The 69,819-nt window shown below is 34.3% G+C and overlaps 3 protein-coding genes across 9 annotated transcripts; 1 reads left to right on the top strand and 2 right to left on the bottom strand.

The window, feature by feature from the left end:
• Positions 1–13,386: 13,386 nt before the first annotated feature.
• Positions 13,387–18,488, bottom strand: LOC122020848 (thiamine pyrophosphokinase 1-like). Of its 3 annotated transcripts, none has more exons than XM_042578874.1 (6): positions 18,249–18,488; positions 18,047–18,143; positions 17,461–17,533; positions 17,058–17,159; positions 13,722–13,998; positions 13,387–13,596 (listed from the first exon to the last, which is right to left on the bottom strand). In XM_042578874.1, the coding sequence occupies exons 1-6, from the start codon at positions 18,376–18,378 to the stop codon at positions 13,475–13,477; spliced, it is 801 nt and encodes a 266-aa protein (XP_042434808.1). In that variant the 5' UTR covers positions 18,379–18,488; the 3' UTR covers positions 13,387–13,474. The 3 variants fall into 3 exon arrangements, with proteins under 3 accessions (XP_042434808.1, XP_042434809.1, XP_042434810.1); XM_042578875.1 differs by having other exon boundaries at positions 13,740–13,998; XM_042578876.1 differs by having other exon boundaries at positions 13,722–13,971; positions 18,249–18,487.
• A 14,527-nt stretch (positions 18,489–33,015) lies between these two features.
• On the top strand, positions 33,016–59,882 carry LOC122021106 (protein RFT1 homolog). Of its 4 annotated transcripts, XM_042579190.1 has the most exons (16): positions 33,016–33,310; positions 33,387–33,466; positions 34,141–34,235; positions 36,350–36,510; positions 42,479–42,630; positions 49,360–49,478; positions 49,568–49,728; positions 49,852–49,926; positions 56,184–56,255; positions 57,004–57,141; positions 57,931–58,086; positions 58,773–58,825; positions 58,916–59,094; positions 59,207–59,318; positions 59,390–59,569; positions 59,767–59,882. In XM_042579190.1, the coding sequence occupies exons 1-14, from the start codon at positions 33,199–33,201 to the stop codon at positions 59,265–59,267; spliced, it is 1,614 nt and encodes a 537-aa protein (XP_042435124.1). In that variant the 5' UTR covers positions 33,016–33,198; the 3' UTR covers positions 59,268–59,318; positions 59,390–59,569; positions 59,767–59,882. The 4 variants fall into 4 exon arrangements, with proteins under 4 accessions (XP_042435124.1, XP_042435123.1, XP_042435125.1 ...); XM_042579189.1 differs by having other exon boundaries at positions 59,390–59,882; XM_042579192.1 differs by lacking the exon at positions 34,141–34,235 and having other exon boundaries at positions 33,253–33,310; positions 59,390–59,882.
• A 511-nt stretch (positions 59,883–60,393) lies between these two features.
• Positions 60,394–67,501, bottom strand: LOC122020993 (probable E3 ubiquitin-protein ligase BAH1-like 1). 2 transcript variants are annotated; one of them, XM_042579062.1, is made up of 7 exons: positions 67,367–67,501; positions 61,891–62,209; positions 61,544–61,788; positions 61,200–61,457; positions 60,968–61,105; positions 60,821–60,879; positions 60,394–60,741 (listed from the first exon to the last, which is right to left on the bottom strand). In XM_042579062.1, the coding sequence occupies exons 2-7, from the start codon at positions 62,051–62,053 to the stop codon at positions 60,633–60,635; spliced, it is 972 nt and encodes a 323-aa protein (XP_042434996.1). In that variant the 5' UTR covers positions 62,054–62,209; positions 67,367–67,501; the 3' UTR covers positions 60,394–60,632. The 2 variants fall into 2 exon arrangements, with proteins under 2 accessions (XP_042434996.1, XP_042434997.1); XM_042579063.1 differs by lacking the exon at positions 67,367–67,501 and having other exon boundaries at positions 61,891–63,181.
• Between the last annotated feature and the right edge of the window lie 2,318 nt (positions 67,502–69,819).

The raw sequence follows: 69,819 nt of genomic DNA, 5'->3' as shown, positions 1-69,819 counted from the left end.
AATATTCTACCGAATGAATAACTTTTGTATTTTTTTAAAATAATTGATACAAAGCGTATAGTGAATAATAAAGTGATTAATAACTAAAAATAAAAATAAAAGCGCCTCCTATTTTTTTTTATTCATCAAAGGACGCCTCACTTTATTATTTTTTTTTATCTAAGTAGGGATGATAACGAGTCAGATTCGGATCGAATTCTATATCCTCCGTCCTTATACTTATCGGATATAGGATCTCCAATGGATATATTCATATGCATTAAAGGATCGGATATTTTCTATAGTTCTAATTTTTATTCTTTCTATCAAATTATTATCATTCAACAAAAATATACTAAAATTAACAACCAATTATATATATATATATATATATATATATATATATATATATATATATATATATATATATATATATATATATATATATATAATTAAAAAAAAATAAATTAAACATCTATATAATCTCCTCCTAATATCAATAAAAATAGTAAGTTGATTTTGGAAAAAGAAAATTTTCTTTAATATATGTATATATATTATTTAATCGGGTATTCGAATCTGGTATCAAGTATTGATAATCCTTCCATACCCTCCTCCATTCGGGTCGAATATCAGATCCTCCATCGGGTTTGGGTGAAATTGTCATCCATATCTAAAAGACATTCCACCCTATTGATAATTCATATATAATTACCCAACTATCCTTTGGTACTCTATTCCTAATCCTATCCGAAAGTTATCTCTATTCCTGATCCTGTCTAAAAGCGATTAAGATAGCTAGCTGAGAACGTGGCTCTGAAGTTGACCAAACGAAGATTTCTCGTTGTCCTGCATGTCAAAGGGAGCGTTAGTAACCGAGGCAAGGAAGGGATCCCAACATTGACTTTCCAACGTTTAAGTCAGTGATCAACTATTGGAGAGGAACAATGAAATCAACAGTAGTAACGAACGTATAAAATTATCTAGTGTCGTGTACGTTTGCCTGTGGATGAAGACTCCCTTTTATAATGCCACAGTTGTGTATATGCATGAATTTTGAATCACTTCCAAAAAAAGGATAAACCATAAAGTGACTTTGACACCTTTCCTAAAATGAGCCCGCAAATCTTTATGATTTGATAGGCTGGGAGAGCTTCGAAAGTGAGATTTATCTGCAAAATATTCTCTGTCCTCCATGGCACAAAATGCTAAAAAACGTATTAATTTGTTGAAAAACGAGACCCGTAATAGACTATTTTGACCAACTCATCGAATTATTGATATAGTTCGACCGACCCTTACTCCCGAGAGGTACCCGGTCGATGCTTGTGAATGCATTCAACGAGTCGGCTTTCAATAAGCTTCTTTATTTGAACCACAAGCAACCAAGTGTTTAGCATGTCGGATTGGGCCTTATGTCTGATTGGCTAGAGCACTCGGTCGAGGTAATTGATACTTGTCTCCATGCTTCATCATTGTTTATAAAATCAAGCTTCGAGGCCCGACCAACCGGAGGGCTTGATCGGGCGAGCCCCTGGCTTAACACTCTATCCGCGCACAAGATTGGAACTCAAGGCCTGGCCAACCCGAAGGTCTGATAGGGCATTCTCTTTTTCCGAATGTTGTTGACCACCCTTTGATTTTGACTCCCACGTCAGCCGACTTCATAGACTTTGACCCATCCTAGAGGGGCCCGCCTTAAACACCATATCAATTCTCATTTTTTATCTCTTGCATAAATTCTTAATCAATCGGGTGCGTTGTAGTAGTTACAAAATCATAACTATTACATATGTTATAATAGCAACTGTTTAGTAGCTGCTAAAATGCGAATTAAACCATGTTGACTTACCATTCATGTTGTAGCAGATACGATGTAAGCTTTAACGATCCATTTGTGAACTAAACAAGCTTCTAGGAGTTGGAACATCTGTTTTAATGAAATAATCAAAAAGTTTAATTTCTCAAAAAATTCATATGAACCCTGCATGTACATGAAGTTTAGTGGAAATGCGGTCGTATTTCTAGTATTATATGTTGATGACATATTACTTATAGGAAATGATGTGTCTGTTATACAGTCAATTAAATTTTGATTGTCCAAAATATTTTCCATGAAAGACATGGGAGAAACAACCTATATCCTTGGGATTAAGATCTATAGAGATAGATCGAGAAAATTGTTTAGTCATTCACAGTCTACATACATAGATAAGATGCTAAAATAATTTAGCATAGAGGAATTCAATAAAGGTTTTCTTCCCATGAGATATGAGGTTCATCTTTCGAAGTCTATGTGCTCGAGTACACAAGACGAGAGGATATGCATGAGTGAGATCCCATATGCGTTGGTTATAGGATCGATCATGTATACTATGTTATGTACTAAGCCCCATGTATCGTACGCGTTTAGTGTCATGAGCCAATATCAATAAGATCCAATTGTGGATCATTGGTGGTTGTCAAGGTAATCCTTAAGTATTTGAGAAGAACTAAGGATGCGTTCTTAGTATATGGAGATGGTTATACACTAGTATACTGATGTCAATTTCTAGACGAACAAGGATGACTCCATGTCTTAATTTGGATACATATTCATTCTAAATGGAGGCGTAATAAGTTGGAAAGGTTTCAAGCAAGAAACCATTACTAATTTTACCACTGAGGCTGAAAACTTTGCAGCTTCTAAAATAGTAAAGAAAGCGGTTTGGATCAAAATGTTCTTTACTTAACTTGGTGTAGTTCTAGGCATTGTTGAAGCATTACCAGTTCACTGTGACAACAATGGGGGCATTGCTCTGACCAAGGAACGTATGTATCATCAATGATCTAAACATATGTTTCGTCGCTATCATATGATCACGATGATCATTAGGAAGGAAATATAAATTGATAAAATTCTACTAAATAAACCTAACCGATCCTTTGATAAAACCTCAACCTTAAAGTATGTTTGAGAGTCAAGTAGAAGCATGTGGTATTGGATGCCAAGGCGATTGACATTAGGTCAAATGAGAGTATGTTATATTTGCGAGATGTCCAAAGGTAATCAATCGCCTTAGATAATGTACTATTTATTGGATAAATAAATTTACTATTTGAGTGTACATTCACAATATATATATTATTGATCTTAAACTCATTTACTAAATGTCCATTATACAATTCATAACATGAGAAAATTTATGATTGGATCACAATTAGTGAGCATCTTTATATGTGTAATTATGAATGTATTGAAATATTCCCTAGTCGTTGAATTAATAAGTTCATGCATCATCGATTCTGAGAGACTAGCACATGTTATACACCTTGGTTTATCCAAGCAAATGCACTTCACTGGCTGAAGACATTGGGATATCGAAAGTTAAACATGGATGCTAGTTAAGAATAACTAGTTCATTTGAGTGACCTGCTTTGAGACTTTATATGATTCTATACATACATGGATATGTTAATGAAAATTTCATTGCAACTCGAGTGTAAGTTTCCTTCAACTTCAGGTATTAAAGTCATTTTGGTTATGATGACTTATGCTTTGAATCTTAAGCAAGCATCTCCTTAAAAGTGTGGACTCAAGATAATTGAGTATAAGTCGAAATGTCCGAAGGTAATTGAATATCCCACATAGGATTAGCAATTTAGTATTATGAATTAAGTAAATCTCATTGGAGGTTGATTAGCTCCGATGTTCTCTTAATTTATGTTAGTTATGATTTGATTGACTCTGGAGGTTATTACTCTCACTCTCGACCTTTGAACCTTGACTTCTCTGTAAAATCATCATTATGGGATGACTCTTTAGAAGTTAGCATTGCAAACTAACTCCTTTTAAAAGCCTGACATCTAAGGGTGACTCCTTTTAGTCAACTTCTTTGGTGCGTTGGCATCATGGACTGATTTCTTTTAGAAGTTGATATCAAGGATTGTTGGGTTCCTTTAGAAATTGGCTCCTCAGGTCCTTGAGAGTAGGGTTGTAAATAAATTAAATGTTTATGAACAAGTTTAGTGTTCCACTTAATAAGAGTTTGTTTATGTTCATTTAATACACATAAAGTTAATTAAATGAATAAACTTGAACAATTTGTTAAATTAAATAAACAAGTTTGAACACATAGATTTCATCTTATTAATGCTCATTAACAAAGTTTATAAATTATTTGTAAATAATATTCATAAACAAAGTTTGTGAATAATATTCATAAATAAAGTTTGTGAATAATATTCATAAATAAAGTTTATGAATCATGTTCATCAATAATACTCTTATCAACATGATAATTAATTTTCTAAAAAAAATAAACAAACTTGTATTATCAAACTTAATTGTTGGGAGATTGCTGGTGTAATCATTCACCATATTAAGGTTAACTAGTTTGACTAAGCTCGAGTGGATTCGAGCTTGAGTTTCGATGTTTGGACAATATGTTGTCGGATAATATGTGAGGAAGGTCAAGTAGGTCAAGGAGGACCGATACTTAACTAGTAAAGTCTTAACTTGAGATTAGGCAAAGGAAAATCCTAAGTGTGGTTAGGTAAAGGAAAGTTCAAGTGAGTCAAGGAGGACCATACGTTAGCAAAGAAAAATCCAAGTGGATCAGGGAGAATCACACGCTGGCAAAGAAAGTCCAAGTGGGTCAAGGAGGACCACACGTTGGCAAGAAAAGTCCTAATTATGATTAGGCAAAGGAAAGTCCAAGTGGGTAAGGAGAATCACACGTCAGCATGGAAAGTTCTAACTGCGGTTAGGCAAAGGAAAGTCCAAGTGAATCAAAGAGAGTTGCACGTTGGTAAGGAAAATCCAAGTAGGTAAAGGAGGAACACACGTTGGCAAAGGAAAACACTAACTACGGTTATACAAAGGGAAGTCCAAGTGGGTCAAGGGAGGTCGTATGTTGGCAAGGTTAAGTCCTAACTGCGGTTAGGCAAAAGGAAAACCCAAGTGGATCAAGGAAGACCGTACTTGATAATCGAAAGTCCAACGAGAAGTTGACAAAGTCTAAGCGGATCAAAAGGTTAACCAAACACTTGGTGGAGAAGTCCCAACAAGTCACGGTTGACTAGAGTTTGGGTAAGAGAGAGACTTGGGTTAAGCATGTTAGGGTTGGATAATCGATTAAGTGATCAACTGAGAGTTATGTTAATTGATTAGTTGATCGATTGAGCGCATCTCTGCTCAACATGCACGTGGTGAATCGATCAGGTGATCGATTCGCCCCAAAGTCAATCGATTAGATAATTGATTGAAGGGGGATTTCGCAAAGCACAGTGCATTGCACTTGCTGAATCGATTGGGAAGAATCCCAATCGATTGAGGATATCACGAGAGACTTAATTGATTGGCTAATCGATTAAACTTGGTCGCAAGTGAACAAAAAGCTTCTGAATTAATCAAGTGATCGATTAAAGCTGCTTGATCAATTGGGTAATCAATTAGGAGAAGCTCGCAAGCGAACAGAAGGTTTCATAATTGATTGAGTGATTAATTAAGAAGATCTGTAATTGATTAGTTAATTGATTAAGTGATGAAAAAAGAGCTATATCGAGGTTTGGACTTATGGATGTGCTCGGATTTGATGTGGATATCTAATAGGGGTAAGGCCAATCGATTGGATCCTCAAATCCACGGGATATAAAGGCGACAAGGAAGATTCAAACACACAACTTCTTCGATATACTTCTTCTCCATTCTTCACCATCGATTCTTGGACGTTTAAGTGAGAAGTGTTGTTGCACTTCCGAGTCTACAAGAGACGTTTCTAGATCAACAAGAGATCAAAAGCAAGGTTTCATATTGTTGTATTCATTTACTTGTTCTTGTTACATATATTGTTGTATCCTCTCGTGTACTCTTGTGTTTGAGTTTGTACGAGACTTCTCTGCCTCCACAAAAGAGGTTTTCATAGTGTATCTGTGAGTGAGGAGGAGTGGACCCTTGGATTAGTCATCTCAAGGAGATAGATACTAAGTAAAATCAAGAGTGTTAGCGTTTGCTTCGAGTTCCCGCTGCAACAAATCATCAACGAAGTGATTGGAACTAATCACTCTCCCCCCTCCTCCTCTAGCTTGTCAAAGTGTCCTAACATTAATAACTATTTAAATAAGTTTAAAATTATAAAAATTTTAAATAATCAAACAAGTTTGAATTGAGAGTTCAATAGCTAGCATCTAAATAAATCAATCTCAATCTAAGATTGAACAAAGCTCAAGTTCATAAAAAAAAATCAAGTCAAGTTTTAATAACTAATTCAATGCTTAATTCATTTTAAACTTGATTTAGTTTGGCTCCATTATCTTATTAAATAAGCTTAAATATCATTAAATTTGATTCAGTTTAGCTCAACTTAACTTATTTATAGCCCTATCTATTTAAGAGATCAATGGTTCCATATCTAGTACATAAGCGGTCATCAACCTAGATTATCGAGAGACTATCATCACTACCGATACGACCAAATCAAAATATTCTATGGAAGAGGAGGAACAAATCAAAACGAATTAGTTGCCCGATGAACTAGATAAAGTTTACAATGGAAATTATTATCTTTTCTGAGACATTATTCTACTTCATCACCTATAAATATCCAACATCTGCAACTCTGAAAAAGTTACAAAGAAAATATTTTAGTACTCTCAAAAGAAAAAAAAGTACATTTTAATATTCTCGAATACCTTTGGCTTTTCTGAAGGCGAATCTAACTTAATTTCACCGAGGATTCCTAGCACTTTCTAACATGTGTTTCTTATCTACAAATATCCTCAATCAGAGCATCCATCTCGATCAACAATTTTCACATGCAACATAGGTCTCCTCGGATGGATTTAGTGATTAACGTATGAGGTATTGTCATAATAAGATATGAGTTTCGAATCTCGGTAAAGCCGAGATAAATACCTCTCTTATGTGTTAGTCACTATTTCAAATATTAGTAGTCGTCCGTGATTTACCTATTCCGTGTTGATCTTGGGACGAGTTAACGGAGGCGTTGGAGGCGAACGTATTCACCTTTTTGCCACAATTTTCACATGCAACATGTGTTTGAAATTTGAATCAAGAATGGACGTGCTCCCGGGACACGGTGCGATAGTTTGAATCTCACGGTATTTTTGAATATCTATATGACTCGAACCACTGATGATACTGGATGTCAGGTCAAAACCCATCGGTACTTCTGTTGTTTACTCGATGGTGGATCTGTAGGTAGACCCTAGACCCATACGGAGGAAGTAAATCACGGATGGCTACTAGCCATTAGTGCAAATGGCTAAGACATAGAGAAGGTTATGCTCGGTCACACCGAATTTTGACCCCAAAACCTCATGTGACAATATTTCATGTTTTAACCATCGCACCACCCCGAAGGGACAACATAATGTACTACTCTTATCTGTTCATAATGTTGAATGTGTGAGAAATCTATCCCAACAACCATGGTCAATCACATGTGGGCAGGAGGGAAAATTGAGAGAGAGAACTGGAGGATTTTTCTTTTTGTTTTCTTTTTCAATTTAGTGAGGGACCTCCTCAGTTGAAATTAGTAAAGGTTCTCTTGCCCTATATTTTATTACAAGTAGAGATAACTTGGATACCTAGGACACAGCAGGAACTCCATGCCATTGTGATCATTCTTTTGTTTTTCTTTAAGGTTCAAAATGAGTCCAATCCAATTAAATTTTATGACATTCAAGTTTATCTATTAAGATAATCAAGCTAAATTAACTTGAATCTAAAATAAATTAAATCATTAAAATGGTCGTTTTAGTTTGACATAGTTTCTTTTTTTTTTTTATAAATTTGAGCTTTATTCAAATTTATCTTAAGTTTGATTCGTCAGTTCAAACTTAATTGATTAGTTATTAAATTTAATAAAATTTATTTATTTATTTATTTAAAAATATTTATTTAATATATTGATGAAATTTTTATTCATCCATATATTTATAAATTTTATTTGTAAATATTATTTATGAATAATTTATAATTTCTTAAAAGAATAAAGTTTGTATTGAATATTAAATTTGTTCAAATTTATTTATGAACATTTGATTGATTAATAGTTGGGCAATAAATAAATCAAACGTCAGTAAACAAGTTTGATATTCTCCTTAGTAGGCAACGAGGGTTCAAATCAAATCCAGAACATATTATACATAAGGAGTATGAAAAATTTATGATGTTGAGTCATCCGTCATAATCCATCTGTGCTTGCTGATTTACCTTGATGGATGGTAAAAAAAATTTTATAGGGTCAAACTGATTATTTTCAGAATTAGTCAGATCAAAAAAAGTTAGATACATGAATTATAAAAAAATAATAAAGATTATGAATAATTCCTAAAAATTATTTATGACTGTATTCATTACTAATTTATTATCAACACAATAAATAATTAAATAAATAAATAAATAAGCTCTCAAGCTCAATAACCCATGAAATAAATTTTTAAATATAAAAATTTTAAATAAATTTAAGTGAAAACTTGATAATATCTAAATAAATCAAACTCAAGTCAAATTTAACCAAACTCAAATTAAATTTGAATCAAACTCAAACTGAAACTGAAACTTAAACTTATAAAAAAAATTAAATCAAATTTAAACAACCATTTCAATAACTTAATTTATTTTAATTAGATTAGACTCGACTAGATTACCTATCAAATAAATTTAAACAATATAAAATTTAATTTGATTTGGCTCTTTGACGAGGTCAGTTCAATATTTCTGCATTGAAAATACTGGATAGCAATTTGTATTTCAAATGGTATGATTTTATATTTTGGCAATTGAACTTTTAGATTTTCTAAATGAAGTACTTATTCCTTATTTTACCTCTCTCATGTGGTGTTGTATTAGAAGAATAATACCACTATACTATTATGTATTTATACATTATTAAAGTGATATTGATTTTTAAAATACAATATCATTATAATCTTGAATTTTTAAAAATCAATGGTGTGAAATTCAACACCATGATAATTGCTGGTCCATGAAAATAGCAAAATGAAAAAGTTCTGAGAAATTTAAAAACTTTTGAAAATTTCCCATCTTCAAATGGGTCTGCATTGCTCTTTTATATTTAGTCTGCAGGTCTTACATTATGCGTCTATTGAATCATGGCGAACTGCAGTGGACTGTTTCGCCACTGCAGCTCCGCTCGAAGACCTGGCTGTCAGCCTGGCCGTCCCGGGCATAAAGACAGAAGAGGCCCCTCGAAATGAATGCAGTACCGCACAGCGCGTCGACCCTGCACTCGATCCATTTCATCGAACGGCGTGCCGTTGCCAGTTGGCCAATGTCGCAGGATTGGTGAGTCAATCTGGAGCCTGCTCGGCTGCTGGGGAAGGATGCAGCATCGATCGTGGGTGGCTGGGTTGCAGCAAAAGCAGGCGCATTGAATGATCATATCACTGCGTTGAAAATTTTGAACCACTCGTTGGTTACGTGATCATAGTAGGTTAACTGATGTTTCGGGATGGAATTGAGTCGGTTTTTATGGATATATTATGATTTTAGAATAAGGATTTGAATTTTATCGAGGTAAAAATTTGTTTTTATTTATTTCCTCGTAAATAATTAACTATGAGGTCAATTATATGATATCAGTTAGAGGATGTTTGATTAAACTTATTAAAAACAGTTTGTACAGTTTATAAGTTGTTACGTTTTATTTTAAAAATAAATTGTTAAAGTGTTTGGATGAACTTATTACAATCAACTTAAAGATATTGATGCGTTTGGTATTATAAGATCTTTTTATTAATAAAATTACCAAAAAGGATATAAAACTATTAATAGAGGGTTTGAGATTTTTATTAATAGAGAGTTTTGGGTGAATTCCTGCACCGGGGGAGAGAAAATTAAAAAGAGGTGTTGGTGGAGAAGATGACACAACGTTGGAAGAAAAGTCGGCTGAGATAAAAAGATATTAGGCTTATAAAAATTTATGGAGGATAAGATGGGGATTTATGAAATTATATAAGGATATTTTAGAGAAACAAATTATTAAAATAAGATTTTTTTAAAAAAAAGTAGGGTCTTCCATACTTTTTTAAAAACAGCTTATAAGCTCCAAAATAACTTATTTTGACAGCTTATAAGCTGTTTGAAAAAAAATTTACCAAATAAATTTGAAGAGCTTATAAGCTCCAAAACAACTTATAAGCTGTTTTAGAGAGCTTATAAGTTCAGCCAAACACCCTCTTAATGTAGTGATGGATTCCACTTTTTACTATTCTATAGTATATTAATTGATAATTTTTTTAATGGTGGCATGCTCGCCTCAGCATTCCGTTAATTCGTCTCAGGGTCAATACGGAAGAAATAAATTACGGATGATTACTAGTCTTTAGAATAATGATTGGTACATGAAGCAAGTCTTTATCTCGGTTATGTCAAGATTCGAACCCCAACCTCATGTGGCAGCACCTCATGCGCTAGCCACTAGATCGATCCGAGGGGATTTGATTTTTTTTAATGAACTATAGCTGGGTCGATAATATTTCCTAAATTATTTGTGTTGGGGATCAATGATCGACTAGAAGAGGGGTTGAATAACTCGTTACCCCGAATTCATTAACTTTCTACACTGGTTAGTTGCTCAAGCGGAAATGCAAATAATACAAAGGAAGTTTAACTAAAGAACTACAAAGACAAAGGAAGCAAAACAAGTTACATGATCATTTACGTGGTTCGGAGATAAAACTTCTATTCCATGGTTGTCCGTAAGGTGGGTGATCCCTATCCATCGATGGATTAGTCCCCGGCAAACTTCGGCTACCTCAAGTCTCCTTGTGAGTGGAGAAACCTCACCATAACATCAACCAAGACCTCTTGGATTACAATGAACACTTGAAGACTTTAATGACTGCTGATTAGGGTTAACCACTACTAATTTTATCAACCAAAGTCAGCCACCCCAAGCTCTATTATATAGAGCTTGTTACCTTACCTTTACCAGTCAACTAATGCTTACATCAGTCGACTGGTGTTGGCCAACAGTCCTCCACAAAACTCGTAATTCTGTCAATGACTCTTTACCAGTCTACTGGTACTATCATCAGTCGATTGATCCTTTTAGTCGTCGAGCACATAAGCATTATGTGCTCTGCCTCAGTCGATTGGTCCAGACGCCAGTCAACTTGTAAAATCCTAAACCTAGGGTTTCCCTTCCCGAATATATTTTTCTCACACTCAGACCTTCATGACTCACTTGACTCTTCTTTACAACTTTGACCTCTTGTATTCAAGCTTCCTTCCTTTGGCTCTCGTCCCTCGGATGCATTCAAGTCCACGGCTTATCCTAATGTTATCCTTTGCATATGCCTCGAAGTGTGCTTCCCTTAGCTTGTCCTTGTTATATTGTACACGATCTCTCAGATGCACCATTCTTCATTGGAGCCGAAGCCATCAAGATAAGAAATATATGTATTCTGCAAATTTACATAATTCAAATATATATATCAAATATAAAAATAAATATAATTTAAATCCTTTACCTAAATATCAAAATTCATTATCACACCGACTTTTAAAGATTACTTCCAATAATTTAATCCTTAATAGAAAGTTTTTTTTACCGGATCAGTCATTTCAAGGTGAATTAACACAAAAAATAATTGATAAAAGGTCGCATTTAAAATAGAGTAATTTTTTAAAAGCTTTTTTAACTTTTAGATTTTTTTTAAATTTTAACATCACAATGGTACTGTTAATACATAACCATATTTATCGACTGGAGTCTTTGAAAAATCTAAAATTTTAAGTATATCCGTATTTTTAAATATGTCCTTTAATCAATTGGTATAAAAAAATTCTAAAATTTCTAATATTTTTTTAAAAAAGAAATTACTAGAAAAATATATGGATTCAATGCACTACTAAAGTATTTAAAAAGATCAATTTTTTTAAAAAAAAATTCTGATGTGATGTAGTCGCATCATGTTGATGGTGGTTTGCGTGACGTGAGGACTAAATCAATGTGGTAAAAAGTGATTCGTTCGTCTCTAACGTCCCCGTCAATCTATCCATATGTCAACACAGAGGAGGTAAATCACAGGTGGCTATTAACCATTAGTGCAAATGACCAAGATATGGAGGAGGTTATGCTCGGTCATGTCGAATTTCAACCCCAAGATCTCATGTGACAACACCCCATATTTTAATCATCGTATCATCCCGAGAGAACACGTGGGGACTAAATCAAGTAGGCTAGATTTGTCAAGTTGGCGGGTGATCATTTATCTATGTTTGATTTAGGAATCAAAAGTCGCAAGCAGTAAGGACCACAAGAGCAAGTCGACATTTAATTTGAATTTTGTTCCTTTATTACTGTAATAAAAAATGATTATGCCAAGTCGATTAAGAAATGAGAGAGATTTTTATTCTTAATAATATGATTATAATATATCTATCATCCTCAAATTAATTGGACATCCCAAGCAGATTTTATTAGTCTATTATTATTCACATGTAATCTAACATCTGCAGCATTAACATCGAAGCAATGATTTCTCTCTCCATTAAAATTGTATCAGTTTTTTTCTTCATGGTCGAACTACGCCATTGGATCCAATAGGGGAATCTTGAAGTTGATTCACACCCTCAGATCAAGTGCGAATCTGACCTGATTAGCACATGCGTGCTTCCAACCATTAGATTCTCAGCGTTGCCTCCCATTTGCTCGATCAAGGGCTTGTAAGGGCTGAAGTGACCAAATTTATGGCCTTTAGAGACTTCAGGTATCTATGATTTAAACCTCAGCTATGACATATTATAAACTAAGCTAACGAACACAATTATCAGTTTGTAAATATCCAAACGAAATCCAATGTGTAAAACCATTATAAAGATAAGCAAATTAGAACATCATGTGATAGAAGTATGACTCTTCTTCTTGCACTTTTTTCTCAATGGTAAATGTTCTCATCTTCACCTACTCTACTAAGAAGGTGGCTTTCCAATTGAGGGAAAGCTTATGTGTATCATCAAAATGAGCAAGCTTTCAATCTGATTCCTCTTGGCTGGAAGTTTCTCTCATCGCCTAGGAAGACTTTGTTTCAATATAGGGTTTGTCTAGATTGCTTAAGCTTGCGTAGAGATTAGCAAAGGAGATGCTATAGCAACTTTGGTGGAAGTATACCCTAGACCTGTAGTACCTATAGTGAAATAGTTAGTAGATGGATTTATTTCAAGTCTTTGGACTTTCTACCAACAAAACTACCACAAGATGCTAGGAGTTGGGGTAGAATTGATTCATAGATGATAGTCGACTAGGTTGCGGCATTGAGTCCAATTATCTCAAGCTGTAGATGATTTAGAGCGAACCTCCCCAACTGAGTCAGGTGGTTCAGTTCCACGTCTGTACTACAAAAAATTTAGAATGATACGGCGCCACAGGTCCCTTGTAAACCAAGGCCAGACTGAGCTATGATTGATCGATGATATCGAAAAACTATAATCACCGGAAAAACAGCATTCATAAGATGTCTCTCAAAAATCCTTTTTAATAGATATAGTCCAAAGAAGATCTGTATCAGACTTGACAGTAATCCTGTCTTCGCGCACAATGTTTGAAGTGCTTATCAAACCACCAAAGCTCATTCCTGTGTCAACTGCAAATAAACCATGACCAAGCCAAATTTCTATTAGAATTTAGTTAGATGCTAATCCGTATTGTGGACTTTTTGGTCATAAGAAATGAAATAAAAGATTAAAGGATTAATGATCAGATAGTAACTCAAATCCCATTGCAGACCAGTGGTAGTGGTGCTGGCTGATGGTGCACCGATAGGAACCAATCCACAATGTGGGCCTTCGACTGATGACTGGATGTGGATCTCATGACAATGCGTCTTTGGAAGAAGTTGGATCAAACAATCATCTGAAAGAAGAATGATTCGTATGTTTGAGAACTTGTACAATACGTTGATGTTTCCAGCTTCATGATCAAATCTTCCGCCAAGAGCTCCAGCAATTAAAATGCAAAACTGTGATGAGTATGTGGCTTCAGTCAGCTGTAACAAATTGATTCTAAGAATAGATTGGGTTACTAAGATATTGAAAATTTGCACAAACTACTAGCATTTACTTGAAACAAGTACAAATTTCCTCAGTCTCACTACACAAACTACCATGGACTTGCTCAAAAGGAGAGCTTTCATAATGTTAGTATGCATCTCCATTTGTATGAAGAGAAAATGAAGCCCAAAATACAGGATACTCATCACAGTAGTTAGATTGTTTATTTGTTCTGGACAGGCAAAAAAAAAAAAAAAGTTATAAGTCTTCTAGCTTTTGATCTCATGAGAAATTTGATGAGGAATTAAATTTGAATATTTATGACAGTTTCTTCAAGGAATGGAGGACAGCTATTAATGTAAGAACCTTGCACAGTTTCAGACTCACCAACATATGATATCATTCATTTTTTAACAAACACATGATTTACATGGAACATGATCCAGTGCAGTAAACAACCAAGCTCGAGAGATGAGTATATGAGTGTGTTTAGAAGGGTATAGTGACCCAAGTAAATTCATGTTTAGTAGGATATGGTGGGCCCGAGGAACTAGCAAATAGAATGGTTCTATTCGGGTTGAGTCGACTGGGCAGTATGGAGCCATTGCTACACGATAACAATCAGATTGCAAGAACCAGACAACCATCAGCAAAACAGTCAACTACTAGCAGATGAGAAACAATGTTGGAGGATTAAAGGTTATAAAAGAGAAGCTCGATGGAGTCTTCAAAGTTGGCGAAAATAGGGCTAGTTAGGTCTTGTTAGAACTTCTTCAAGTGCTCTAAGCTTTCATTGTAATCCTTGTAACTCTTAAGCTTGTAACAGGTTTCTCCACCTTCAGTAATTGATCAAGAAGAAGAAAGTCAATAATTTTCCAAGCGGGGTCCGTCGGTTGGATCATAAGTCGTGGAGTAGGAGACTATGGGTTGCTTAACCATTTGCGATTGTGGTAAGTGTGATTCTTATTTGTGTTTTCCACTTTACTAATTGTGCTTGTAACCTTGCAATGAATAGCAAGAGACGATAGAATCACATTTGTAGGTAACAATCGCTATTCCACCACCTCTGGCTCCAGTATCTGATGTAACAAGTGATATCAAAGCGAAACTGACTTAGGAAGGACTAACCACCGACCAAGCAATAAAAGATGGCCAAGATAGAGTACAATCCTCTACTATGTTATGAAGCCTTTGTATTTTGAAAGAGATGGATGGAAGTTTGGCTCTAAATGGATTTAGAAATGGTGTACACATCGAAAGAGGAGTATACATGGCCTTTGGATAAAACCAGAATGAGAATTCGAAGAAATGATTGGCCGGAGCACCATATTGAGCTATATGAAGGGAATAAGAAGGTTTGAGATTCCTAATATCGGAGGTGCCCAAGAGGATGTTGGACAAGATAGATGAGGTGTGAAAAGATGCAAGGGACCTATGGAAACAAGTAATAAGAATCCCAAGAAAAAGGAAAAAGGTAAAAAGCCAAGATTATGAAATTAAAGAGGAAGTGGAGGAAAGTGAAAAGAGATATGAAGCTCCACAAGAGGTAGAAGAGGAAGAGATGGAATTCCAAAAGTTGAGGTAGTCAATGAGGATTTTAGGCCTTCTATATTAGATGGATCAAGTGGGGAACCATCTAACTCTTAAAGGAATGAAAGATAGTCCATGAAAAGTAAAGAAGTCTTAGAGGCTCAAGTCTTGAGTACCTCCACTGGCACCAAGTCAAATAAGCACATTTGTGCTATCTAAATTAGATGCCTCGAAGAAGAAGAAGAACCATATCATTTGGTTCACATGTGGAGAAGAGGGCCATTACCATACAAAGTGCCCAAAGAAAGGTGAGGGAAAGAAGAAGCAAGGAGATGGAAGAAGAATGGACTCGTGCTAAGATAGAGACAAAGGTAAAGGAGAAATTATGCTCTCCTAATTTGTATTTGAATTCAAATTCTTCTATGTATGGGGTGATACTTATATACATTTACCCGTGCATAATTTTGGCTTTAGGTATTATGATAGGCTAGAGTAAATTTTACAATATCTCTATGACTAGAATTCATGATAGGACTACTATACCTAGGAAGAGGCAAGTGAAAAAAGGGCCTAGGTATGTAATCCAAGAAAGATAGGCGCATGCCTAGGAATTGGTCTAGGAATGTCCAAGATGGGCAAAAGAAAGTCTTACACTTGAGAATGATTACATAAGCGAAACTAAAGGATAGCACAACAAATCTTAGGAATTTGCTTAGTATGTCTCGAGGAATGTTAGCCTTCAATCCCGCTCTAACTTCTTTTACAGCTTTTGGTTTGGTTGTTTATTGTTGTTGATCAATCCGCAGCAGTTGACTAGAATCTTCAACAATCAACTGCTCCACTTTTATCATCAACATATCTAACCATTATCTCATCAAACGAGCCATGCTAGCATTACAACATAGTCGATTGGAATTTTCCATCGGACAACTGAGCCATGATCGGTTGATGAGATAGGGCGTGGAATAGAAACAATAGGGTGTGGAATAGAATCCTGGGGGTCGAACCATGCTAAATCACTTTCAAAAATTAAAAAGCACTATTCACCCCACCCCTCTAGGAAGGCACTATTCTCAAAGATGGCTTTAGTATGTGGCAGAATTTGAGGCATTAAATATTGTATTTTTTTACCATATTCATGTGGTAACCGTTATTTGGATATACATAGTATCACAATAAGATACCAAATATAGAATTACTGATGTGGGACTAAGCTAACTGAATCAGTAACACTTTTAATTTAATATCTCTAACATTTCCCAGTGATGTATTCAATTTACTGTTTTCTTATATGTGGTGAACTTGCTCAGAGAAAAGGTATTATTTCATTCCTTGCCTATGGAAGGCATGTGTTTAGCATTCAGAACATGAATTCATCAGCATGCTAGACATTTACTAATTGATGCATCAAGTTATCAATCATAATAATGAACAAGCATCTAATCATAGTAATTTGTCATACAATTATGATCATCAGCTAAAATATGTGGAAATAAGAAAAGAATTAGGCATGCTGGCTACTCACATTTGACTTAGCCAATTCGTCCATGGAATCACAAACATAATTAACACATTTGTGTAGATCTGTGGTGTCCTGGTCATATGATACATCCTCTACTTTGACACCCTATAAAACAAACGCACTTTAATGTCATTGAGTAACATTTATTAGCTCTGCAGGGAGTTCTTATGCTAAACTATGCAACAGAGGAATCATGAACGAAATTACAAAATAGAATCTCTGTATACTCATATGTATTGTTTTGAATTTATAGGGCATTGTAGTTTATATAGTCATTATGCTTAGATATATTGTACTCCAAACAGCATGACAACTAGAGCTTCCTATGACAAACAGAAGGTTCAGTATCTTTCAGTAGTGATAAAATGTTAACAACCATGATAATGACAACCTTAAAAGAGCTTACCATGTTAACATAGAATTCCTTCACTTCTGGTCTTATTGAGTCCATGTCACCCCTAATTATGTCTGGTTTGTACCTTCAAAATGAAATAGAAAATCACAATTAACTTAGTTAAAATTGAAGAAAATTTGGCTAAGGTAGAGGTGCAGCGAAAATGGAAAAGTATATAATATAGAAAGAGGAAAAATCACTCTTCCAACTATCCGAGCTTATATCACCATTAGAATCAAGTAAGTACATTGGTGCCTTATTATTGACATTGAGAATCGAGATTTATAGACTTGGCCAAGATTCAAAAGAAAAGACAAATGGCTGCAAAGGAAAGAAGACAAATAAATGTCCATACTTCAAAAGAGGTATGCCCAATTATTCAGGATAATGTACTTTACAATTCAGTTCAACTAAGTTCTGCGACGAACTAATTCTTTTTAAACTACAAGCCTTCCACTTGAGCTACCAAGCTAGATCTTGGTCTAAGACTAAATAAGACCAGATTTTCAGGAAGTGAAGATTTAATTGGCATAAATTGAACAGAAAGTTTGAACCTGAAACAAAAAATTTCGAAAGGATTGATATATAAAGCCCTAACCTGTGCCGCACTTCCATCGGATCTATCTCGGGGAATAAATTGGGCATGCCGTCATACACGCGATTCGCCCCTCCATCGGCAAAAACACGGAGCTTTGCTGATCACACACATACAATAATAATAATAATAATAATAATAATAATACGAACACCAACCGAATCCCAAGGAGAAGAAAGAGGAAGCAAAGGGGTGAGGAGGTCACCGTGGCTCCAAAGTACGGGCGCGAATCGAGGGAGGCGCTGGTTTAGAACGACGAGCGCGTAGGAAGGCGAGCTGATGTCGGGCGGCGCAGGAAAGCGAAGGAAAGTGGAGGCGTGCCTCATCGCCTCCATGACCGACCGGCTTTCCGCGAACTTGCCCAGCGGCCGTGTACTTGTTTGAACGACCGCGTCTCTCGCCGGAAGAAGCGAGATTTGTTCAATTATTTTTCATGTCCTCTTTCATATTTATTAATTACTTTATCCAAATGCCTTTGACTCGTTCAATTATGTCGTCTGATGAATTTCTATTCTCCAAATAAATAAATTGTGCCTTTTTTTGAATGTTTCAAACGAGAGAACAACGTCTTTAAACTCGAAGGAAATAACTTTTACACGATGCGCATTTTAGGCTGGCCAGAATCTGACGGACCGGAAAATAAATTTATTTAACTAAAAAAGTAATTAAATATTATTAATAAAAATTAATTAGGTATTATTTTTATAATTATATATGAAAATAAATAAAATATATATATAATTGACTCATAAAATATAATATTATTTAAACATCTTTAAAAATAATCCTAAAGATTTTAAAAGAATATTCTAATTCATCAAATTCTAATCATCCATTTTAGATTTAGGCAAAAGTAAGAAGTCTGCCCAACATTTTTTTTTCCAAATTATCAAAGGTCGTCCTATTTTTTTTAAAATAAAAAAGCATAAAAAAATTCAAACGCTATAGTATTTTTTCCATTAGTATTTATTGTTTAAATTCTAAATTGGTTAAACACATTGTAACAGTGTCAATTTCATAACAGCTGCTATAACATATACTTAATATGTTAAAAAATATTCACACATTGTAGCGATTTATGATTTCGTAACTACTACAATATCTATATAACTATGTTTACCTACTAACTACGAAATCATTATTGTAACAATTACGATTTCATAACTGTTGTAACATGTCCGACTGATTCATAGTTTAGATGGAAAATTTAGATGAGAGATAATAATTGGAACAATATTTGAAGGATAGGAGAGTAAATGAAGGAGTGAGTAAAAATTCAATAAAATCGAACCGTATTGAACCAACCGAATTTAGAAATTCGGTTTGGTTAATTCAATTTTCAATTGTTTAAAAAATTTAGTTCGATTTCGGTTTTTTTAATTTTATAATCCAATTAAACCAAATAAATCGAATAAGAATATTAATTTAATTATTTTTATTTTAAAAATAATAGAAATATTATTAATTAAATAAAATATTGGTTTTTTTAAATTGAAATCGAATCAGGTTTTAAAATTTTGGTTAATTCGGTCAAAAATCAAATTAATCTATATTTTATCAGTTCGATTAGTTCAATTTTCGTAGAAAAAATTGGTTGATTCAAAAAAAAATTATTTGTTCGATTTTTGATCTATTTGGCCCAATCAGTTCGATTTTAAGCGACGATTATCAAAATAGGAGCTTCTATGTAAAAATGCATAATTTTGGGATTTTTATTTTAGGTATGATACGGAGAGAATAATCTTTGACGACGTCAATAAATCTAAGCATGTAAGGTACTCAACAACTTGAGCACCTCAGTTCTTGGTCGAGCGCCTTAGCTCGAATGCTTAGACATTTAGTTGCATTAGCATTTAGCACCTTGTCGCCTCATCAACTCCAATGGCTCTAACTCCCCTGCTAACTCGGCAAACCAAATCTCTTGTGTGATTCAGCCACTCGGGGTCTCCGTGCAATATGACATTGAGCTCTTTAAAATAGGTTGGACTCATCTACCCTGACTCAACCATCACCCTGATCCTTGTTGAATTGGTCATGTTGGCCTGTATGTATTGATTCACAACCTATAACGACAAAGTAATTTATGCCTTATGGCAAGGGTGGTTAAACCGAGAAGTGAGACCACAATAGATTAGTGGTTACATATTTTAGAGAAGCGTAGGCACAATCTTTATAGGCATATTTCTTATGAAATGGGAGGTACGCAGAGAATAAGGCTACTTGGAACTCTCAATTTTCTACACATCTATCTTTTTCTTCTCAAACCATTTTTTTTGTCTTAAGCATTAGGGGGTTATTTTGCCCGTTGCAAATAATATTAATAAACTACTTTTAGTTTTTTCAACTCGAAGTAGTAAGAGCAGGAGATGTTAGAGTATATACTAAAAGTCTAGTTTTTTGTATAAATATTTATTTTGAAATGAAAATCACATTGATCAAATATCTACAATTATGCTAATTGTAGTTGTTCATTTAATTTATATTGTACATAACATGGTGTGAGAAGACACACAGAAGATCATGTTATCAGTTCCTTATAAATTATAAATAGTTGCTCACAACCAAGATGAAATGGGACAAACCATTGGAATGGTTGAAATGTAATTTGGTATGAGTTTATCTTGACTATAAAGTTACACTAGTACACTCTGAGTGTATTGAGCAGGACCATTTGAGGTTGTTCTTTTTATACTGACTGTTAAAAAGAACAAGATCTCTGTTATTATGGAGTGTATACTCTTAATCATGATATAATAACAAACACGTATACTTAATATTTATTTCTTTAATTTATCAGAGGGTGCAATTTAGTTCGTTAAATCAATAGGTCCAATAAGTTGGGAAATGATATAATTTATATGGTGTGTTGTTGATTATAGAATAAAACTGTGCCCTAGTAATCTAGGTTGACGATGTCCCCTTGAGAAGCTCATAAGGATTGTCATGTAAACCCTGCAGGTGGATTTAGTCTGACATGACAATAAGGTTGAGTGGTACTACTCTTGGAGCAAGATATTAATTAAGTGAGTTGTCAGTAACTCGTTTAATTAATGGACATTCGATATCTTAAACACAGAGAGACTAACACACTCATGATAAGAAGGAGCTCATATTGTAATATGGGATTGGTGCGGTAGTGCGATAATAACTCTTTAGTGGAATGAGATATTATTGATGAACTTGAGTTGAGTGTTCGGGGCGAACATGGGAAGGTCAAGCTCATCGGGAGACCAAAACCAATTCCTCCTCTCGATCCCTATTGTAACTTCTTATTTATAAAGGCTTATATCCTCTTAGAGCCAAGCTTCTTACCCACCTTATGGTGGTCGGGCAAGCCAAGCTTGGAGCCCAAGCTAGGGCCGGCCAAGCCAAGAATTGGAGCTATGTTATATGGTCGGCCAAGCTTGGAGCCCAAGCTAGGTGGCCGGCCACATCACATTAAAAGGGTATTTTATTTTTTTTTAAATCTTTCCTTTTGTGGAAGTCATAGTTTTAAAAGAGAGTTTTTAAAATTTTAAATCTTTCCTTTTATAACTTTCTACAAAGGATTAAGAGAAAGGTTTGATATCTTTCCTTATTTGTAGTTAAAAGAAAAATTTTAATTTTTTATAAAACTTTCCTTTTTGGTAACCATCCACATGTTTTAAAAGAGAAATCTTAGTTTATAAAATTTTCCTTTTACAATCAACAAGGGATTTAAAAGAGATATTTTTTAATTAAAATTTCTTACCGGAAACAAATAAGAAAGTTTTAATTTTGTGTTTAAAACTTTCCTTGTTTTGAGCACAAGGAGGTGGTCGACCATGACAAGAAGAAAAGGAAGTTTTAATTTTTTGTTTTAAAACTTTCCTTTTTAGTCATTGGCAAGGAATATAAGGAAGTTTTAATTATGTTTAAAACTTTCCTTCTTTGCCAAGACCAAGGATTATAAAAGAGATGGAGGGGTGCCTCATAAGAATAACACATCTTCTATTCCTCTCTTCCAATCCTTGGTGGCCGACCCTTGTCCTTTTCTCTTCTCCTTTTGCTTTCTCTCTTGGTGGCTGACGGCATCTTGTGTGGAGATCTCTTGGTGGCCGGTTGCTTGAAGGAGAAGAAGAAGAGAAGGAAGCTCTCTTGTCTAGCATCCCTTAGAGGTTAGTTGGTGGTCGTATCTTGGAAGCTTTGGAAGAAGCTTGAGTGGATTTCATCTTAGAAGATCGTCGTCCACACGACGTCCAAGAAAAGAAAAGGAATACAATAGAAGATCAAGAAGTCTATAAGTTACAAAAGGTATAACTAGTTATTAGTTTTCCGCATCATGACTAGTTCATCTTTTGTATAGATCTTGAAAAACCAAACACAAGAGGTTAACGGTTTTAAGTTATCATTTTTGTTATCGATTTTATTGTTCAATTTCATGTTTCGATATTGTGTTTCTATTGAGGTCTCTATAGTTAAACCTAATTTACTGCAAGAAGTTAAATATCCGATTTCTTTGTGAGGCTTTGTCTAGGAAGTGGTGGATGATCCCATACCCAAGAAGGCCTAGTGTCTCGCCATGTTTAACCTGGAAGCCGATCTTTGAAATAGATATTTGATAACTTTTGTAATATGGTTTAACTTAGGAAGATCACATCGGTTAAACTTGGAGTAAAAATGTTAAGTATCGTTTCTAATCCAAGTTTAACTTCTGAAGGACAATTTGGATTAATAATGTTAAGCATCATTTGCAATCCAAATTTAACTTCAGTAGAGCACATGGGTAGTTAGGATAGTTCTATGATTGTATACATTTTTGTACAAGGGAACTAGGACGGTATTCCGAGTAGCAACCAATAGGAGATTCTCTAGAAGTATATTCAACAGTTCAATCAAGTGAATTCAAGGTCCCCCTCGCCAACTTAGGAGGTATTAACTAGTGTCTTCTTATAGGCCTTAGAGGTGAGGATTTCTTTCAGTCCCTAGTGAAGAGACCTCTGTGCAATTATAATAAGCTCCTCAATCGAGCAGAGAAACTATTAACCTAGAGGAGACGCAATGATTATGACAATAATAGAAGGTGTTGTCCACACGATCAAGATGAGTGAAAGGCAGGCAGAATATCACCTGCCATTCTGAGCCGATGTCTTGAAGCCTTTATTACCTTACACACCACTCAATGTATGAAAGGAGAGGGCTTTATAGATTTGTGTGGAGAAACACAACTATTGCAACTCTTGGATATATCGTCGGAGATATATGTGTTGGTCTAGAGAGGCTGACTAAGGGGGGGGGGGGGGTTGGGGGGTGAATAGCTTGCAATTAAAAAATTATCTCTTACTTTTTCTTTAGCAAGGATGCACAATTAATTAAGCACAAATAATTAAAATAAACAATAACATAAAAGGAAAGAGGTACAGAATTTAATTGGTTACAACCTAGGTGATTGTTAATTTAAGGTAGATAAAAAAACTCTAAAAGATTTCCTTCTTTAAAGGCGGAAAAGCATGTTACACTCTTTAAAAACTCAGAAAAAGACTGAGTTAATTACAAAAGTTGTTGTTCAAGTTGTGTTTGAGCTAGAGGATAGACCCTCTATTTATAGTGCTCAGAACACTTTTTACCATTGGCTGATGTGGCAACTAAGGCGCCTTAGTTAGCATAGAGGCACCTCCATGTCAACAAATCCTATCTAGTGTAATGCCTCGAACGGTGCTTTGTCGCAACAGGTCTTCTGGTGGGGAGGCGGCTTCATTAGCACCGAGACACCTCCACTCCCAGCGCTGCAATGTTCCTAGGAGTGTAAATGAACCAAGCATTCGTGGACAAACTTGGTATTTAGCTTGATAAGAGCTTGTTTATGTTCGTTCAATATATACAAGATTAATTAAATAAATAAGCTTAAATAGCTCGTTAAACTAAATAAACAAGCTTGAATACATATGTGTATAACTCATTAACATTCGTGAACAGCGTCTGTGAACAATGTTCAAGAACATTATTCATAATAAAACTCTTTTTAATATATTAAATAAATAAATAAGTTTAAATTATCAAGCTTAATAACCAATCAAACAACTAAAAGTTTCAAACAATCAAATATGTTTGAATTAAAAACTCAATAACATCTAAACGAACCAAGCTCAAGCCAAACTTATATTGAGAGCTCGATAATATCTAAATGAACCAAACTCAAGCCATGCTTCAAACAAGCTCAAGCTAGTAAAAAATAAACCAAGCCAAGATTGAACAATCATTTTAAAAACTTGATTCATTTTAAGCTCGGCTCGGCTTGATTACCTTATCAAACAAGTTTGAACACCCCAAAGCTTGACTCGGCTCGTTTACAACCCTCAACGTTCCATAGTGAGGCATAGAGGCGCCTTGGTTCTATTTGAGGCTCCTTCGTGACTCATATTTTAGGCAACTAGTCAGATGGCCAATATCCTTGTTGACCATCTGCTTTCGCACGCCTGGGTGATCTTTCAACCGTCTAGAATCGAGCTTACCCGAACCCAACTCTGGCATTTTCCTAGAGCAGTCTTCCGCTCTAGCTTCTCGTCCCTCGAAAGTGTTGCAGCATCCTTCTCGTTTGCTGGTGTACTCTTCCACAACACCTCGTCCCTCGGATGCACCGAGTCTGTCGACTCGCTTCCCATGTCATCCTTCTCGCTAGCTACGTCTTCCACTCGACTTCTTATGTTCTTAAGTTCTTGCACACTTAAACATAAGGATCAAATACAACAGGGTTTAACTTAACATGTTAATCATATCAAAACTTACCCGGGGTACTTACAATATGAATTTTCTAAATTGAAATTATAGGAAAAAGAACAAGACTTATCTATCGATATGACTTGAGCTATAATCTCAAGCTATTAGCCTAGGCTGATCAGGCTAATCTGGACATCTGGAGTTCGAGTAGGATGATCATTGGTCGAATGCTCCAAAGTGATTCCGAGTGCCATGAGATATGAGCGGCTTGAGTTCTTGAGTCCAAGTGGCAAGTCGAGTGTTGTTCGACTAGGTTGCTGAGTCGGGATGTCGAATGTTCTTGCCAAGTCGATCTAGTGTCGAGTCTAAGTTGGCCAAGTGTCAAGCTACTAAGTCGGTTGAGTATCGAGTCACTGAGTTGACCGAGTTGCCAAGTCTAAGGCTCGAGCTGTTAAGTCTAAGTGTCCGAGCCATTGAGTCGATTGAGTACCGACTATTGAGCAATTAAGTCTGAGTGTCGAAGTTGTCGACTTGGTCAAGTGTTGAATGGGTCGTCTAGTTAGGAAAAAGAGAAGTCAAGACATGCGATTAACGCAGTTTTCTTAAAATAGATTAGTCCCCTCTAACAATGCTTTGAACTTATGGTGGGAGTATGTTGTTAGAAGCGAATTCGAAAAATTCGATGATCATATTTCTACACTGCTATGCACAGTGAAAATTTAAAATTTTATTTGTGATTTAACAATTAAATCAAAGGAGTGTTCGTAGATAAACATGATCTTTATCTAAACATGGATTACAATCTAACTATATAAGTAAGATCCTAAAAACATAACAAAGATAAACTATCATGTGATTGATTCATCTAATGCTCATTTAATCATTTTATTTAGACATGCTAAACTATCTAAAATAAACATATTAGATCATTTAAGCATAACCTAAATAAACTTATTAACACATGCATTAATAAACATATGAGGGGGTGCTTGGTTGGATGGAATGAGAGTAAGGAATGGGAAAGAGATTGAAAGTGGGTGTTTGGTTTGGGGGATTAGTGGTGGGTCCCATGGATTCATTACCCCAAACATGGGAATGAGTCATTCCCTAGTAAAAGGAGGGGAATGGGAAAGCCCCCATTTCCATTCCCTACTTCTATCAATCTCATTCTTATTCTCATTCCTTTCAATGAACCAAGCACCCCCTGAATCAATGTACAAGCATAAACATACCTTCCAAATAACCTATGTTTGGGAATGACTCCAACTATTCCAGTTGTAGCGAAATAATTTCTCGTTGTTGTCATGAGCTCGTACTTCCTTCGTCTATTCCGATCCACGATTGAAGTCCTCTTACCAACACTTGATCGTACTAGAGATCAAGTGTCGTTTTTCGTCGAGACGATCAAAATGACTTCCTCGAAGATAAGGAGGGGGCTTCCTAATTACCCATTCACAAGGGGTTGTCTAATAGCCCTCAACAAGGGGCTATGCCTTCCAAAATTTTACAAGAAGGTTAGAGGCAACAATGCTTCTCGAAGAGGAGAAGTAGCAATAAGGAGATGAGACTTTTCGATGGAAGAGAGGGAGAAGATCTCTACCTTCTTTTTTTTATAGGAGTGGCTACCGAAATTCTCAAGGAGAAGAGAAAATGTGGCTGCCCAAACTCTAAGTAGAGGAAGAATGCTTGCTGTCCGAATTTTGCAAACACTCAACAAATTGTTTCTGCCGTATCTCTTTTCTTCACAAGAGACGAATTAATTCAAAAGCTGATCACTCACCACCCTCCACTACGGGAAAAAAAAGCAAATCTCCATTCGTTCTTCTCAAAAAGAAAAGAAAAAACGTGAGTTCATTTCTTGTGTTAGTGGAGTTAACGGGTGAGTGGGAAAGTGGAGGATAAGGAAAAAGAAAAAACAAAATTAATTATTTTTTTTTCTTGATTTCATTTCAGGATAAGGAAAGTGAAATACGCAATTAGTGAGAAGGACAACACAGGAGAGAGTTGACAGACTCAGTGCGTCTGAGGGATAAGAGGTGTTGTGGAATAAGAGTGTAAATGAATTGAATCGAGCCGAATATGCAGAAAAATTTAAGGCTCGAATTCGGTTCGAAATAGGTATATTCGAGTTCAAGCTCGATTTGAAACTCGAAAACATTAAAATGTTTGGTTTGAGTTCGGTTCGAATTAGGACTCGGGTTCAAGTTCAGCTCGAAATATTTGAATATGTTCGCGAACTATTTGAATTATTGCTTGAAAATAGGTTCGAAAGACTTGAAATTTATTTATTTAATATATATTTAACTTATATTAATAAATATTAAGGTTTGCGAGCGGCTCGAATGATATAATTTGGGCTCGAGTTCGGCTCGAAAAAAAGTTCGAACATGTTCGAGTTCGACTCAAATTCGATAAATTCGAATACGAATCGAATATTTTTCGAGCCGACTCGATTCGTTTGCAGTCCTACTACGGAAGAGTATGCTAGCGAACAAGAAGGAGGCGTGTGGCGTTTCTGAGGGATCAGAAGCCTGAGCGGAAGCTTACTCGAGGAGAAGGGCGAAAAATAAGTTTGAATGAGTCATATTCCTGATGATCGAAATCACCCAAGCGAACGGAAGAGAAATCGAACATTCAACGAGAAGTTGACTGTCCGAGCCCCCACTTCCTCGACACGCCCTTGTTCAAGGTGGTCCACTATTCCAGGCGCCCGAACTAGATAAGTTTTATCAACACCAACTATTGCGACGTGGATAAAATTTTATCTGCACACAGGCGCTTGGAGCCCTTCCAGTCGCCCTGAGCTGGCACATCAGCAAATGTCAGATGACTCAGATTCAACCAACAGACTATAAATAGAGCTTTGGTCTCAGTAGTTTAACACAACACTCTGTACTTCGAACAACATATCTGTTTTCAAGTTCTGTGCTTCCAACACTTGTAAGAGGTTTCTCCGCCTACGACAAAAGGAGAATTTGATTAGTGCTTTGAACATCTTGGATAAATAATCTTCCTGATTGTAATCAAGTAAAAATCGATAGCATTTTTTAATTTATGCATTTTATTTTATTCTAATAAAGTAGTTGTCTTAATCAAGCTGTAATTTGAGAAAGTTCTGTTTGTTTTTTCAAAGCAATTCATCCCCTCTTGCTAGCCGACTGAGAACCAATATATAAATTTAGTTTAATGAAGCCTTGGGAAATATAAAATCACATTTAATGGATTTAACTCATCTTGGAGGGTTGTTCCAAGTCTCATTTATAAAAAGACTATCTTTTTATATTGTTGGAGAGAGGATGTTTTTGAGATTAAAATATATTATATGCTTTTAAACTTATTACAAGATTTATGTTTTTTTTTATTTCTCTAAACTCTTTGATGGATTTCCTATAGTGGTGACAATTGGGAGTGTCTTATATTACCTCTTATTTCTCCTACACTTTTCGGTGTCATAATGTCCCATTCATGATAAAGTCTCTTTCTGTCCATCACTTTTCCATTCATATTTTTCCAACATCAACATCCTCAAGAGTACACAACAAGATCCAAGAATCTACAATCCGATAGTTTCATCTTATTTCATTAAAATATAGGCATAGCCATTTTGGATTGTCAAATGCTGGATCGGGTAATCGAGCGAGTGATTGTCGTTAGCTTGCAAATTATGTCACTCTTGATCTAGGGGAAGCGACCCATGAGTGGGGGCTAGTGCCCCATCATTCGAGGTCCCTAACAATAGACTAACAAAATTATGGGAGTTAGATTAAGGTCAAGAGCTTTCTCCTCAACACGACAAGAAGAAATCTCGAATGAGTGAGTCAAATGTGAATTGCCCAACTAGGAGGCATGATTAATGTGATCTCAGGGGAGCTACAAATGTGGATTCAAATAAGGCTTGCAAGACGCACGATCACATTGAAAGCTTGGAAGTTAGCTGGACTTCCAAAGACCGAGGCATGCCCAACAATAGGCCAGGCCCTGTGACCACAAGGGAGTGACCACCCACCCATAATGCCACTTTGGTCATTTATCTTTTGCCACCACTTTGGTCATTCAAGCTACCGTGGCCAACTATTTTGTCGCTCAAGTGCACATTGGCTTGGGCAATTCTATACATGTCCTTTTCAAGAAGGCACTCAACTAGATGCAATTGGAAAAACCAGAGTTGCACAAGGTGGCCACAACTCTATTTGTCTTCTTGGAATATAGATTAACGTAACTTAGTATAAAAATTAAATAGTTTAATCTTAGGTTTTGCCATCTAATCTCTCCCTAAATTTATTCTGTTTAGGTTAAAGACTTATTGCTTTTCTCTCCGCTACGATTAACTTAAACTTGTTTCTCTTTTCTTCTCCCTCGACAACATCAAAAATGGAGATCTAATGACTTAGAGTTAACAATTTTTCAAAAATAAATCCATTTAACCTCTTTTTCAAGTTAAAGTTGAAATTGATTTTTGAAAATAAGTCAATCATTTTTTAGAAATGCCTTTTAAAATGTCTAAAAAATATATATATTTTTTGATATTTTAGCCATGGATAATTAGCATGCTATTCTTTTATATATACTAGTGTGATCGTGCACAAACGTTGCGTATATAATATAATAATATATAAATTATTTGGATTTTTAAAAATCTGAATTATTTGGATTTTCTAGTGTTAACCTTATAAACCAAGAATTAATTATTTGTAGGGATGTAAATGAACCAAGCCGCTCGCGAGCTATTCGAAGCCCGATTCGATAAAACCTCGTTTGAGCTCGTTTAATGAGGCTCGTTAAAATAAACGAACCAAGCTCAAGCTTTGCAATATTCGGCTCGTTAACTCGTGAACACGTTCGTTAAACTCATTAAACAACTTTTAAATAAAAATAATAATAGTTTTGATATTGAATTTATATATTTTACACTCTACTTATGAAAAATATAAACAAATATATTAAATTTATTTATTAAAATAAAATTATAAATTTTAATAATATTATTATAATTTTCCCTAAATATATAATTTAGTTTTTAATGAATATTTAAATTTATGATTTATATTTATTAAGCTCGTTTAGGCTCGATAAAAGCTCGTGAGCCATGAATATATTCGTTAAATAAAGTTTGAGCTCGGCTCGATTATAAACGAGCCAAGCTCAAACATTCAAGAGTTCGGCTCGACTCGGCTCGATTACACCCTTAATTATTTGGGTAAGATTCGTCAGACCCATACAATAGTGACGCTAGAGAATCCCAGCAACAAACTACTGTAACGAGCTTCCCTATGAAAAAAGTTAATTTAATTTAATATTATACTTATCTTAGTAAAAAAAAACTAAGAAAAATATATTTTTTAACATCTTCGGCCTAAAATATTTATAGAAGCTTCTTTGATCATAGTGTTGTCAATTTTAAGATACGAGACTAAAGAGAACTATATTTTTTTTTATATAAAACAACCTAAATTAATGATGAGAAAAATTCATAATAATACGCTGTAGCTGAATCTCGAACTCTAGATTACTGATTGTTTCGCTTGTGGAATTACTAATAAACTTTGGAATTATTTTTAGTGTAAATAAAAAAAAGGACATTAAAGTAAATGCATTTTAGGCTTCACCAAAGTTAGTTAGTAAAGGGGAAGATTTTTAATAAAATAATAAGATATATATATATATATATATATAAAATTATTTAAAATTTTAAAATTTAAGTATTGGAGCAAAAGTAAATCATTATTTTAACGATCCTGAAAGGATCACCTCAAAATTTATTGAAATAACTATTCATAAAATATCAACTATGTAAATCCGTAAGAGCATTTAAAATTTAAGTATGTAACTATAACACCAAGTTCGATTTAACTATTTTCATTATTTTTAAAAATTTAACAAATTATGTAATTTTGAGCTTACCGGCCGATATCATGCATATTTTCGTAGAAAAAACAAATTTGAAAAACTCCATGAGGGGTGCCATCTTCCAAGTGGCAAATGTCATGGATCATGTTGACCCGTCGCCAAGAGAGGAGAATTCACATGACCACGAGGAATGAAATGCACTCCAAATTAAATACAGTTCGTAGTAAGCATCAAAATGACTTTCTCAAGGGCCTCTCATCCCATCCAAATGAAATAAATAAGCGTCATTTTTATTTTATTTTGAAATGAATTTTATTCAAATTCTACTTATTGGTAAGGCAACTGTGCTCATCCCTCGCGCCTCCATCAATTCGTTTTAGGATTAATATGAAAGAGATAAATAACGAATGACTACTCGTCTTTAAAATAATAATTAATACATGAGGAACATATTTTTTTCGGGTAAATTAAAATTTAATTCCTAAACCTAAAGTTAATAACACTTTTTTATGTTAGCCATTAGCATGGGTGGAGTCACCCTAGGACTAATTAAGGTGGGCTCTAGCGCCACCCATCTTACAAAAAAATAAATAAATAAATAAAATCAAAATTTTTTTTTACCAAGTTCCACAATTTTTTTCCCCTGATTGCTTGTCCATATGGTTTATTAAATCAAAATTTTTGATTTGATTTAATTAAAGCTCCAAATACACATTACTTTATTAGGACTTTTAATTAAATCAAAAATTATGTACGACCCTTTATCTCTACAATTTCACGCATACACGAACAATAGGAGCTGCTGCCTTCCTTCTTCTTCCTCGCAATTGCGGAAGTGTAGGTACAAAAGATTTTGATTTTGATTCTCTTTGTCTTTTTTCATCATTGGGTTCGAACAAATTTGTTCGTCTTTGGAATGAATTCCCTTCGAACTCCTTTCTTAACGGTGTAATCTCTTAATTTATTGAAGTTCTTTGCATTATCATTTATTTGATATTTCATATTCATATACTGTACAGACATTCGATAGTAACTCGATGAGTATAATCGTGATATCCTTTCTCTCGAGTAGCACGTCATCGTAGGTTTATTTTCATATTATCTGAATTTTTTCTTTTGATAAATTAACTAAATTTATTAACAGATTTATTAATTAATTTGATTAGTTTTATTTATATAATTGATTATTTTTTTTTTGTGAGTTTGATATTAGATTGATCATCAAGAAATATTTCTTCATATTTTCATATTTTCATCATTGCAGATATGACTGATACAACTATTGCAGGAAGAAATATATAATATTTTTTTTATTGTTATGACTTACATATTCATAATATATAAGAATAAGGATATGATGGTACTAGAAATATGCGTGGTTCTTATAATAGATTATAAATTTTTTTCTTGAAAAATTATTCATATATATATATATTATGTACATTACTAGAGGGATAAAAATTCATTTATTTCCATCACAAGGAGGTCAAATAATATTGAGCAGAAATTAAAAGAAAAGGACGTTTTAAATTATAGAAATTCATATATAAAAAAAGTCAACAAAAAATATTCTATCAAATATTTTATTCCTAAAAATCTTTTATTTTGTAGTATTGTAATAATTACTGGGTAAGTATTTAGTAACTATTGAGTATATGATACAATATTATTCCTTATTTTTAAAGTTATTATAGCAATTATGATTAGTTGTATAACGTATAGTAACCATTATAATGTGTAAAAATTAATTAATAATTATTATAATTATTTTAAAATAATTTTAATTAATTTAAAATAATTTCGATAAAATTTAAATATGTTACTATATTATTGAGAGTTTAAAATTTAGAATTTAATATTATTCCTATGTTCAAAGTTTATGATTTGAGTTTAGTCACGTGCATAAATTACTTGGTATTTACTACAGAAGCTACTTAAGTAGTGGTTATGCCCTGGGATTACAGTGCAATACATATTGTTATCCAGATACTTATGATTCGAATTCTAGATATGATAAATTTATAGGATTTTTTTCTTCAAATGAGGTATACAATTAAAAGATGCTGAGTTTCTGGGCTACCCGCTGTGAGTCCTTCTCAATTTATCCTATTGATCGATGGAAAATTTTTATGGACCGGATTGATCATTCCAGGTTCGACGTTATCCAACTTGATTAATTATTATTTTTACTTTAGTAGTGATTACAATATCAAAAATTAACTATTTCACTAATATTTTAAATTCTAAATTAAAAATTATAAATATTATTATATTAAAATATTTTTTACCAACTCAAATACAATTTTTATCAAAATTATTTTAAATGAATTAAAATGACTTATTTTTGTAGTTTTTACGCATTTTATTAACTACCAATAGTTTTAGCGTAAGGATGTTATCGAGATAAAATATCGATATATATATATCAAAAGTGTTGTTTCGATGATTTATTTAATTTTTTGCCGATAATAATATTTTGACGAACCCGTTTGGAGTCCGTCCAGCAGACCAGCACAACTCCGTCCAAATGAGATGCGCAGCCCAGAGCGAACCCTAAACCCGGATCGCCTCCCTAGCGAAGTCGCCTCTGTCGCTTGCCTCCCCTCCACGCTCCTTCTATCCTCCTCTGGTCCATGGGGAAGGACGTCTCTGGATCTCCGGCGGAGGCCGCGCCTGGAAGCGCCACCGCCCCCACCACGCTCCCCACCCGACATAACTTAGCTCGCACCTTCAAATATCTAATGGGTTCGTCACCTAATCCTCTCCTTTCTCATTCTATGTCGTATTTTTTTTTTTTAAAATTCTGTTCCCCTGGTTTCAGCAACGCAGTTCTTATCGAGGGGAATCCCGTTTATATTCAATTCATTGATCGTGAGACACCTTACTGCTGCGGACTATGCTGTAATTTTCCTCATCCTAATGCAAGTTCTCTTATTTAATTTATTTTTATTACTATTATTTAGATTAACATGGGCATAAGCAACTCGATCTGACGACCACACTGTATATTCTCCTTATGTTAGCCAATTTCGTCTTTTCAGATGAGCTAAGAAACACTAACTAAAATGTCCGCATAAGAAAGTCAATGTTGTGAGGAATTTGGCATTCATGTAGTTGGTTCTTTTGAATCATGGGGACTTATTTATCAGATTGATAAGCTTAGTTTAATCTATGGATGAATATTGACACTAGTACTATAGCTTAGACGGCCACTGCATCAAGAAGGAATAAAAAAGGTGCAAGCATAATAGTGCATTTTCATTAGCACAGTCTGTTCATTAGCACAGTTTTCAGATATCCAGTTTCAAGCATTTATTTATGTGTTTTAATGTAATTTTACAATTAGAAACATGTATGTCCTGTGTATATGACAAAATAACACTTAACATAATAAAATGTTGAAAAGTTTTAATGTTGTCATCTTCCTTTATTTTGTCTTGATTGGATAATAGTCTAGTTCAAGGAATGTGTACGATGGTTAACAACCTTACTCCATTGTTCCAGTTTTTGTTTTTATTGCCTATTCATCTAGTCCTTTTCTTTTGCTCAATTTTTCTTAATGATCTTTTTTACAGCTTTATGCAGTACAATTCCATCTTTTTGTTACCTCCATATTGTTTCTAAGTCGGGAAGGTTTTCGACGGGCATGCATGCGCACTGATGTTGGAAGGTTCTTGTTTCTTCTTTAAAATCTATCTTGACCAAATCCATCGTATTCATGAAAGAACAAAGTTTTTCTAAAAATAAATTTGGAGTCATTTTTTTAACATGTCTCATTCTGTAAAATTATTTAAGTGCAGTCACCAAGCAAAGCAGAAACAATCTAATTGGTTTTTTATTTAATTAAGAAATATTTATAAGTATTGATAAAACATATAAGGTTGCAGAGAAAGGTTAATCACTAATAGTTGATATTTTCCTTTGTAAAACGCAATGGCAGTCAAAGTTGCCATTTTAGCCTCATAAAATTGTTCAAAATGTCAATTTGTTAATTGAGAGAACATCATTGAACTGCTGAAGGTGATGGTGTATATTTGTTTGCCACTTGGTCATGACCTCACTCCACCCTCTTGGAGAGGTGGATCTGCTCCCATTTATAGTTTTGAACATGGTCGTCAAAAGTGGCCTAATACATATATGGATTGCTTAAGTTGGATTGGTATCGGCATAGATTAATTCAATTTTTCCCGAGAATTCAATCATCTATCATTGGCGAAGAAAGTAGAATTTCTAAGAAATTACTTAGAAATGAGCTAACTGCATTTGAAAATAGATTAAATTGATTTAAACTTGTCAAATAATGAATGAAATAGATCAAATAGGGTGAAAATATGGTGAGGTTCTATCAAACTAAGTTGATTTTGGCAAACTCAACCACTCTACCCAACTCTTTCTACATTTTATCTTGAATACTTGCAAAAACATATAGGAGAGGAAGATAGTGCTTGTTGTTCTTATGTACTTAAATATCTTAGCTCCTCATTGCCAAAGATTTGTCGTGAGATTAAAAAAGTAATCCTGTTGTGCATTTGGTCTACCGGTAAGTAGACCAAATACACATCCATGCTTTCTTCATTCAGTGTTAATCAGAAGCTGCTACTATTGATTGAGAGAGAATACAATACTGATCAATACTGTCTAAAAACCTCTTCTCGATTAAACCCAATATTATGATTACTACTCTATTTTATATACGATATATTGATATCTACTATTATTAATAACTTATATTAATAAATTAGTAGATAATATATTAATATCTAGTATTATTTAATTTTATATTAATAAATTATTGATTCTGTATCAATAAAGACACGATTTATTAACTTTTCGATAATCTTAAAGATATGCATTTAGTTCAAGAAAAGGCGGATGTTATCAAGCCACAAAATTTGAAGATAGAGGAGAATGGGATGCTGCTACTGTCATTATTCTAAAACTTAAGGCACTCTGCTTGGACCTTGTCAAGATGAAATTATCGGTGTCTGTTGTTAAGATGCCATCATATAATTAATTAACAAATATAATATCATTTCATGGATTGCCTTTCCTTCCATCAGGCCATTCTGTGAACATGTTTTCTTTATTGTAGAGATAATGCCTTGAACTACTTATCTTTAATTGCTGCTGTCTTCGTCTACAATTATCCTTAATTTAGAATCCTTTCCTTCTCAATCTCTTTCATGTACTGGTACAATTTGGAATTTACTGATGATTGAAGAATTCCAATTTTGTTGGATGTTACAAAGAGACCACTTACTATTGCAATTAAATGTAACTATATTTAACTTGTTAAATTTCCCCATGCCATATTATCTCAGCTAACCATATTTGCATTAGCTTTAAGTTTATTTTGTTTCTTTATATAAAAGGATGGTAATGCTAGATAGTATTCATGTCATGTAAGATTTAGGTTTTTCGAAACTGGTATGTAGTGTTTTGCTTCAGTTGACTAACAAGTGAAACTATGCACTTATTGATCTTCATCTGCTAAAGTTGGTCCATAGTGAACCAACTAGGTGCCCTGCTTAGTTGGGCCTGTTAGAGTAACTTGTATAGATCTAAGAGTAAATTGTGTATTTACATTATTTTTGTCAGGTTTTTCATGATACTTCATTGAATACCAAAATCTCTAGCTAACGAAGTTTTTGGAAAGAAAAATATCTAAATCTTGAATTGTTATGTATTGCTCCTACCTTTTATTCTCTCTCTCTCTCTCTCTCTCTCTCTCTCTCTCTAATTAAATTTTTGTTCACCTAAAATAAAAGCTCTGCCAAATTACAGCAATAATTCATCGATGGAAGAAGATGCTGCAAGATTATTGAAAGTAGCTTGGCTCACATTCCCAATTGGCATCTTGTTTACTTCTGCAGCCTGTCTCTTTGTGTTTTGGTTTCAGAAGCTCACCTTTTCAGATGCATATGCACAAGCTATATTGATCCATGGTATTTCTTGTCATTTAAAACATTGAACTACTGACTGTTTTTGTACCTGGATGATGTTGATTGATTTTATGAACCAACTCTATTACTGTAAAATTGGCATTATTTTGAGTGATTTTATTGCAAACTTTGCAGTTTCTGTTGATTTATTTTCTTCAGTAAGGTTGTACATAATGGTTCATTATAAATCTTTGGCTAGTGGAGTGTAAAAGTATTCTATATTCTGATAATTGATTCATCAAATACACAACATTAATCATCTTGTTTCTGTGTCCCTTATTAGATAATCTGGTACTAGAAGTATAATTTATGTTACTTAGTAATGATGATGCCTGCCCATGTGCATGTGGCAAAACATATGCATTCCAAATGCCATTATGGTGCTTAGTATTGATGGCTGCCTGGAATGACTCCATGAGTTGTGGTAGTATGAGTTGGTATTGTGACACTATTTAAGGGGAGTAGTAAAGGGTGTTAGCATAGCCAGCTTAAAACCAGTGGAAAGTTTAAGGTCAGCTCATTTTTTGTCTTTGAAACAAATGCCAACTGTTGTCTCATGCTAGCTCATATCCCTCACCTAGGCTTAGTGCTCCTTGCTGCCTTGGCAGGTACACTTTTTTGCTATTGTAGGTCAGTTAGTTAGAAAGAGGCATTGAAATGTTTTTCTTTTTTTTTTTTTTCTAAGAGGACATACTCTAACATCGTAAATCAATTAGTTTTATCCCATCATACTTATGATAAAGACTCTTTTGCTAACCTACCATGACGATGTTTGGTGATATTCTGAAGTAGAGCCATCTTTTGAAGTATTTCATATGTCGAAATGGTATATATCGGTATTTCAAACCTTGCAAACATATATTTAGCTACAAAATTGCCTTTGTTGGAACTAAAGTTTGAAATCTTATTATGAGTTGGGGTATTGCCCCCTAGCTAGAATGAGACGTGCCAGTTATGCCGATGTCGGTGACTATGGTGAGCACAAACCTTGGCGAAGGAAGTGGAAGAAGAGGAGAGTTGCGGGGAGCGAGGTGGAGGAAGAGAATATAGGCAAATGAATAAGGTGGATGTAGTCATGGAAGAATCGAGGCTTTGTCATAAATGAGTAAGAGGCGTTTGTTATAGATGAGAAAGAGGAATTGCAAATGAGGAATGATTTAAGCTTCGCCATAGACATGGAAGAGGCATTTGTCGCAGGCAAAGAAGAATCAAGGCAGAGGAAGAATTGAGGCTTTGTTCATTGTGGTCAAGAAAGAGGAGAGGTGTGTGTTGCAGATGAGGCATTTGTTGCAAACGTGCAAGAATCAAGGCTTGCAATTGAAGGTCGTCGCCGGTGAAGGTGGATGATGAGAATGAGGCATGAACAAGGGATAATCGAGTCTTTGTTGCAAAAAAAGAAGAATCAAGGCATTCGTTATGAACAAAGGTCGTTGCGAATAGGTTCTCAAGAATGTTTCAGTCTCCAACGATTCCACATGTTGATTAGTGGGTAGAATGAGATGTTTTACCCATGTTGACTGACACAAAATGTTTAATGCTATGGTTGGAAAAAATACATAAATCATTATGGTGTGATTGTAATACTCTATATCAATATCTATATAAAATAGTTTCATTGAGAATAATTCCCTTATTACATGGTATCAGAGCTATCACTAATCCCTTCTCATTGAACATCCACTACATGAGTATTTGTTTATGCTCAACAAAATCTCGAGCGTGCTGGAATGATATTGTTTTGGTATTGTGCCAATGTTCTAATGCATGGTGCCAGTGATAAATTGACGGTTGAAGGAGGAAAGAGATGAAGTATTAGAAGGAGGCATTGTTGTATCGAGGTTCAATAATTTACTGGAATGATACATTTCGATCGTTTCACCATAATGCCCGTGCAAGCCCATTGCCTTCACTTCACCTTCACACAGCTGTGAGATCGCACATCCTTCCCACCCCTCCACTTGTGCACTTGCTTTCACAAGTAGTTCCTCGTGTCACAAATGACCCATTGCATCGTTGATGTCTCTCTAGTGAGTGACTTCTCTCCTCATGAGCGACTCCTCTCCTTACATCTACTCGCATTGTTGCTGCCATGTATCCTACTACTACTGCTTCTATTTGATAACAAAATTGACCATCACACAAGAGCTCTAATTTAGTCAACCTATCGCCTGAGTGTGGAATTCCTTTCGCACATAAGAAAAGTTCAATGGTAGTAATTATACGATTTAGACTATGACTGTCATGTGTACATTATGGGTTAAGGTCAGATAAAGCACCTCACTACTCAAGCTGCAGAGATCCTTGAGTCCATTCACCTTTTATGGGAGTAGATGGATCCCCAACTATTGGCTCTTCTATGGTAGTCAGTTGATCCTAGTCTTATGAGCATCTTCCATGGTTATCTTTCGAGATACCAGATATGGATACAAGTGAGAATTCTTTATATGGGTGAAATTTCTCAAGGCTATGATGACATTGGTATTCTATTCTAATTACACCTAGGTTGTTTCTACCTATTGTGGAAAGTTTGTGCATTAGAAGGATATAAGTTACTCATGCATGATTTCTATCCTGGCCACTCGATTTATAGTACCCATGCTGCTCAACTTGGTAATCCTCAACTAACTCAGATGGCTTTAACCATCACAGTCAAGTCATTGAAGAATATTCTAGATTTCTCCAACTTCAACTCGGTTGTTTCTAAGTATATTTGTGGTAATGCATCCATCTTCTCTAATTTTACAACAATGCAGTTCCCTATGTGTATCATAATAGCTAATGGGTCTCACTCATCAGTTAAGCATATACATTGATGATGCTACCCTTTCACTTATGTTTCATTTGCATACAGGATTTTATAGTCTTGAATTCTCATTGGACTGGTTATCTATTAGCAAGCTTACTAAATTGTTCTACCATATTTTATCTCACATTTGTTACTATTTAAGATTTGAGGATCGACCAAGTGATTGACATAGAATAATATAAGGCTCATCTATTAGTTGGAAAGCTTGCATTTTCGTTATGAACTTTATTAGTTGGATGTGTTTGCACGTTCATTAAGTCTTTTAACAGCACCGCCCCTCTCTAGATCTATAATTGTATTGGTCACCTTAATCTCCACCACTTGAAGTGATTTATAGTCTTTCATTCCTTGATTGTGAGTGTTGTCAATTAGGTAAACATGTTAGGTCATCCTTTTTCTAAGAGTGTTCATAAATATGTTTCTGCACCATCTATGTCAATTCAACTTTTGCTTTTAATTATTTTGTTACCTGTTTATCAATGACTATTGTCAAATGGTATGGTCTTTCATAATAAAAGATTGATTTGAATTGTTTTATATATTTTCCACTTTCTATGCTAAAGTTTTTAACTAGTTTAGAACTTTTATCTAAGTTATATGTTGTGAGGATGCTAATGAATACTTTTCTCACTTATTCTAATGATATAACTAGATTAGAACTTTTATCAAAGTTTTACGTAGTGGTGATGTTAAGGAATACTTTTCTCCATGGCTTAGAATCTCATATCGTGCTGAGCAAAATGGTTGAAATATATCATATTGATAGTATACCAAAATTCGATATTACTCAACATAAATAATATCTCATATGCCACTATGTCAATCATGTCTATGAGTATTTTTTCATACCAACACTCAGACTCGTCTTGGTATGCTCAATACAAGATAAAATGAATTGGGATAATGTTATTATTTTTTAGCTATCTTCATATAAGATAATGTCAAAATTGTATATTCTATTTGAAAAATAAAATTTGAATTTAACCATATGATTATATAATTGCGTTATCTTCTTCTTTTATCTTTTTCACTTCCTTCCTATTTCGACCTCCAATTACACCTACATTTGAATGTTAGCACTATATGGAAATCAATTATGGGTTTCACTGAGTCTTTATAGTTAAATGTTATCTAATAGTTCTAGAGATCACCGCAAAGCTCGTTTAGTTGTGAAAGGGTACACACATCTATGGAGTTGATGATCTAGATACTTTTTCTTCAGCCGCCAAGATTATTTGAGTTCGTATATTCCTCTCCCTGACCGCAACTTGTTACTGATTGCTTCATCAGGTTGACATTTAAAAATACCTTTCTTTAATATTTGAAAAAAGTTTATATAGAGCAACCTCTTGATGATGAGGGGAGATTGACCTTGTGTAAACTAAAGAAATCATTATACAGATTGTGGCAATTTTCAAGAGTGTTTGGGAAGTTTAGTTCAACTCTCCATTAGTATGACATAAATAGGATTGTTACAAACCATTCACTCTTCTACCTTGTCTCTTATTCAAGGAAGTGTATCCTTTTTATTGTGTACGTGAATGACATTATTAGTATTGGTGATATGGTGGAATTACACAATTGATTTTTTTTTATTAGCAATTTGAAACTAAAGATTTAGATGTTACTCATCTACTTTTTGGGTTTAAAAATTACTCATTTACAGGGAGATATTTACATTTAACAACATAAGCAGCTACTAGATATGCTTGACGAGCTTATCAGATTCTAACACGAGATTAGGAATAGGAGGGGAGTCATTGAGTGATCTAGGGAAATACATTGACTTGATAAAATATCTTTGTCACCATATCTAACATCTTATTAGGTATTAGTGTGATTAGTTTCTAGATAATCTGTCATGATTATTGAAAATTAGAGAAAAATCCTATGGTACTTTAAGAGTGCTCTAGGGAAATGCTTATTGTTAGCGATCAAGGTTATGTCTAGATTGTAGGCTATTAGATGTAGACTCGTCAAGACTCTCCCATAGTGATGTTCTGTATCTGGTTATTGGAAAAATAAGCATCAGGCAACTGTAGCATCAAGATTGTGTGTGTAGTTTGAATATACAAATCACCCTAGTAATATACAAATTTATTAGGTAAAACATCTTACGATCAAGTAGAATTTACTCCTATAAAGCCATGAAACTTTTCTGTGATAGTTAAACCTCTATGCACATCATTTCGAAGCCTGAATTTTATGGAAGGAGAAAACATATAAAGATTGATTCTTATTTAATTAAAGAAAAAGCGCAATATAATGAGATTGCCAGCTCTAATGATCAATCAGTTTGCTAGCAGGTTGCAGATTGCAAATTTGCTGACCAAATCATGAAGAGGGTTTAGGAATCAATGCATTTGTAACAAGCTAGAGTCTTGGGATCCATATATAAATATATAATTGATGAGGGTGTGTTTGTAATACTTTGTACTCTATAAATAACATTTATATAATGTAGTGAGAGATCAGCTAAGGTTGTTCATTGAGAATAATTCCCCATCACGATCCTTTTATCTTCCTGTGAGCATCATGCCTTTGCTCATGGGCATGATCCTTATCTTGATTTTTGATAGTTTGGTATGTTTATGCTTATTTATTGAAGTGTAAATCTATAAACTGTGATGTTTTCTAGTAGGTAAGTGACAAGCTATCAGAACACAATCCCCCATCTGTTTGGGCCATATTCAAGCATCCAGTTCGATCATGAGTGGCTGCTAAATCAACCTTTAAATTACATATCTTTCATTCACTTAAGTTTTGGGGTGAGTGGTAAGGCAATCAAATTGCATGGATTTTCTTGATATTAGATACTTCATGGTGTTAATTTCTCTTGCCTTTGGTTTTTGAAGGAACAGGATACAGAATGACACAACAAAAAAAACTTATTTAACATATATCCTCAAATTGACCACTAAAATAGAAACAGTAAATTATTCAGAATTTATTTCAGATTGTTTCTATTTTTTTAAGTATGGTTTTCGTGGACCAACTAGCAATGATTATTATGGTAAACATCTTTTAACAATTTCTATTAACATAGAAGAGGTGCATATCCAATCTTTTCAAGCTTCCATAATTTATGAAATTCATTTGATGGATGGATTTTCTGTCTATTTCTTATTTCTGGTGTTTTTAACAAGAACATCTTCCATATGGCAGGACTTGCCTGTATTCTGGAGTTATTGTCAGAACCTGTATATATACTTTCACAAAATTTTCTTCTTCTTAAGCTACGTTTGATAGTTGAAACTGCAGCCACTCTCCTACGGTGTATGACTACCTACATCCTGATTTTTAGAAAACCTAATCTGGTAAGATCATAACTTTCCTCTTGTCCTATACAATATTTATAGATGTAGAAATTAGAAAACACATTATGTGAACTTAATCTTATTTATATGTGTGTGTATCTCTTTCAAACATGCTGTTTTTTGTAGAGAATTTTTCTGATAGTTGTCTCATCTTCAATCTTTTCACTTCATTATCAGAGGTGCACCTAAAATGCAATTTATATCCATTTCTTTTGGGTTTTTTTATTTTCTATCTGATTTATCTGATTCAAAGTGAAGCTTCTTTTCACTTAGATGGAGAAGAATACATTAAACTCATTTGTTTCCTTTTTCCCCGATTGTTTTTACTCATTCTCATTTCTTTGTATCGTCTTCTCTTATAGTCACCTATCTATCTTTCTTTTTGCCCTTTTCTTTTGTGGGCTTGATGAGTTCATTGGGGTGCCATGTTGGCCTAAGCACACATTCCATTTCACAAGTGTGAGTGTGTCCAAACATGTTTAGGAGCTGCATCCCTATTGTAACCTAGCTTTACATAGGCACGCCTAACTAGGGCCATGCACTAACTTTTGCTTCCTACAGTTCGATATATGCAATATTGCGCCTTCAATAAAATCTAGCTTTCACTTTATTTTGCATCAAATATTGGTAGCTGGTGAGCCAACAACTATTGTAGGCTATGCATTAGAGGGAGAGGAGAGTTTTTACTTTGGGTATATCTTTATATGTTTGGCAGCTTGAAGTGAGCCAACTTGCTTTCTCCATTAGTTTTAAAAGAGAAGTCTTTGTTATATACATTGTTGTATTCAATTTTTTAACTTCATGTTTGGACAAGAGAAAGTGAAGGAAAAAAGAATAGCTTATAAGGAATTATATATTTGTAAGAATGAGAAAAACTTAAAAAAATATATAATAGCCAAGAAAGAAGTTAAGAAAGTAATGAGTGAAGCAAAGAATGAAACTTTTGAACGATTATATCAAAAATTAGATACAAAAGAAGGGGAAAAAGACATTTATAGAATAGCTAAAGTGAGAGAAAAGAAGACGAGATCTTATCCAAATAAAATGTATTAAAGATGAATGTAATAGGGTATTAGTAAACGATGAAGAAATAAAAGAGCGGTGGAAGAGGTATTTTCATCAACTTTTTAATAAATGTTTAGATGACCAACTTAACTTAGGTATTTTAAGTAGGTCAAATGAGCATAGAAATTTTAATTTTTATCTAGAATTCAAACTTCAAAATTAGAACAAACTTTAAATGAGATGCACAATGAAAAAGCCGTTGAACCAGATGATATTTCGATAGAGGTATGAACGTGCCTAGGGAAACAATGTATTGCCTTGAAGTCGCTGCAGAGGGGCCGCACCACCGCGGTAGCGCCAGAGTAGTCACGCAATCTCCGCGGCCATGGCTGAGGGGTCACGCAACCCGCGATAGCACCGAAGTCGTGTAAGCTCGCGAGTGATGTCAGATTTCAGATTTTTTTTAATTAAACTTAGATTAATTATTTTAATCAACTCCTAGCTATGATGAAGATAATCTAAAGAGACTTTATTAAACCCTAATAAAATTATCTAATTAATTTTATATTTCATTTATTTTAATTTAAAAATTATAATAATTTATTTATTTATTTATTTATCTATTTTCATATCTTTTTCTTTTTTAAAATATTATTTTTATATTGTTTATTTTTTTTTAAATATTTATGTCAAATATTTTATTTTTAATTAATATATCTTATATTTAAAAAATACCGAAACTATATTGTCACGACACGATACAGTACCAAGATCGTGTCGTTCTGGTCCGAGACCGAAACATCGACATGGGTTAAAATTTTAAACTTTGGTTAGACCTGCTATGTTACATGGAGCTGCATGTTGGGCTATGACTCGAGCACATGAGCAGAAGATGAGAGTTGCAGAGATGAGGATATTAAGGTGGATGTGTGGACATACGAGGATGAACACAATAAGAAATGAGAATATTAGAGAGAAAGTCGGAGTTGCATCTATTGAGGAAAAACTCTGAGAGACACGTTTAAGATGGTACGGACATGTACTTAGACGACCAATAAATATTCCAGTTAGGCGATGTGAAACTATGATAAATATGCATATCAAACGAGGAAGAGGAAGACTAAAAAAAGACTTGGTTAGCAACAATAAAACAAGATAAAATTTATTTAAATATAGATGATGATATAGCAGGAGATAGAGTTCAATGGCGTAAAATGATTCATACAGTCGACTCCACCTAGTGGGATAAGGCTTGGTTGTTGTTGTTGTTGTTTGTACATGAATTCTCCATAGATGTAAGCTTTAGACAAACCTTTTTTTTGTGCTTATTGCCCTTTGTTCGAGGTTGTGACTTGTACTTGTATATGTGAGTAGTGAATTGCTTCTACATGAGAGGCAAAGATTCTAATCATGTGATTTCTTAGTGGATTAATTTTCTTGTGAATTAGTGATATGTCTAAGGGTGCCTTTACCTCTGAGGGAAAAAAATCGTTGTTGAGCCATGTCACAATTTCCCATTTTCATTATATCTCCTTTCTAAAATAAATTAAGCAAGGAGAGTCTCCCCTCTATTTTTAGTAAACTCTTCTTTATATTTTAATAATTTAGATATTGATGAAAGGTTTAGCACCTTCAATATTTGACTACAATATCAACTACACTAAATTAATACCATCTCACGAGAAAATTACATTCAGTGAGGCAAAAATCAAAAGGGTGCTCCTTTTTATTGAAATTGTCAAAAGAGACCTCTTTTTCATTAATCATCAAAAGCCCGCCCCATCCAATATTTTATCTTGAAAATACTCTTGTAGCAACTGTGAGACATAACTTCTACAAGTTGTAACAATTCTGACTTGCAGCTGTTACGTGTGGTAGTCAACTTTGGTTAAATTAAGCTGTGGTCAAATTGCTCCAGCTTGATCAAAATTGTTACCCATAAAATAGTTTTATATCAAAATATTATTTACTAACTCACTTAAAATTGCTCAAACTTGATCAAAATTTCTTCAATTCAATCAAAATCACTTAAATACTGTGGTAGCAATTATGGTTCATAGTTGCTACCCATTGTAGTAGCTATGATATGTAGCTGCTACGATATATTAAGCGATTTTAATTAAATGGGTGATTTTGATCAAGTCTATGTAGTAGCAGCTATGCCCTGTAGTTGCTGCAATAATGTTGGAATAAGGGTATTCTCGAGATAAAATATTAGATGTGGCGTTATTTTGTTTTATTGTTTTTGAAAAGACACCCTTTTGACGACACCAATGAAAGGGGTGACCTTTTGATTTTTGCTCTTAAAAATTCACCACTACCTCCAGAAGGGGTATTTGAGAAGGAGAAAGATAGTAGACATTCGAGTGTGACTCACCGATGAGTCATAGGTCGTGGAGTAAGAACAAAGGTTTTGAATCATGTACATCTTCTTGTTAGCATTCGGATACATTGACTTGCCTTATGTTGTCATTTCCACTGCAAATTGTATTTGTGTGACTTGGCTAAGTCATCAAGTTATTTGCAAGAGCAGAAAGTTTTAATTTGCAACTCAATTAGTATTCACCCCTCTCTAGCAATTTCCTAAAGGTCCTAACATTAAGACCATTAATATATGCATATATCAAGTTTTAAATCTTCTTCAACATTGAAGTTTTATGTTCAATTGAAATGAGACCTGCAAAATTGTATAGCCTCATGCGTTTAAAGTATCATTCTATTTCTCACTTTTGGTCACGGGCTAGAATTGTATAGCTTAACACTATGTTGTGTTGATATTCAATGCACTTGGGACATACATTAAAGTATGCCTAGATGAATTTTGATCATTTTTATTCTTGTAACAATCTTTAATTTAGTTTATTTACTTAAAGAGCAGCTTGGTGCTTGAAGCTCCTGCTGTCTCGGGGAAGGGTCGAACCACATTGGATTTATTATACGCAACCTTATTCTGCATTGCAAGAGGTGGTTTTCACAACTCAAACTTGTGACCATAAGGTCATATAACAATTTTACCGTCAAATCAATGCTCCCCTTCATTTAGTTTATTTACTTGTTAAAATAAAATTAACACTTGGTTAATTAAATCTTATTGTATTAAACATGTTTTAAGATTAGTTTTTAATTCTCTTTCATTTAGATTTTGTACTTCGAATAAGTTTGTATCAATTTTTAATTGAAATAGAAAATGACTTTACTCAATTTTATTTCAATCTTTGTTAAGATTAATTCATATAAGCTCACTCTTGTAATTTTACACTTGTTTACTTGTAAAATTGAAATTATATAAATTAAATAATTAATTAAATTAAATTTGAATTTTGGAGAAATATGCTAAAATTAATAATAATTACATTTATTCATCTTCCCACATGCTGAAATTAGGGGTGTGAAGTAGCCGAGCCGAGCTTGGCTATGTTTAAACTTGTTTATTAAGAATCTTATCGAGCTCAAGCTGCTCGAGCTTTTTATCAAACTCAACTTACAATATATTTGTGCTTATAAATTAGGTTAAACGTTTATCTAATACAAGAAGCACTTATTATTATTATTATTATTATTATTATTATTATTATTAACATATTATGAATAATTTAAGATTATAAAAATTTATAGATAATTTTATTTTTTTATGTATTTAAATAAAAAAAATAAGAAATAAATTCATAATTTAATTTTATACAAGTTAAAAATAAGTTTATTTATAAATTGTTCATAAACGTTAATGAACCAAGCTTACTAGTGTTCAAGCTTGATTATTTTGTATATTTGTTTATTATTGGATGAACATAAACAAGCTTTATTGAATCAAACATCAAGCTTCAAGCTTGTTGACAAACATCGGGTTCATTTACAACCCTAGCCGAAATATGCCAAGGCTTGCCGAGTGTCGGTATGATGGCATAAGCAGGATGAGAGATTATTCATGTTGATCACTATTGGGTTTTCATATTTAATGGAATTGTATAATTTGACCATGCCGAACTTGAAACTATGATACATATAGATCTCAACAAGACATTTGAGTATTACTCACGATGTTACTGCTTGTCTTACTTGTGTTCCTAGGATCTTTAAAAGATTTTTCCTACACAAATTAGATCTTTGGCAATGTTTTTAAATGCTTAAACAATCATGATATTAGTAAATACTATGTTTTGATATTATAACTCCAGAAATGATACCTTATACCTTAGAATGCAAGGTTTGATAATTTTCAAATTCAAAAAATACATCTTGAGAAGTTCCTTCTAGATGATTTCTTAGAAGATAATGATGCAATAACATATGCAGTAAACATAATTAACTATATAAAGTATGCTGGTATACATGACAAGATTTTATTTGTTAAGACAAAATGATGTTTAGATCTAGCTGTGATGTTTGATGGATTGACAAAATGATGCATAACATTTTTTTTGTATGATTTAAATTGAGTTTGCAGGGTTATTATTAGATTTTAGAAATTGAAATGATGGATTTCATAGATCCAGTGTGGTACTGTGAGGAGCTTTGAACTCATGGATGAAGCTTGAAGATAGAACCCAAGACCCATGTAATGTATTGTTGTAACCTTGGGTTTGTTTTTGGGTGGATTGATGGATTGATGTTTTGATAGCCTAAGCAGATATTAAATTACTTAGAGATTGATTTCTATTGAAGCCTCGTGACTTAACTGTGTTTCGTGGCCTTACTTTTGTCGACAATTTTTATTTTCAGACTGTAGGATAGCTTATGAGGCTATAAACTAACCGAAGGGTCTGCCTAGACTGCATTGGAGTGCTAGTTGACTAGAAGGCTAGTTGTGGAATAAAATGTTACTATTTGAAGAGTGGTTCTGGTTGTGCTTCTTGCTATCAAGTGCTCAAATTATATCTGAGAGCTTACATCAAGAGCAATGCTTCAATTCATTTATTCAAGCTCTATCAATAACTGTGTTCCTTTTCGCTTGCTTCATTTCATCTCTTAGGGAGATTGTGAGGAGTTGTTTAAGCTCTCATGCTTATCTTGTGATTCTTGTCGAGTCTTCTATTTCATTTCCATGTTGGTTTGTGCATTTAAAGAGTTCTCTAGCTTTTGAGGTCTTATCTTTGAGTGAAGTCCCATTGATTTGGTCAAGCTGTTTTTAGTTTGTGAGGTATCATACTCGATTTGTAGAGGCTTACTACATTGCCTTATTTATAGGAAAAAAAAAGACAGCCCGGTGCACGAAGCTCCCGTCATGCAGGGTCCCGGGGAAGGATCCATTGTACGCAGCCTTACCCTGCTTTTTGCAAGAGACTTTATTTATAGAAGTTAGTAAAAAATTGACAGTTACACACTTGGCGCATTATTGACTGAGTAGAAGCAGGGTCTCAAAATCTCATTTTATTATTGTGTTAGCATTATGTCTATTTCTTATTTATTTCAGCTACATTTATATTGATTTTCATATTTTGATGACACATGCATACTTGAATTTGACTATTATATTTATGTTTTGAGCCTTGCAAAAAATCTTGAGAAAAGTTAACCATCTATTAACCCCCTTTTAACTGATTTGGTCCTACATTATTTTCCATTGTATGTTTCTACTTTTTTTGTTTCTCTTCCTCTTCTTTGAAGTTATCATATTCAAATGGTATTTTTCATTGTTGATTTGGCACCAATTTTAGGATAAGTACCTTATAGCTATTTCTCATTGTTGCACCTTACTTTCTAAGAAACTCTTGCTAATGCTTGCAGGAAAAGGGGATTGTATTTGCTTTATCTCAAGCTTCCTATGGTTCCTGCCTCTTGTTGGGCTACTGGGCTTATTTTCTGCTCTCCCGCACTGTTAGATATTCTGATCTTTTTCCCTTTAGGTTTGACATTTTCATTTGCAAGCTCTATTATTGATAATTATTCTGTTCAAATATAATAATTGTTGAATCTTAACCTGAAATGCTGTCAGAATTTCAAACTTTTACTTTGACAACTATCTTCTGAAGATGTGCTTATTGTTCACTGGGCAATCTTTTCAAAAGTTGATTCTACAAGAAGGGGAAAAGATGGTACTAGTATGGTTGGATACACCATATAACCAAGCTGTTTATGGGCTAGTTGATAAATTAGGTACTCATCTACTTGATAAAAAAAAAACTAAGTTCCTTGACAAGCAGGTCTAGTACCCATTGTAGTTTTATTGAATATTTGAGATCGGTATGTAAGCTGCCTTTAAACATAGCTATAATGCAGGAAGTCTAGTTGTGAGAATGATATTTTTACCTTTTGAGGAGAGCTCCTTTTCTACATTTGCCAAGATGGCATCAGGTCAGCATTTTCAAAACTGAAATTGTCACTGTATTTTTTTTCTTGAGTACCTCATCAATGACCATTTTTTCCCATTATATTGCGATTATCTATGATCTAGATTTATATAACAAAAAATCATATTATTCACTGTCCGTTGGTTCCTTGGTGCCTCATCAATTTTTCCAGTTGAGAGTTCTCTACTGGAATGGATCCTTGGTTCTTAGGGCCTTGTGTTCTGGAAATAACCTTAGGAAATTACATATATTTGATCCTTAGTACCCATTTTGATGGGAGTTCCATATTGTGCATGTTCAGTCCTTTGGATTTAATTTAATAATACTGTAGCACTACTATTTGCTACTCTAACCAAAGATGGTATAAGATCATATAATTTGATACCTCCAAGTTTTCATTCTTTTTTTGTTTTCATTCACTTATATTGGGCAGTAGAGTTGATGACATTATCCATTATCCTTGCCTCTGCCAGCAAGACAACTCAGAAATGCATGAACTGCATACGATTGATAAAAGTATCAGTTTCAATTTTATATCATTGATAATGAAGATGTGCTAAAGGTCTGGAGCACATATTGGTTTGTTGCACAACTATAATTTATCACTATTACGTTAATGATTTTTACAAATAACTTAGTTTGCTCCCATAATTGTTTCTATCCCGCTAGCTTGTTAGTTTTTTGCGGTAAGATGAAGAAAATTTTAGGTGGCCTTGTTGCCAACCTTGGCTTCCATAGGTTTCTTCCTGTCACATAGACAATTCTCAAGGTTTTTTTTTTGCTGCTTCTATAGTATTTTAGTCGCTATTGACCAAAGTTTAAAATCTCATACCGTATTGGAGCTACTTTATGACTATAATAATATAATTTGTATATTGTGTTGTGTTACCACTTTGGCATGATTCCAAAACTAAACTCTAATAAGTTTTAATCCTATATTCCTCATCCATTCTTGTTTACTATCAAATATGCCTTTAACAATTTTGAATACATAACAACCATCAAACATTTATCCCACTAAGTGGTGTCAGCTATATAAAACTTCCTACGCCATTCGATTCTATCCCCTACTATATACTCATTTATATTTAAAAGAATTTTACCCAATTTTATTGTTGCTAAGCAAGTCTTCATGGGTTTTCTCTTTCTTGATTAATGTCTGTATTTATTATGTGGTCGTATATCACCTAATTTGAGCATTTATTGATTGCCTATGTATATGTTTATATCACAATTTTCTCATCTAATGTTCTCATTTTTTATTTTATCCATTTCGTATATTCGCACATCCACTTTAACATCCTCATTTTTGTGACTCTCATCATCTGCTAATGTGCTCGCTTGATAGTATAACATTAAACTTCATATTACATAATCGTTTTTTTTTAACTATTAAGTTTTGGAGGTGTCTTATGATCACAAAGAACACCTAACACCCTTCTCCATTTCAACCATCTTGTTTGTATTTAATGTTAAATTTCATGTCGACTACTCCATCCTTTTGTAAAGCAATCCTAGATACTTAAAGTTCTCAATTTTATATAACTCGTTATTTCTTATCCTACCATTTCCTTGCTACGTCTAATATTATTAAATTTAAATTTTATATATTCACTCTTTACTCTACTAAGCCTCTTTTACTTCTAGTGTTTTTTTGTTATGATTCAAGCTTAACATTTACTCCATGTGGCTCACCAAACAAAACAATTTCAACCGCAAACAATATGCACCTTGGTAATTTATCTTGGATGAATCTAATGAGTTTATAATCTATAAAAATATATAAATTTAGAGTTGATTTTTGGTGAAACCTTATCTTTATAAAAAATGCTTCGGTTGATGTGTCTGGAGAGATAATTGTTGAGTTGTTATACATTTTTGAACAAAATAAAAATCAATTTCCATATGTTTTGTATCTGCATGAAAGATTGAATTTGTTGTAAAATATATGACTCCAATATTGTCATACTAAATTTTTAATACAACTTTGGACGCAAGTTCAGAAAGAAGTGATTGAAGTCAAATAATTTTAGACGTTGTATTAGCTATAACTTTGTATTCAGCCTCGGTGCTTGAACGAGATATTGTAGGTTACTTTTTCGAATTCCATGATATAAGGTTTCGTCTCGGAAATATTGCATATCCACCTTTGAGATAATGACGTATTCTTCACACCTTCCTAATTTTATTGAGTAGGAGTATGCATGAAATGACAAGCACGATTTAAAGTAATATCAGGTTGTGTGATAGTGACATATTATAAAGTTTCAATAATGCTTCGATATATTTGGGGATCAGACATAGCAAGAGAGGATGAAGATGTAGAGAAATTGTTTAGAGCAATTGGTGTGGAGACCAAACGTGCTCCATCCATTTTCGGCCTTTGAATAAGCCAGTAATATATTTGTTTTGAGAGAGGAGACATCCTTCATCATGTGGGTCCTTCATCATGTGGGCATGATAAGTTTAATACCAAGGACGAAACGAGCATTCCTAAATCTTGAATAGGAAATTTTTAATCGAGAAGACTTAATCCAGTTGGGCTGCCCTTGTGATCATTGATAGTTATTAAAATATCTTCCACCTAAATAAGAAAAAAAATATCATAGATCCATCATTATATTTGTAGAATAGAGAAGAGTTGTCTTTAATCCAGAAAATACTTAAGTTTGTAATCAATTAGATAACCTATAAAACCATGCACGAGGAGCTTATTGAAGACCATATATAAGATTTCTTTAGTTGATAAACATGAGATGAAAATTGTGGCTGGATAAACCCAGGTGGTTACTCAATAAATACAGTTTCGTCAATATGACTATGAAGAAATGCATTAAAAACATCTAATTGTTGTACAGGCCAATTAGAACTAAACTATCGACAACAGTAATCTGCCAGATGTAATTTTGATGAGCTAAAGGTGTCATTGAAGTCAATACCAAGTTGTTTGCTAAATCCTTTAGTTACAAGTCGAGCTTTGTGCCGTTCAAGAGAACCATCAGCTCGATGCTTAAGACGGAAGACCTATTTAGAGCCCACAACATTCATAGAGGGAGTGTGAGGAATTAGACTCCTTGTTCCATTACGAAGAAGTGTATCAAATTTTGTAGTCATTGCACTATGCTAATTTGAATCCGTGTTTGCTTGTAAAAAATAAGTTGGTTCAACATATTTTGAAGAGGTCACTAGAGCTCGTGGAAGAGGATATTGGGTTGCCATTGGTGTGCATCGTACATAGATGTCACTTAAGGGAACCATGCGACAAGGAACATCATCATCCAAGTCACTTGTTAATGGAGATGATGAAGTAGATCAACGGGCTTGCATTATCTGAGGATCTAGATATAGAAAACATATTATCTTTGGCTAGTTAGGCTTCCGAGATTGGACATGGAATGGGTTCAGAATATTATCCCTTGTGCATCTTGCTCTTGTTGAAGTAGCCACTTGAGGTGATTCCGATGGTATAAGGGAATTATTATAGAGCTCTAGAGCAGGACTTAAGATGTCATCACTTCTGATATTAATATCTTTTCAAGTTGAACAAATCAGATGTCTTAGATCCGGTACAATATTAGGTGGTAATAGGAATGTGCCACCTGTAGCTAGAGGATTGAAAAATCTGCTGAAAAAGGGGATAGAGACTCATCAAAAGTAACATGTCATGAAATATATAATCGTTCAGTTGGTATATGCATATTACTATAACCAAGAAAAATACATAATGATGAACGAGAATCAAGTTTGCGTTTAGAGTAGGGGCGTAATTGCGGATAACATGCACAATTAAAAAATCGAAGAAAAGTGTAGTTTTTCCAAAGGGCATTTGTGATTGAGTAATGAGGTAGGCTTCATCCCAAAATTTACGCGGAACTGATGCATGATAGAGAAGAGCTAAGGTATTTTGCTCTAGAGTGTGAGTGCAAGAGATTCAACGGACAATTCAACAAGAGACAAGATGACGATGAAGTGCTTGATATTCGCCTCCAAAATCAGAATGAAGAGAAAGTATTTTGCAATTAAAATATCGTTCAACTTGTTTTTGAAAATGACAATAGAGCTAAGTATGTTTACTAAAATGATCAATGAAGGTAATATAATATAGGAAACTTCAGTAAGACTAGGTGTAGGGCACTAAACATTTGAATGAATTAGTTCAAGTGGAAAATTAGAAACACAGTCGGATGAAGAGAAAGGTAATTTATGACTTTTAGATTCCATGCAGATCTTACTAGAATGAGATATAGAGAAAGTAAAGGAAGTAGGTAAATCGTACTTATTTATGATCGACTGAACAATATGAAGGGAAGGATGACCAAGTCGGGCATGCCAAGTTGGTTTATTTATGTGTTCACCCGTAAAAGCTTTAATTGAAGAATTTTGAAGATAGTAAAGGACATTTTTTATTCCATCATGAGACACGGTTGTATTTATTCTTTTATCTTTTATAAGATAATGGTTATTATGAAATTCAAAGAGACCTTGTTATCAAGACAAAATTGACTTGTGGAGAGAAAATTTTATGAAATAGATGGAACATGAAAGATGTTGCGCATGTGAAAAGTATGATCGGATAAATGAATGTATGTGCTTCCAAGATTAGTAATTTGTAAACCTGAGTTATCGCCTACTTGCACCATATTTGAACGATAGTACAACAGTACTTTTGTAAGGATATTATAATCTAATATGACATGATGAGTTGGCTTCAGTGTCAATATACCATTTAGTAGATAAAAACTCTAGTGATTTACCAAGAATAGGTCTAGACGACAGTACTTTAGGATAAGTACATGAAACAGTTGATTGTCTTAAAGTTGAAGGATCATCGATGAAAGTTGTGTCGAATCTTTTGGGACATTGAATATCAATATGTCCAATAATTTAGAGATAGATTTGACATCTTCAAATATCTGACATCGAAAATGAAAGCAAAAGGGAAAAAGAAAAGGAGAGAAGATAAAAGCAAAAAGAAAAGGAGAGAAGAAAGGAAGAGCCAGGCAGAGCAAAAAAGAACAAAGGCTAAAGTTTTTTTTTTTTTTTTCCTTTTTGCTTGCTGGAAAAGAAAGAAAAAGAAGAGGGGAAAAAAATTGGAAATAGAGAGAGCTATTGTAATGCGGCTAGAAAAAGTCAAAAGGAAAACTGCACCAACTCCACCAACCTGTTGAACATTGCTTACGGCGGAAGAACTATAAACACTAGTTTTCAGAAGTGATGGAAACTGCAACAGCGAAATTTGAGCCTTTCCAAGATAAGACAATGACACTCGAGTTCGAGAGCAGTGATTGATGTCCGTGCAGAGATGAAGGGCTGCAAGGAAAGGGGATGGATGTTGAGAAAAGAATAAGAGAGGAGATTAATTGCTGGTGATGTTGCGTGTAGTGAAGGAAGAAGAGCTATGACTCTGATACCATATTAGAAAAGTAATTGGACAGAAAGTGGGAAAGATGAAAATAATAAATTTATGGAATTGTTTATCGAGTCTCTTATCTTAACACTCTTTGTTGAGAGAAAACATAGATATATAGTTGAAACTGCCTTAGTTCTTCTCTGTCATGCATCAGTTTTGCATAAATTTTGGGATGAAGTTGTTTGTATTGCAGAGTATTTTATAAAATCTATTCTAATAACTATGTCTTAATATTAATTCAGCTTGACACGATCATATTGGATAATTCTCTTTTAATGGGTACAATCATCTTTTCATTCTACATCTCATAATAATTGTAATACTTTTGAAGTTTAAATTTTTTTTGATAAAAATTTAAATTTCAACACTTCTCTTATCTGCTTAAATTACCTAAACTAGGTTGGTCACCTAAACGTTCATTAAAAAATGAATAAAAATAGCTCTTCCGTGGCTTCTTTATTTCCTCATCTTTCACTAGTACGATTCATTTTTAATGCAAACAATTTTGAATAAACATGCTGAAAAAAAATACTAGAAATTACTTGAATGCATTTTGAAACATGCCGAATGTGGATATGGTATGATCCTCATTGGGTATGATCAACACAAAGCAATTGTCCATGCCGATATGTATTTGAATTTGTTAATTTGTCAATACTGCCCTTCCCAACATGATATGGAATCTCAAACCATGCTATTGATTATATCCATACTTCACTATTTACAAATGTGCTACTTTTTGAGAATTGATTTACATATCATCTAATTGTCTCTTTGCACTTCTAGGAATTTAAATTTTGTATTAGAAGATTATAGTTTTTTATAAGTAAGATATCTTTCCTTACTAACAGGCCAGTCTTCTCAAAGGATTGTCAGGTTAGGGAATTCCCTGATGGAAGCTCTCAAGCTTGTTATGTTGATTGGTATGGTCTAGTTCATTTGCAGCTACTTTTTGTGAATTCTAGTCTCTCTGATTAGTGTTCGGATTTAATTGTTTAACGCTATGCTGTTTGTGACCAATTTTTGTTGATAATTTCCTTCCCCTTAGAAACTCAAGTTAAAGCAGTTTTTATTTTGAATGAGGAAAACTTGTCACTTCCTGGAGTCGAGGCTAACCTGATTGATGTTTTAGTATTTGCATCAAATTCTTTTTTCATCTTCCAGGTAAAATAAAGGAATATTAGGAATTCAATATAAGACCGTAGGAACATATAATCTTGTCAATTTGTAAGCTTAAGATGGATGTCATCATCCATACTAGTGCTGAAAATGTTGATATTGAATGAACTTTTCTGAATGTCTTAGAAAAAAAATCAGAAGCCTTATTGTAGGAGAAATTGTAAAAATGAACCATCCAAATAAGTGAATTTATCTCTACCATGTGCTTAAGGACCACATTTTTCATGTCCAAATATCAGATGAATGCTTACCATAAAGTGATTCCAAAGACAACAGTTAAGCTTTTTGAAAATTAGAATGCTTATTTCGTACAACACTTGTTGTACAGTAGAGTGGACGCTAATATAATCTTCCTCAATCCTCATACTTTATGAACTCTTAGCATCTATTGCATGTTAAGTGCTTCAATTTTCCCACACTACAAATTTAGCTGCTAAGTTGGATCTTAGTAGTGCTTATCTGCTGTTTTAGTTTTTCTATTAATGGTTGCAGGCCTTTTGGTGATGGCATTTGGTCCAAGCTATTCATATACTCTGATAAGACTTCTTTATGGGAGCAAATGGAGTGATGGAGAAGCACCAGCTGCTCTCCGTTATTATTTCCTTTATGTTGTTACCTTAGCTATGAATGGTTGGTAATTCATTTATTACACAAATGAATTGTTTCCACTTCCTACATTCTGATAACTGTGATATTATATGTCGTCGCCTTCTTGTGCTTAAGCCCTTCACAACTCAGATAGCTAATTTAACTGAACTTCACAGAAAAGAAAAATGTTGCCATGCAAAACTTACTGGGGACTATTACAGTCCTAACACTAGTGAGTTGACTGTTATATATTTACATCTTTATTTAGTTTGATACTTCATTGTACTTATTGAAAAAAACAAATTTCGATAGAAATTTTAAGTTATTTTAATTATAAGTGGCTATGCACTTATTTCTTTAATGTTTTGCATTTCTTTCACTCCTTTTCTTTTGTCTTTTTCTAAAATCCAGTAGTACAAAGTATGATCATTTGCACATGGCATATATTTATTAACATACAAGGATAGACAGTCCATAATTATTGTTCAACAACTATTGCTTTTGTTCAACAAGAATCATCACATCTGGAAAGTCAATTATAGCCACTATAAACATGCAAATTCTTGTTAAACCAGTGGCACACAACAAGGTTGCTTAAATTTTGTCATCAGTGAGCTTCATTGAGCATTTATTAAGATATGCCTCAGCTCAAGTTTCAGAACTTTTTTTTTCTGTGCTTTTTCTTGACCGTTAAAAGTTTGTACTAGCATCACAACCTAAGGTTTTATTTACCTTTCAACATTGTGTAACCTGTATATGAATATTTTAGATATTGTTAGACTCATATCTTAAGTCTTGATTTTGCTGACGGTTATAGTTTTCTTATTGTAGGAACATCGGAAGCTTTTCTTCATGCAATTGCTAATGAGAGACAAATTCAGAGGTCAAACAATCTAATGTTTGTATTCTCTGGTATCTATGTAGCACTAAACATCATCATGGTTCGATCTGCTGGAGCAATTGGCTTAATTGCTGCTAATTCATTAAGTATCCTTCATAACGAATTTCCTCCATCAATGACAGTTTGCTCACTTGGATGCATTACTTTTTTATTCAAATGTAAAATGGACAAAAGGTGCTACCTATTATGTGTTAATGTTCCTTTTTGAACAGTACTATACCACCTTTCATTTAGGAGATGATGCATGTAAATTTCAATTGCAGTCCACGCTGATGTTTTTTAAGAGCAAGGGAATACCCTCCTAGATCAAAGTAGTTTAAACTTTTGTTCTAGACTTAGAAAAAGGATATTCTTCTCAAATTGCAATCTAGTGCACTGCATGACAGCACAAAAGAATATAGGCTTTTACTGCTCAAATGAGGCAGTTTTACTTAGTAGGGAGCTTGACCATGGGGGATGTGAGAGGATTGACAATGCAGCATTGCCTTACCAGGCAGATATTGCCTAAGCCATAAGTTTCTTATTAAGTGTGGTGAAATCATGTGGATAGACTGATCTGCAACAAGATGCTTCTAGCATTATACCAATGTTATCTAAAAGATGCTATCTTTCATTTTTTTGTATTTGCAAAGTATATGCAGGAATTCAGTCATTATACTCATGAAATGTTAAGCAAATATCCAACTAATTCCAATTAGTCCTATAAAAATATTGAACTGCTTTGTGCATTTGGATTAACTGGATTGATTTTTTTTCCTTAATCATCACTAAGATATGTTTTCAAGGATAATATACTCTTTAATATTTATCAACAGCTATTTCCAGGTTTGTGGGATCTTTTAAAATGTTGGCCTGACATTATTTTGTAAGAATTTTTGTTGTCAATTAAATGATCGTTTGTAACTTATTGAACAGGTTTCTCCTTCATTCTCCCTTTTACGGTGCTTGCCTTCTGGATGGGAAATTTTACTTCTTTCATGCATAATAACACTCGTATCTGAGAGAGTGCTCTTGGATAAGGAGAACTTTTGGCAGACTCTTCCTGTACACCTAGCCATTGGTTTCACATGTTTCTGCATATCATCTATAGTCATGTACGTGTTTTCCCCTTCTCCTGTTATGCCTTCTGTGGATCTTGAAAGAAACCACACCTTTCTGTGGTGCTACTTGAGTATTGAATGATACATAATATTATCGATGGAACAGTTATAGGCGCGAGAAGCAGTTTATCAAGAAAATCATAGGTATGCATAAGCATATTGACTGAAAGAAACAGATGATGTTGGCTCTGCCGGTTATTGCTTCAAGTAGCTTCGATGTGGGTACATGTTTTCTTTCTTCTTATTTCTATTTGAATGAGATACTAACTGTTGGACTCTACATTTGCAGTCTTATCAATGAATGACATGATTCTCCTGATTGTCTTCGTAAAGATCACATTGGCTATGTGATCCAACGCAACAGGTTCATTTGATCTTTGGAGGTTCACGGTAAAGTCGTGTTTGTACTTGGACAACTAATAGAAAACGAGAGTAATGGCAGACTTTCCGAGTTTTCTTCATATGGCTGGTGAGGGATAAATTTCTGATATCTTGCAGTAATGTTCTCTCGTGTCACATAGTGCCAGATATCTTTAGGAAGAGAAGTTTCTATTTATTGATGTATATTGAAGGCAGTCTTGTCTATAATTTTCAGATTTTAAATTCAACGTCTATATCTTAGTTGTCTTGTCAATTTCAGCATTCATTCAATATAGATTTTGACAGGTGAGGATTCGAAATTAGAACATTTGTATGAACCAAGAGAATTCAAAATTCGAACATCTGTATGAACCAGGAGTTTTTGTATCAGGCTTAATGTGTCTAGCCAATTGATATGAAAATATGAGTTGATTAGTGCAGTCAACTGGAATTCAAATAGAACGTCTACAGGATTTGATGGAGCAGCAATGCCGACTGGAGGCAACTAGGCAGTTGATTGTCGAGCATCGGGCAACAATGGTAACAAATCGAGATTCGCAACTATAAAAGAGGAAGATGAAGTGAGATTGAAGGATACTGTTCTCTGAAAATTTTCAAGCACTCCAGAACTTTATTGTAATTTTCTTTGACTTACTTTGTGTTCCATTGTAAACTCCAAAGTGATTAGATATTTCGGAGGTGATCCAACTGAATAATCGATAGGTAGTGTAGAAGAAGATGCAGCTGCCGAATCATGTTAAATCAAGCTGTTTAGTTTGTGTTTTCATTTTTTTTCCACTGCATTTTGTTTTAACTAATTGGTTATAAGAAAAACATGGACATTCACTGTTCACTACCTAGCTAGAAACCTCATTTAACTTTTTGCCACAGTAGATAGAAAATGTATTGTTAGATGCATCAAAAAACCATTACTAGCAAGCCAATCACGAGAATACCTTTCAGCAGTATAGCATCCTAAAGTTTAGCTATCAAACATACACTTTCAGAAAATTTTACAACAGCATCATTTACATTATTCTTTGACCTACGAGACTTCCTGCGAATCATCTGGTTCCGAAAACTTACAACTGTAAACAAGAAGGTAAGAAGGGTTTGTACAAGAGTAATTCCACCAAAGCAATTTGATCACTGACTGACAAACAATGTTTTGATCATTGGAAACCAAGGAAATCTTGTCTCACGGATTCCCAGTGTTTCTTCGTCAGACGAACTCGCTCAACTCTTTCACTCACAAGCCGCTTCTGCCAGTAGTCACGGCAACTGTTTGACATACAAATTAGGGGAAAATCTCCATCAGCAAAGCAATTGCAGAAAGGCAGGCCATGTTTCTGAAACATACCTGTGGCTCAACAAGATATTCAACTCATTTAAGTGCATTGCATCTTCATAAACTCCTTCCTGAAATTCATCAGTCGAACAACATCCATCAAGTAATTCGGTTTTCTACTATACATATAACAAGACAAGAATTGGGAGTAATGTGTACCTGTCTACAAAGAGGACATTTTGCTTTATGGCTTGCAGCCTTTAAGCCATCAACTATTGTCACCGATGCAGCAGAACAACAACACATGTAACATAGAAGATGGCCACATGTGAGAGACACTGGGTCAAAGACAGTCTCCTAAAAAAGACAAGTTATATCAGGAAATAATAATCGAGCAATTTCTAAAATTGAACTGATGAATACACTAACTCATACAGAGCAACCAACTCACCAAACAAATTGAGCACGTCAAATCAATTTCAATCTTCAAAGAGTCGAAGAGACCGCAAGACAGTGTCGGTTTACCCTCATCATCAAAAGTAAGAAAGCAGTCATCAAATAATTCAACCGTAGACTTGTTCTTATCTGAACTTCGCCTCAAGTTAATGTAAAAGGCCATCAGATCGCAGAGCCATGGCGATTGAAGAATTTCAATATGCATGCTTGGAGCTTTAGATCTGAATGCCTGTCCTTGCCTCGAGAAATGAATCTAAAATTGCAAGTGAATATTTCATTTGCAGATGAGAAAGTCAGAAGCACTCTAATAGATAGATTGTGGTGAATTCTATTAAATACCTTGTCATACTTTTTTAGTATCTTCCTCATGGCAATGGAGTTTATGATACCATAAGCGACTAGATCCTTCCCTTCTTGCATCATTTCTCCATGGCTCAGAAGAGACTTACCTCTAAGCCACAATATATACTTCTTGAAGCCTGATGCCAAATGCAATTCAAGCAACTTTTGTGCTCGTTGATTGAAACAACCAACAACAGACGACATCTCATTCAATAGGGAGGAGAAGAAGGAGCCATCACAAACTACAACACGATAGCAGTGCACAAAATCAAATTTTCAAAAGATAACAACAAACTAGGCCTTTATCTTATCTAGAAAGGGATCGATTGGAGGATAATAAGTACCTGCACAATTATTAGGGCATGCGGCGCCTCCTTCGCCGTCTTGCCGGGAGTGGAATTCTATGCTGCATCTCTTGAGGATCTTCTTCAACTTCTTGAGTCCGACGGAGGGCAGCCCCTCCTCCCTCCCCCGCATGTACTCCTCGTATCGCTTGCAGAACTTCATCTTTTCTCCACCATCCGATTCCGACGAAGACTGAGCTTCTTCCTTTCATCGAAAGCAACACGAGAAAGGCCCAAACTTGGCACTTTATTTAATACGCGCGCCTTCACCCTCACCCTCGACTTTGATCTTTTTCTCAATAACCCCTTCAATTTTAAACTATTCCAACAAAGTCCGATTTATTTTTAGAAAGCAATTTAAATTTTTATTCTAATATTTTTTGTGATGGTTGTGATGTAGTAGTAAAATATTTAGAAAAATAAATAAAAGGATGAGAAATTTAAATTTAAATTTAAATTTTAAGATGCATATTTAGGAGGTCGATTTTTAAATGTGTATAAATTATGCTGTAGATAATTAGGAGAAAGGTCATCTATCTTTAAAATTAATAGGGTGGACACTTAAATTATTAAAAGAAAATGGAAAAAACAAGAGAAAGGGTTTTCAAGTTCCATAATCAAATTATTTCCTTTTGTAACACATCCTGTCCATTTGACATATAATTCCTTAACTAACTCACTCCTATCGTTTGATAGTAAAAGATGAAATCGTCTCTGGGATAGTCATTTAGTGTTTGAAAGGAAGATAAATCATGAAGAATTTTGCCCAACAAAAGTAGCACATGCAAAGAGGGGTTAAAGCAATCAGTGGGATATTTTGTACCGATTGAGAATCGATCCAGATCTATTGACAGTAACACTTTTACATAAACTAATTGTGTTAGTATGTGAAGCCTACTAAATACGGTCCTTGATAAGGAGGGAATCACCCGTGAGGAAGCTAGCGATGGATTAGAAGGAAGATCTTCAAAACTCCACTCTGCAACATTCAAAGAGAATTAAAATGGGGGCTAAGGTAGATCTTGATGTAACCATTCCGACGCTCAAGTCAACTTTAGGGATCACTAGAAATGAAAAAAAAAAAATGATAAAGTAGAAAAGAAGTGGCTAGAAATATGTGTGCATATCTCGCTTGTAGGAGCAGACTTTCTTTTATTCCTTGGTCCTAGATAAAGAGAGGGAGGAAGCCACGTCCCATAGCTTTTCCATGTGCAAGTAGGGGTGTCAATTCGGGTGGGTCGGGTCGGGTTGGGTCGGGTTAAGTTTTTTTTTTTTTTTTTTTTAACCCAACCCGAACCCGACCCGAACCCGAGTTCAACCCAAAACACCTCAACCCGAACCCGAACCCGACCAACCCGATCAACCCGAACCCGACCCATATAACCCGAAAATCCGGTTCAAAACGATTTTTTTGGGCTATTTTTCCTTTAATTCTTCACTTTTATCTCAATATTCCATCATTATCATACAAACATGATATTAATATACATAAAAACATCTAAATTTTTAAAATAAAATTTGATTTAACCCCAAAAAAATCCACAAAACCCTATATTTAAGTCAACCCGGGTCAACCCGAACCCAACCCGACCCAACCCGAGACTCTTTTACTCTCCAACCCTCCAACCCGAACCCGACCCGAACCCGAAAATGCCCAACCCGAACCCGATTTTTTTCGGGTCGACTCGGGTTGGGTCATCGGGTCGGGTTCATTTTTGACACCCCTACATGGTAACACGAAATAACATTGCATGAGGGTTTTTGACAGCATATAGAAATGTAGATGTAATGGATCAAAAATAAAAGAGTAAACTAATGCACTGATTTGTCCAGTCTTAACAGACACATCAAATTGACAATGAGTTAATATCTGAATTTTGCACCAATAATGGCAAAAGATCAAAGTGTTAAGGTCGCAAGGCTGTTTTGGATATGCACACAACAAATGGCACTTTTGGCCTAAAAGATGATAAGGGTGTTCAACTATAGTTACAACTAAAACATGCCAACGACATGTCCGTCAATGCAGAGGTTTCAGTTCCAACTAACATCAAGTTTAATAGATCAGTTGATCCAAGGATGATTTGCACATCTGCAAGATTACAAATTGGTTCCAATGGTTGATAGTCAGAGGAACACATAATGACACACAAAACAATTAGATTTCAACTAAAAAGAGGTGCAAACAAAAACATCTAAAGACTATATATGACGACATGGGGGAATGGCAAGCGATAGTCTCATACAATGTTTGAAACAAACAAATACTTCAAAATGCAAAGAGCATGGCAAGAAAGGTTGAAGAGATATCAAATGTAAAGCAAGTGAAGGGTAAGGAAGAAAGTCAATGACTAGAAGGATGGGGAGAGGGAAGGAAGACAGAGATGGGACCACTAGTTCTCCTTCAAACAAGGATCAAAAAGAATGTTCAAAAAGTCAGACTATAGCTCTATGTCATTAACAAAAGTATTATGAAATCTTATTCATCAATGGGGTCTATAGCTCAATACAAAAGATGTACAGGAAGGAATAAGTGATAAAAGAGGAAATTCATTAAGGGTTCTGTTGGGTCTTCACTCGAAAATAATATTTGTGACTATTTTAAGATATGATAAAATATTCATTAATACGTGGCAATGTGAAGTATAATATGATGAAGACCTAGAATACAACATTGAAGGCAAAACATAATGCATAATTTCTATTATAATTTTAACTTGTGTTATTATTTCAAGTTGAGCTTAAGATGGATAAGATCAAATAGATTGAATATAATTCAGGTTTATGCATTCTAGTCAAAAACCTATTGTGTGCTAAAAGGTTACTAATAAAACCCTTTAATAGTGAGCCCAATGCAACCAGATGATAAAACCTAGGGAAGAAAGTGAGGACTTGAACCTAACAGTCCATAGTTAGGCCAGATAGAAGGGTATATGCAGCTTTGAAGAATTGTGCATCTTCCTCTAAATGAACATAGCTAGGACCTGTTAGTAGTTGTTCAAGTGGATTTGGACAACTATCATCCTGACACTCTGCCTTCTCCTTAATGTTCTACCAAAAAGCTATGGAAGCAACCCTTGTCGTTTGCTATAAACTAAAACATACATTCTAGCAGTTCAAAGCCCAATAATTGGAATGAGGAAAATCAATAAAAAAGGACAGCCCGGTGCACGAAGCTCCCGCCATGCGGGGTCCCCTTACCCTGCTTTTTACAAGAGGCTGTTTCCAGGATTTGAACCCGTGACCTTTTGGCCACAAAGCAACAACTTTACCGTTGCGCCAAGGCTCCCCTTCAGGAATGAGGAAAATCAGTAATCAGTATAAAAGAATTCAAAAAGAAAGGGATTTTAAAATTGAGAAGAAGAAAGATAGGTAAATGATAGGACCCCAGGTCCTATCTCATGGGATATCAGAGAAAAGAGGAAAAGGGGAAAAGGAATAATCACTTCTAGGGGATCAACCTCCAACAATCAAACTAATTTGATTAATTCATTTCTAATGCTTTCGTTCAAAAGCTACATAATGTCTCTATATATAGGCACATAAGAGATCTTGTCAACACAAGAATTAATAATAATAATAATAATAATAATTATTATTATTATTATTATTATTATTATTATTATTATTAATCTAATGACCTATTCTAAAGGATAATATTTTGAAAGAGAATTAATAATAATAAATCTAACAACCTATTCTAAAACTAATATTTTGAAGGGGTTATTTGAATATGCCTATTTGGGATTGTATCATTCCACCGTCCTTCAAAACAACCTTATCCTCGAGGCAATCTTTTTTTTTTTTCTTTCAATAACTTGCATAGACCTCCTTTTGACAAAGTTATGATAGACAAATATACTTTTATGATTCTTCCTTGAGCCTGAAGCCCCAATAGATATGCCTAAAATTTCTTTGACAATGAGGTGTATTGTGTTGGGCCTTTGTTGCGAGTTCATGAGTATGCCAATATTTTCTTTTGGAAGAGTGACTTTTGCATTGAGTCTTCCGCAACAAATTATGACAAGAATAATCTACACCATGCATACACTGTGCAATAGTTAGCATATGGAGATGTCTTGTAGCATCTTTCTTTGAGTAGAAGCAAGTTCAATAATGTCGTTCCATGGAAATTGCTTGATGTTGTTGATGAGGGCAACATATTGTTGCTTTGTTCTCTTGAATGATGAAAATAGAGATTGTTGTGGATGAAATACGCTCACAAAGAGGCTTTAGAGCAAAGAATTCAATATAGGTGTTGCGATGATTGTGATAGATGAATTCTTTCTAACCATTATAAAAAATTATATTCTTATATAACTTGTCTCTATAATTATCTTGCCATTCGTTCCTTTACTATATCTCTTCTACTAGTATTCTTTTCCAATTGAACTTCGACCTTAATTATATTATCACAAATCATCTCAGACAATGAATTGCTCACAAATTTATTATTTTTCTATTCTTTTCAAGGCTCTTTTCTTCTTGCAATCGTGCAAAGGATTATTCAACTTTTACGATACAAAGATAGTACATCTTAACCTTCTTTTTTGGATGTTAGGATAAAACCCTTTAATAAAAGTATTCAATAATTTTTGCTGCCCAACCACAAGTTTGGTTAAAGAGTTGGAGAAAGCGATTATGATATTTTACGACACCTCATCTGCATTCTCATATTCTTAAGGGATGAAATGGGTGAGAAGACCATCTACAAACTCCTCCCATGATGCAAATTCATGCATGAATAGAATAATTGATACCATCGAAGAGTCTCCCCTTCTAAATGAAAGAAGTTATCTTCACCTTCGAATCATCTAGAATGCCTTGTAGGAGAAAAATCTTTCATCTCTCGAAATAAGGGAATTCGTCTTTTGTCTCATAGGATTGATGCTTTGTTGTTATGCCTATATGAAACCTTAATGTCATCGCATTAGAATTGGCCAAGTATATTTTTTTTAATAATACTTTTTATTCTTCTAATATAAAAACAAATAAGAAAAATGTAAAGTAAGTTTTTTAAAATAAAATCATAACCATGTTGGTAGATTTAGGCTGGAGTTGTTGAAGATTCCGATGCCAGCAAAGGATATAACTGATGTTATGGGATGATAATAACAATTGTGTTAAGGATGATAGCGACGATGATGGTGGTGAGAAACCTAGCTCTAATACTAAGTTGATAGGACTCTACACCCTATCTCATAGGAAATCACAGAAAAGGGAAAAGGAGAAGATCATTTGGAGGGGATATTAGCCTCCGATTATCAAACCAATTTAATTAATTAATTTCTATTGTTTTCTTCCGAAGGGTATATAATGTCTTTGCATATCTAAATATCATCTCCACGCTTTTCCTTGTCATTTGCTGTAAACTAAAACATACATTCTAGCAGTTCAAAGGCCAATAATTGGAATGAGGGAAATCAGTAATCGGCAGTATGAAAGGACAGACGAAGGATAGACAAAGGGGGCAAACCATCGTCGTGGTGGCCAGGCAAATCGGAGCCACCGCCGCCTCCTTTTACTTCCACCTCATCTGCCTCGATCTCTTGCACTCGTTCCTCTTCCACCACCTCCTCGTCCGCTTCGTCGCACTCTCTCTGGTCTTCAAGGAAGGACTCATCGCCGTCGCCGGCCGAGAGGGCATCGACCTCCCCCGTTGGATCGGTGGCAGAATCAGCGGATGCCTTCGTCGAGCGTTTCGGCATCCCTAACGGCGACTCCCTAACGACGACGCCTGCAAGCGTCTTGCGGCGGCCGCAGCGGCTGCGAAACGAGGCGAAGGCGAACAAGGTTGGGAATCGCAGACAGACTTTCTCTTATTTTAAATCAGATTGGTCGAAAGAATGTTTCCTGGGCGCTCTCCGTGTGCTCCTCACTAATCTTAGGGTCCCCTAATTATAAGTATTGTTGGAAAAAATTGAATATATATATATATATTTTTACTCCAGCACGTTAGTCTTTTTCGCTATGAGGGTCCTTTTTTAAAAAAAAAAAAACTACTGTCAAAGATATATTTTAATATAAATATAATTTATGTATATTATTATTAACTGAGTTAAATAAAAAAATATTAAACTGGTTTATTTTAACACATTAGCATATCAATTAAATTAAAATAATAGATGGAATCTATCACTTATGCTCACTCAAAAATCAACTTTCAAAATATCTATTCCCACTTGAAATTAAAATCTTGATTTTCTTGTTCGTATTGCTCGGATTTTAAGGAACCAGATGACATTCAATTCTCTTACTGAAATAACTAACCCCTTTTTTTTTTTTGGATTACATTGTAGGTTAGATGTGCACTTATATGCTAAGACACTCTTTATGTATTTTATGGATAATTATTTAATAAAGACAGATATTTATCATTAATTATTTACTTTTTTGTACGTATATAATTAATGATAAATACAAACAAAGATGTCTTACATAGAATACAAGCAGGATGGGTGAAATGGAGGGGAGCGTCGGATGTTTTATGTGACCGTAAAGTACCTCTTAAATTTAAAGGTAAGTTCTATAAAACCGCAGTTAGACCTGCTATGTTATATGGAGTTGAATGTTGGGCTATGACTCGAGCACATGAGCATAAGATGAGAGTTGCAGATATGAGGATGTTAAGGTGGATGTGTGGACATACGAAGATGGACAAAATAAGGAATGAGAGCATTAGAGAGGAAGTCGGAGTTGCATCTATTGAGGACAAACTCCGAGAGACACGTTTAAGATCGTACGGACATGTACTTAGATGACCAATAAATGCTACAGTTAGGCGATGTGAAACTATGATAAAACATGCATATCAAACGAGCAAGAGGACGACCAAAAAAGACTTGGTTAGCAACAATAAAATAAGATAAAATTTATTTAAATATAGATGATGATATAATAAGAGATAGGGCTCAATGGCGTAAAATGATTCATATAACCGACCCCACCTAGTGGGAAAAGGCTTGGTTGTTGTTGTTGTTGTATAATTAATGATAAAGTCTCATAGATTAATGTGTATATTAATTTGAAAATCGTCCTTGATCGGATAGATATCTAGAGGAGACATGGATATCTAGATCAACGCTAAGTATGACTAGATTGAGATAGATCGAGGGATGGATCTCCAAGTTGTACTTGAGGGTGTCTTGAATTTAGAGGTACACTGAATACGACCCGCTTAAGAGGAGACCACATATTAAGCATCATTGGTTATTTCTTTTATAAACGAGTGTAACTGATCTTTTGACTTGAGACCTTCATTTATTCTATGCGTGGAGTTATGTGCTTTGACGCCGTTAAAAGTAGTCTTTTATCGGATTGTGATTAATACGGTAGTTGGATGTATGACAAAGCGTAGAGAGAATAGTGTTGAGTCAATAGAGGATTCATCGCTCTCTTGGATTATGGGTTAACATCCTGGCCGCTTGATAGAGATATTAGTGACTCAAAATTCATGGTCATGGGAGGAATGATTTATCATTCAAGAGAAGTTTATTATATATTGGAAATCAAGTAAAACAATTAATTTGGTAATGATGCATAATGTACCGAATTAATTAGGATGTAGGTTTAGATGAAGAGATTGAATTACATAGTAATCGGTTCATGATGGTTTACAGTTTATGACTGATATTAATTTTATCGCGTTAGGTGGCTAAAAACTATTGCTAGACGGTTACCTTAGTCTGTGTATGGATTTACGTTGCCTTCGTGTATAAAACCTAGAGGGGCGCACGCATAGCATGTAGACATGAACAATGGTATCAGAAGCTAGTGGAGATCAAGATCAAATATAGATTTATTTGATACAAATAAGAAAGAATTCGAATAGTCATAATCATGATGATTAATGGAAAATTCGAATAGTCATCATAATGATAATTAATGAAAAATTTGAAGAGTTATCATAATGAAGGTTATAAATGAAGA

The sequence above is a fragment of the Zingiber officinale genome, chromosome 9A (assembly GCF_018446385.1).
Source record: "Zingiber officinale cultivar Zhangliang chromosome 9A, Zo_v1.1, whole genome shotgun sequence".
NCBI lineage: Eukaryota > Viridiplantae > Streptophyta > Magnoliopsida > Zingiberales > Zingiberaceae > Zingiber > Zingiber officinale.
This window is presented reverse-complemented; position numbering and strand designations above follow the sequence as displayed.

What these genes read in the sequence shown, in the direction of transcription:
- LOC122020993 (XM_042579062.1), bottom strand. Translation starts at nt 62,053, where the DNA reads ATGAAGTTCTGCAAGCGATACGAGGAGTACATGCGGGGGAGGGAGGAG. An exon ending in ATGCCCTAATAATTGTGCAG is followed by an intron (nt 61,789 to 61,890) that starts GTACTTATTATC and finishes ATCGTGTTGTAG; the next exon opens with TTTGTGATGGCTCCTTCTTC. An exon ending in TGACGTGCTCAATTTGTTTG is followed by an intron (nt 61,106 to 61,199) that starts GTGAGTTGGTTG and finishes TGTCTTTTTTAG; the next exon opens with GAGACTGTCTTTGACCCAGT.
- LOC122020848 (XM_042578874.1), bottom strand. Translation starts at nt 18,378, where the DNA reads ATGGAGGCGATGAGGCACGCCTCCACTTTCCTTCGCTTTCCTGCGCCG. An exon ending in ACGAATTGGCTAAGTCAAAT is followed by an intron (nt 13,999 to 17,057) that starts GTGAGTAGCCAG and finishes AATTTGTTACAG; the next exon opens with CTGACTGAAGCCACATACTC. An exon ending in TGGTCTGCAATGGGATTTGA is followed by an intron (nt 13,597 to 13,721) that starts GTTACTATCTGA and finishes GTTTATTTGCAG; the next exon opens with TTGACACAGGAATGAGCTTT.
- LOC122021106 (XM_042579190.1), top strand. Translation starts at nt 33,199, where the DNA reads ATGGGGAAGGACGTCTCTGGATCTCCGGCGGAGGCCGCGCCTGGAAGC. An exon ending in TGTTACCTTAGCTATGAATG is followed by an intron (nt 57,142 to 57,930) that starts GTTGGTAATTCA and finishes TTCTTATTGTAG; the next exon opens with GAACATCGGAAGCTTTTCTT. An exon ending in TTATCAACAGCTATTTCCAG is followed by an intron (nt 58,826 to 58,915) that starts GTTTGTGGGATC and finishes CTTATTGAACAG; the next exon opens with GTTTCTCCTTCATTCTCCCT.